General features: G+C 36.2%; 2 protein-coding genes across 2 annotated transcripts; both read right to left on the reverse strand.

The window, feature by feature from the left end:
* Positions 1-49,720: 49,720 nt before the first annotated feature.
* Positions 49,721-51,122, reverse strand: LOC149207793 (uncharacterized). Its single transcript, XM_089398148.1, has 3 exons — positions 50,112-51,122; positions 49,929-49,982; positions 49,721-49,840 (listed from the first exon to the last, which is right to left on the reverse strand). The coding sequence occupies exons 1-3, from the start codon at positions 50,769-50,771 to the stop codon at positions 49,721-49,723; spliced, it is 834 nt and encodes a 277-aa protein (XP_089254274.1). The 5' UTR covers positions 50,772-51,122.
* Positions 51,123-54,582: 3,460 nt separating this feature from the next.
* Positions 54,583-58,255, reverse strand: LOC149207794 (uncharacterized). Its single transcript, XM_089398149.1, has 4 exons — positions 57,539-58,255; positions 56,280-57,419; positions 55,359-55,895; positions 54,583-55,050 (listed from the first exon to the last, which is right to left on the reverse strand). The coding sequence occupies exons 1-4, from the start codon at positions 58,253-58,255 to the stop codon at positions 54,583-54,585; spliced, it is 2,862 nt and encodes a 953-aa protein (XP_089254275.1).
* Positions 58,256-72,089: the final 13,834 nt, after the last annotated feature.

Here is a 72,089-nt window from a genome sequence, read left to right on the forward strand (position 1 = left end):
AGGTATGAAAATTATGTCAAAAAAAAACGAAATAGTAAATGTTACCCAGTGTAGTAGTAGCGGCTATAACAACTCTACAAGGCAGCGCTGTAAAAATATCATCTGCTAAATCAACACACTCTAATTCCGCTTCACTATTCCCTTAGCAAATGGCATTTCATTAATCCAAGAAGCAATTGTGTTTACTCCTATCTGCAATACATGCTACCAAAGAAGAGAGCTACTGCTCCTCCATACCTTAACCTAAACACTAGGGGATGAGTGACGAGCTTAATAATTCTAAATTATCAGAAGGGGAAAATATAAAGAGCAGAATATCTCTAATCGAATGTATAAACAGTGGTTTTTACTAATTTTCCAAAATATCCTCCTCCATGATTTTTCCTAATCCCTCATAACTATGTTTATCTCCACCATCTGATAATAATTGAATAGAGGGTCTTCCGCTGAATCGTTCGCTGCCCCACGAAATACCATGCCTAGAATTCTATGAGGATATTTGGCGTGCCTAATGTGAATTTATTTTATAACTGTATTATTCACAATGAAATTGACTTCGGATTTGCAGTGCCTTTGAAATGTAGAGGCCTTTATGAACAAATTCTCATTCGAATCATTCTGTAATTGAAAATTCTAGACATCCTAATAGACATGCTACCTACATCTGTGCCCAATGTTGTGAACATATACCTGGGATGAGGTCCGGAACCATAACGAAAATCTGGCTAAAGGATATATATTTTTCCAAAGGACGTAAGCTATGCTTTGCTGGCAAGAGCTAACTAGCATGCCATAGGTCATTAAATGCCCGGCTACATGAGTTTTCGATAGATAACACGCGTGGGATGACTAAATAAATAAAAATTAATGACGAGTGTGTTATCCTGTGCGGTGATTAGATAAATAAAAAATAATGACAGGTGTGTTATTGGGCTATCGAAAGCGCATATAACTAGGCATTTAATGCCGAATGGCAGGCTAGTTAGCTCTTGCATGCTTTGCTTCTTTCGACGCCTACAAAAGAAAAATTAGGGTAAATGAGGATACTTTAATGCGGACGTAAGTCGTGATTTGTTTATTTCGAGACAATGATTGATAGACGAGGAGGGCAAACAATAAATTGTAGACCAATATATTTAATGAATATTTTTATCCTTAGATTTTATGTCAATGATGTCATATTAAATAGTAAGACTCTTTAAATCCAAGTAATCTCATGCCACATATTATTTTATTTTATTTTAGATTTTCATATGATAATTCATCATACTGAGTTATTTCAAGCCCAACTTCTTACGTTGAAGAAAAGAAAATCAAAATCATACTGAGATATGCTTCCTTAAGCTTATAAATGAAATTTACAATGTTAGATATGCAATTGATGCATGCTTACCTAAAGTGAACATCATGTGTGAACCACAGCTTCTAATGTTCATGGCTATTACGCTACATGCCATATATAGATAGTCGATGTGAAATCGCAATAAAATTATAAAATTTTGTAATTTGGATTTAGATGTCCAACAAGAACTGCAAGTAGCCGCAGTCCTTACTAGGTTTGAAATCATTAATTTGTTTTTAAATGCAAGCTGCAGAATTATTTTCTTTCTAAGCCCATGATTAATTTACACATAATAGTTAATCTTGCGATTAATCCCATATAATCCAAGAGCATTCACGATATCAACCAGAAATACAATTGATATGTCTGTAATACCAACATAGCATGTCCAGAACAAAAGAAGGATTAAAACAAGACAATATTAAAAAAATTCATTTATTGGTAGTCTCCTCCCGGCATCTGCGCACAATTCATAAGAAGATGCAAAAATGTGTCCACATTTAGAAAGTCATAAGAAGATGACAAAATTGTTGGAATTTAATTCCAACTGCAACAATGAACAGCTGTACATGAATCTGATTTGCAGTAAATGTTAAAGGTGTTCGGTGCAGCAAAGTCGCCTTTGATATTTCTGGACATTAATATGCATTAAAGTTTGAGTTGATTTCCCCTGCAGACAGCCGACTTGTTTTTTGATAAAGGCATCACCGCCTTGCTGCAATAAATTCTGAGATAAACATTAGAAGATATTTTGTAATATTTTATTGTTTTAATCAGATATCTTTCAGCATATAAATACCGCACAGCAGTTCTGTTTTAAAGTTAGTGTTAGAAGCAGCAGCAGCAGCTGAAGAATCACACAGAGCAGAGGAAAGCACGCAGCAGCGTGAAGAGGAAGAAGAATAATTTCAGAACAGTGAAATGCACAGCAGTGCAGAAATTTGAATGTAATTTGTTTTTTATGTTCATCTGTGTGGAACAGAATCGTTCCTTAGTGAATTTCTGAAGTAGATGTTCAGCAATAGAAGTTTTGAAATTCCCTCTGTATGAGGAAGACAAATCTGTAACAGTTAGTTTATTTTGATAAATACAAGTTAAATTTTTCCTGTTACTGTTACACCGTCACTGTTGCTGAAACACCTCGTAACTCAAAAATTACTTGACGTCAAAAGTTTACGTTGCTGAAACACGACGATCAGCGTTGCTGAAACACCTGTTTCAGCAACTGAAAAAAAACTGTGTTGCTGAAACACCGTTTCCAGCAAGTGATTTTTCTGTTTTTCTGTGTAAAAACAGAGTGCGATTTTTTGTCTGTTTGTTATGGGATTTATCAGAAAATTCCAACATGGTATCGGAGCTAGTCTAGGCACTCAGTGAGTCAAAAACAGAGATTGTTTTTCACTGTAGGAGCTGTAAGAAGTTTGTTGAGCAGATTTTTCCAGCAGAGAAAGTTTTTGCTTGTTTTTCAAAATACAGTCAGTACCTTTTCTTTACCAGTACAGGTTAAGATGGCAGATGCTGGAACAGGTTTGTCAAATCCCCAACTGCCTCAGTTTAATGGGAAAAATTACAGTTATTGGTCCATAACAATGAAAGCATTGTTTGCCTCTCAAGGAATATGGGAGCTGGTTGAAACAGGTTATGCTGAACCTGCAGATGCAACAGCACTGGCTGCTTTGACAGCAGCAGAAAGAGACCAGTTGAAGAGTGACAAGAAGAAGGATGCCAAAGCCCTCTTTTTCCTCTTCCAATCAGTACATGAAAGTGTTTTTCCGCGGATTGCAGCAGCAACAAAATCTAAGGAGGCATGGGATATTCTCCAAACTGCCTACCAAGGTATGGAGAAGGTGAAGACTGCAAAGTTGCAGATGTTGAGGAGAGACTTTGAAAATCTCAGCATGAAGGAATCTGATACAATAGATTCATTCTTCACCCAGGTTATTGGTTTGATAACCCAGATAAGATCTCATGGTGAGATTCTTGAAGATAGAAGGGTTGTAGAGAAAATCTTGAGATGTTTACCCTCAAGGTTTGAATCTATTGTGGTGGCAATAGAAGAAACAAAAGATCTCTCACAGTTCACGGTAGATGAGCTGAGCGCTTCTCTATTGTCTCATGAACACAGACTGAGTAGAGGAACAGATTCCTCTTTTGAGCAAGCATTCAAGACTCAGATGTCTTTTGGCCAAAGAAGAGGTGGAAGCAGAGCAAATTACAGAGGTCGTGGAAGAAGCCAAAACAGAGGCAGAAATTATCCAGCTAGCACAAGCGGAAGGAGCTGCAATCAGAACCAAGCTGAAGGTTCAAGCAAACAACAAGTTCATGGACAAAGGTATGACAAATCCCAAGTCCAATGTCATTATTGTAAAAAATTTGGGCACTATGCCAATGAATGCAAGAAAAAACAAAATGACATGAACAATAGGCAGAATGTTAATTTTGCAAATGAAGAAGATAAGAACCCAAAGAATGTGCTGTTAACATGTAACATAGCACAAGACAAACAAGATGATTTTTGGTTCTTAGACTCAGGTTGTAGTAATCACATGACTGGAAATATTGAAATGTTTGCCAATCTGGATGAAAATGTGAAATCTGAGGTAACAACAGGGACTGATGATAAGATAACTGTCAAGGGTAAGGGCAGTGTCAATATCCGAGCAAAAAATGGAGAACAGATGACTGTGCAAGCTGTATACTATGTACCTGGTCTGAAATGTAATCTTTTGAGCATTGGACAGCTCATGAACAAAGGTTACAACGTGTTCTTCAAAGATGATTTGTGTACTATTAGAGACATACCTCCAAGTAAGAAGATCATTGCACAGGTGCAGATGACCAGCAATAGAATGTTTCCTCTCAAACTCAGGGCAGATTTGAAGGAAGGCAGAACTATTGCGGCTGTAACACAAGAAGTCTTTCAAGAACAGGTGAAAGATGTGAATTGGTTGTGGCATTTGAGATTTGGACATCTCAATTTCGGAGGCCTGAATCTGTTGCACAGAAAGGGCATGGTAAAGGGATTGTCGTTGATTGAGAAACCGGACAGCCTTTGTGAAGGCTGCATCTTGGGCAAGCAACATAAAGAAAGCTTTCCAGCAGGAAAGAGTATAAGGGCAAAAGCACCATTGGAAATTGTTCATTCTGATGTGTGTGGACCGATGCAAATACCATCATTTGCTGGAAATAGATATGTTTTAACTTTTATTAATGATTACACCAGAAAGACATGGGTGTATATGCTGAAACAGAAGAGTGAAGTGTTTGAGAAATTCCGCCACTTCAAAACTCTTGTTGAAAAGCAAAGTGGGCATTATATCAAAGTGCTTAGAACAGATAGAGGAGGAGAGTACATCTCCCAAGAATTTCTGCGTTTTTGCAGAGAGAATGGCATACAAAAGCAGTTCACAGCAAGGTATACACCTCAGCAAAACGGTGTTGCTGAAAGAAAGAATAGGACCATTCTTGACATGGTCAGAAGTATGCTGAAGGCAAAACACTTGCCGTATGAGTATTGGGCAGAAGCTGTTACTTGCGCAGTTTACATCTTGAATAGATGCCCAACTAAAGCTGTCATGAACAGAATACCAGAAGAGGCATGGAGTGGTCAAAAGCAAACTGTCACTCACATGAGAGTATTCGGTTGTGTGGCATATGCACATGTACCGGATCAGCTAAGGAAAAAGCTTGATAGTAAGGGGGAGAAGTGTGTCTTTATTGGCTATTGTGATGAGTCAAAAGCATACAAACTCTATAATCCATCCACCAAGAAGTTAATAGTAAGCATAGATGTGTAGTTCATTGAAGATGAAGCTTGGGATGGAAGCTTGGAAAAAACAGTGAATGTGAAGACAATAGTGTCTCATGAAGAAGAAGAGGAAGGGATAGCAGCAAATAATCCTTCCTTGGTGGCTCCTCCTACACCACAGCAAGTACAACAAACCACACCACAAGCTGGAATCCGAACAGCCTTGAGAAGTCAAGGAAGAACAGTTGCTGTTACACCACAAACAGCTACTGCTGAAACACCACAGGGATCAAATACACCCTCAAGTTCGGATGGAACTCCAAGCACACCAAGAAGACCAAGATTCAGAAATCTGAGTGAGATTTATGAACAAGGAGAGGTAAGTAACAATACCGGTCTGAATTCATTATTTGCTTTATATTGTCATATTGATGACCCAATCCATTTTGAAGATGCTGTAAATGAAGATAAATGGGTTGAAGCAATGAATGAAGAAATTGGTGCAATTGAGAAGAGTAAAACATGGGAGTTAGTGGACCTCCCTAAAGGCAAAGATGCCATTGGAGTTAAGTGGGTTTATAAGACCAAGAGTAATGCCGAAGGTAAGATTGACAGGCACAAAGCAAGACTTGTTGTGAAAGGCTACAAGCAGCAACAAGGCAGAGACTATGATGAAACCTTTGCACCAGTAGCAAGGATGGAAACAGTGAGAACAGTGTTGTCTATTGCAGCACAATACAAATGGAAGATTTATCAGATGGATGTTAAATCTGCATTCCTGAATGGAGTGTTAAAAGAAGAGGTTTATGTTGATCAACCTCCGGGCTATGAAGTTGAAGGACAAGAGCATAAAGTTTGTAAACTGAAGAAGGCTCTTTATGGGCTGAAGCAAGCTCCAAGAGCATGGTATAGCAGAATTGATGCTTATCTGATTGAGAATGGGTTTGCTAAGTGTGATGGTGAACCCACACTCTACATAAAACAAAATGACGGTAAGATTATTATTGTTGTTTTATATGTAGATGATCTGATTTTTACTAGCAATGATGCTTCTCTCATTGCTGATTTTAAAGCAGTCATGAAGAGTGAATTTGAAATGACTGACTTGGGCTTCTTAAGATATTTTCTTGGAATTGAAGTAGACCAAAGTGAAAATGGTGTTTTCATTTCTCAAGATAAATATGTAGAAGCTGTTTTGAAGAGATTTAACATGCAGAACAGCAAGGCTGCTGTGACTCCAACAGTAGTGGGGCTGAAATTAACTAAAGAAGACAGCAGCAAATATTTTGATCCAAAATTGTACAAGAGCATAGTTGGCAGCCTTATGTACTTGACTGCAACTAGGCCGGACATTATGCACGCTGTGAGTTTAATCTCCAGATTTATGGAAAGACCGAAAGAGACTCATTGGCAGGCAGCCAAGAGAATTCTAAGGTATGTGAATGGAACGAAGGGGTTTGGTATTTTATACTCCTCTTCTGAAAGTTTCATGTTGACAGGTTACACTGACAGTGATTGGGCTGGAAGTGTTGATGATAGAAAAAGCACATCGGGATATGTGTTTCATATGGGATCGGGAGCCATCTCATGGGCTTCCAAGAAGCAACCAGTTGTGGCTTTGTCAACAGCAGAGGCAGAGTATGTGGCAGCAACAGCAGCAGCATGCCAAGCAGTATGGCTGAGAAGAGTTCTCAAAGATTTGTGTCATGAGAAAGAAAAGGGCACAACCATTTACTGTGACAATAGCTCAGCAATAGCATTGTCTAAAAACTCTGTTTTTCATAAAAGAACAAAGCACATAGACACCAAATTTCACTTCATACGTGAATTGGTTAACAATGGTGAGATTGTTTTGCAGCACTGCAGAACAGAGGATCAGCTTGCAGACATCTTGACAAAACCATTAGCAAAGAAAGGTTTTGATCATTTCAGAAAATGTCTGGGTATGCAGCAGTTGAAATTAAGGGGGAGTGTTGGAATTTAATTCCAACTGCAACAATGAACAGCTGTACATGAATCTGATTTGCAGTAAATGTTAAAGGGTGTTCGGTGCAGCAAAGTCGCCTTTGATATTTCTGGACATTAATATGCATTAAAGTTTGAGTTGATTTCCCCTGTAGACAGCCGACTTGTTTTTTGATAAAGGCATCACTGCCTTGCTGCAATAAATTCTGAGATAAACATTAGAAGATATTTTGTAATATTTTATTGTTTTAATCAGATATCTTTCAGCATATAAATACCGCACAGCAGTTCTGTTTTAAAGTTAGCGTTAGAAGCAGCAGCAGCAGCTGAAGAATCACACAGAGCAGAGGAAAGCACGCAGCAGCGTGAAGAGGAAGAAGAATAATTTCAGAACAGTGAAATGCACAGCAGTGCAGAAATTTGAATGTAATTTGTTTTTTATGTTCATCTGTGTGGAACAGAATCGTTCCTTAGTGAATTTCTGAAGTAGATGTTCAGCAATAGAAGTTTTGAAATTCCCTCTGTATGAGGAAGACAAATCTGTAACAGTTAGTTTATTTTGATAAATACAAGTTAAATTTTTCCTGTTACTGTTACACCGTCACTGTTGCTGAAACACCTCGTAACTCAAAAATTACTTGACGTCAAAAGTTTACGTTGCTGAAACACGACGATCAGCGTTGCTGAAACACCTGTTTCAGCAACTGAAAAAAAACTGTGTTGCTGAAACACCGTTTCCAGCAAGCGATTTTTCTGTTTTTCTGTGTAAAAACAGAGTGCGATTTTTTGTCTGTTTGTTATGGGATTTATCAGAAAATTCCAACATTATTGGAATATCTAACTACCACTTGTTTCCGTTGTGATTCTTACTAAGGAGTATGTTCCTAGTAGTTAGGATCTATTTCCTACATTAGTGTGTGATTGAGATATTCTCTCAACCAACAAATTGTGTTTTCATGTATATATGTAATTACATTTAATTGATGAAAATATATAAAATATTATCAAGTTTCATCATGGTATGAGAGCCCTGAGGGCCTGGCCCATTATGGGCTTGGCCCCTCCTAGCCTGAGGGAAATAAGAAATAGGGAGTACATACCTTTGTTGTGAGAAAGAATATGTTATTTTTTTGTTTGTCCATTTGCGCTGGTCCTCAATCATAGAATTTTGGATTTCTCACGATATAATGTGTGAATTTAATTTGCTAGCGAAGCTTTCAGGAACTAGAGGATACGTTGGATTTTCAAATCCCAATTGCGCAGCTAGATGGGAAGAGACTTCTGTAGGAAAAAAATTACAAGAGAGAGTGAGTCTCAGGGAACAATTTCAAATCGAATCTTAGAATGACATCATGGGCAGACGTTGCAGCACCAGCGGAGAACGAGACCCATGCATTTCATCCTCATTCCTGTGGCACTTATGTTCCTCCATACATGAGAGTCAGTACATAAGAGTTGGGGCACCTCTGCTGTCAAGGAGCCCTCTTCTTTCGGTCCCAATCGCCCTTCCACCCTGCCCACGCAGAGCCGAGCATGGAATCAAGGCACATCAGTAGATGGAGGAGATGGCCATCGAAATTTATATTGTTTTGGAAATAGAGGGTCAACATATCTGTCAAACCCCCAAAATTGTCCTCGAGACCCAGAGATTCTGATGCAGTGTCTTTTAATGTAACTGATAGGCTTTGCAGACGGATCAATCCTCTTAAATCCATCTATTGCAAATTTGGCGCAGTGGCTGTTCTTGATTCATGATCGTTGTTCATGAATAAATGTACAGGAGAACCCTTCGAAATCTGTAAAGGCATGAGCTTGGATATTCCAGCGGGAAATGTCTTCATATTTTTGTGTCCCTTCACATTCCAATGTAGCGATAATGGTACCTGTGGTTAGTGACACTTTTGGAGCTAAGGTGGCCGCCAATCACAAAGCTTTTGAAAGAATAAGGTTTCGTCCCTGTATATTGGTTGATGTAACAAAGGTGGATCTGAGTACCACTATGTTGGGATTCAAGATATCAATGCCTATTATGACTGCTCCAACTTCCATGCAAAATATGGCTCATCCCGAAGGAGAGTTTACTACTGCAAGAGTTGCCTCAGCTACTGAAACTATAATGATGCTTTCTTCATGGGCTACATCAAGTATTGAAGAGGTTGCTTCAACTGGATCAAGCATTCTCTTTTTTTCAACTTTATGTTTATAAGAATAGGAATGTTGTTGCACAACTTGTTAGAAGAGTGGAGAAGGTTGTTTTTAATGCAATTGCACTGACTGTGGAGACACCTCAACATGGGCAGAGGGAATTTGACATTAAAAATAGATTCGCATTGCCTCCATATCTTACATGAAATAATTTTTAGGGTTTGGATATTGGCAAAATGGAGAAGACAGTGGATTATGGACTAGCTCTATGAATGCAGGTGCCCTGTCCTATCTCCTGGTTACACCAAACACCAGAACCAAACTTTATGCCTCATACTAGTTTATGTGTTTTTGAATTTTGAGTTTTGTAAGTGAAATATCTTGAGCCTAATCAACTCAACATGTAAATGCAATTGGTTAGAATTGATCATTCTAGCAATTGATAATCAAGGTAGAAAGATTCAAGATGAAAGCACTAAGTATGATTCTAGAAAAAGTTGGTTGAAGCAGTAATAGATGGACAAACAAGGTAAACTATTGTGTGTTGAAATAAGGCAGACTCATAATATATCACACATTTATTAGTAAGAAAGTCTAGGATGTTTTGTAGTGGTCTTTTGTAATTATGTACCTGGTAACTCCAAAAGTTTGAGTGTGAAATGTAAGCCTAATGGGGCATGTGTACCCCCATAAACTTCGTGGTATTCTAAAAACCACTTTGTATTTGCAGTGTCGGTTTGTGGTAAGCAAGAAACCACGTGTAACAGTGAAGTGGGACAGAGATTCCTATTGGCATGGTTTAGGGTTAGCTGAGAAAACCCTCACCCTAGTTGAGTTGGGTCTTTGGAGTGCCCTAGTGGCATGTTTGTAGCCCAGAGTGGCTGGAGTTCCCTAGCGGCAAGATTGTGGCCCATAGTGGCTGGAGTGCCTTCGTGGCTGATTTGAGCATTTGTGGCTATGTTGAGTCTTCATGGCTAAGTTGAGACTTGGTGGTTGTGTCTAGCCTTGGTGGCTGGGAGCCCATGGCAACATGGTTGAGGGTGATCCGACAAAACCCAATGCATGGTTACAGGTAATCCGACAAAACCCAATGCATGGTTACGGGTAATCCGACAAAACCCAAGTTAACAATGATGGAGGGGGATTTACAGGTACAGGTACATGTATGCAGCTATAATGGTTGAAAGAACCATGAATGTGAAGGACATCCTATACGACTAGCAGTTGCAGTGGTTAGTACCCATGCATTCCGGTGGATGGTTGCTCCTTTATATGGACATCAACATATTTTTGGTATATTTGAACACAACTTGATTATACAGATTGATATGGAGACAAGTACTTATTAAGGGGGAGCGTTGGAATATCTAATTCGTACTTGTCTTAGTTGTGATTCTTAGTAATTAAAGGAGTCTGTTCCTAGTAGTTAGGATCTATTTCCTACATTGTTGTGTGTTTGAGATATTCTCTCAACCAACAGATTGTGTGTGCATGTATATATGTAATTACGTTTGATTAATGAAAATATATAAAACATTATCAAGTTTTATCAAATGTGTCCATGTTTACAAAGAAATTTTTTATGAGAGTTATCATAGTACCATTTTAAAGCTAGTTGAATGGATTGGGCAGAGTTGCAGGAAATGTTTATGAAATAGCAAGACAATAAGAACATGAAGAGTGAAAAGAAAAATAATTTCACAAAGAAAATTATTGACTGACTCTCGAATGTTGCTACAAAATGTAAAAATAAGATTATTTAGAAAAGTCAAAGGTTGGGGTTGAAATTAACAATATCAATGATCCTAGAGGAGAGGTTGCCTGAAACACCTTTTGCAAATGCTCCCTAGAACATGCTATACAAAAGAGGGAATCAATTGTTTCATAAATTCTTTCTAATTTGTTATCCTTGGAAAAGTTTATGTAATGGGTTCATGTTGTCACTTAGCACAATTGTGATCACAAAACAATAAAGAGTAATAAAGAACTCATCATTGGAATAATAAGAAATTTCATAAAAGCAATTTACTCGGAAATAATTTATGCCTTGGAGCAACATCATATAAATATCTCAATGTCCCTTTTTTGGATTGCCATCTGGGTTCCTCTTTTCTCATCGTCGCTGCAAACTAATCGTATATTATGCTTACATCCTGAATATATAATTAATTAATGAATTAGTTGTCGGCTAAGAGCTGTACAAGTATATATTAAACATTACACAGATCTACTTACATGGTTTGTGTCCACATCATCAATATTTTCCTTAATTGCTTTGTCATCGTCTATTCCATTCTCTTTCAGAGCCGTTTCCAACTCATCCATTGATATACCTATTAATTAGTACAACATGAATGCCCTCCAAAAGCATTGACATATTCTCTATTGAAACGAAATCCAAATGTTAAGAAATTCCTTTTAAACATAAATCAAAAATCTTACATCACTTTTTAGACATATTTTAGCCTACACATGATATTTTAGATGTCATGAACTTGGACACATGGTAGCTTACCTGAACATGTGCACAATAACATGAATGCATGGGTGAGAATCCTTTGATGATTTTTCCACAGTGAGATGATGTCCTCTCACCCCGTACATACCTTGTACCTGTGTCATTTCTATTCTTTCTTGGGTTCATTTGGCAACAAAAGATACTAGGCTCCCTACCTTGCTGTTGGATCCCTTATTTCTCCATTGGCTACCTTAGTCTCTCGTGCTTCAATGCTACTCTTATGCCACTATTTACGATGCCATCTCTAACTTTAGGGAATGTTCATATGAGATTCAACTCAACTTTTCTCTTCCTAAGGATTCAGACTTCTATAGATCCTGTAAAGCATCAAAGGAATATATTCTTACAATCTAATGAAGAGGAATTATCTTTTCTTATGCAATGACTAGAAATATAGCCAAAGATAAATAATGGAAATGGTTTACAAAGTGCAAACAAATTGTTGGAAAAATGTATGGATGTTGTCACATGACTTGCAGGTAAGTAAGCTAGTAATTTCTTACTTGTTGAGTTAATATATGTTTTGATCAAATCCAAAGCGCGTATCAATAATAATGTTAACTACTGTAAATAAATAAAACCTCAAATGTTTAAAATTTTTTACCATTTTTTGTGACCTTTGATTTCAAAATCTTTCGACACTAGGCTGAATATACAACTTAAGCTTATTCAAATTTTCAATTTTTGAATAATTGATTTTCCATCATTGTAATCACTAGCCAGCTTCTATCTCCTATTCTTCCATTCTTTCACCTTCAATATTTGATGGAGTGTCATATTTAATTGAATATGGTACACTTGGATTGAAATTAGAGGGGAAATGACATCATTTACAATGCAAATATTGAAGAAATCCACTAATCACAATTATGAATTGATTATTCAAAACTTACACTGATGGTGCACCTCTTCCAGATGGTGTACCTCTTTTTCAGTTGAATGTTGTATCCATGTCTTTGACAATAAAAACATTCCACTAGGTTCTCGTTTTTATTAACTCTTCCCTTGGAGAATAGTTTCATCTCAACATATCAATTGTCTTCTGCATTTTCTGATTTCATCCTCTTCTTCTCTGCTAGGAGTGCTATAATTAGTTCATCCAAGGTTCTCATGTACAATTGACTTAATGTAAAAATAATATTATCATAATTGGATGAAAAACTATTTAACGATATCACTTTTGTATCTTCTTCACCTATTTTTGTACGAAAGTCTACCAACTGATTCATAATAGACTTCCGTTCATTAATATGAGTAGAAAATGATGTTTGTTCTCGCATTTTATGTTTAAAAAGTTGTAATTTTCATGTGAACTTTGCATTTACGTCCTTTTCCCCAAATGTCTTACTTAAATGTTCCCATATCCCATATGTCTACATAAAATTTCTTCTAATCAATCAAATGAAGTTGGGAATCTAAGGGAGATAATTGAGTTATGGGAATCCTCCTATTTGTATTCATCAAATGTCATTTAATTTTGACTTTCGAGGTATGAAAATTATGTCAAAAGAAATGAAACAGTAAATGTTACTCAGTGTAGTAGTAGTAGCTATAACAACTCTATAAGGCATCTCTGTAAAAATATCATCTCCTAAATCAACAGACTCTAATTCTGCTTCACTATTCCCTTAGCAAAGGGTATTTGATTAATCCAAGAAGCAATTGCATTTACCCGTATTTGCAATACATGCTACCAAAGAAGAGAGCTACTACTCCTCCATACCTTAACCTAAAACCTTAGGGGATGAGTGATGAGCTTAAGAATTCTAAATTATCAGAAGGGGAAAATATAAAGAGTAGAATATCTCTAATCGAATGTATAAACAGTGGTTGTTACTAATTTTCCAAAATATCCTCCTCCGTGATTTTCCCTAATCCTTCATAACTATGTTTATCTCCACCATCTGATAATAATTGAATAGTGTTATGAAACCAGCTCACAAAAAGATCGAAAAGAGAGATAAACGCCTTAGAATTTAGCCTCTTCAAGGGGGCAACCTCCTTTACATTACATAAATGAACAATTCTTCAATGGTTCAAATGAAAAAACCTCCTTTCTATATATAGGAGTCTAAGGGGTCACAATATAACCAAGCTGACTTAACAATAATAATATAAAGGCACAAAAATAACAATAGAGGGATTCTATGGAGCATAGTAATAATAATATCGAGATAATAGGGGCACAACAATATTAATAAGGGATACAATTGCAATAGTAATGGGGGAATCACTAGTATTATAGGGACCTAACATGCCCCTCTCCTTCAAAAAAGTATTGTCCTTAAAGCTTGAGTAGTTTTGGATGCTTTTGTATAAAATTCTCATCCTCCCATGTGGAATCTTAAACGGATAATTTCTTCCACTTGATGAGATACTTCGAAATGGATTGATTTCATCACTGTGGAGTTCTAGTTTCTGTGACTGCTTCCGGTTCCAATATATTATTTCCTTCCTCCTCAAGTTCTGGAAATATTGTTTGAACTAGGAGCTTGTCGTCTATAACCTTCTTTAAACATGAAACACAGAAAATTGGGTGCACTCGAGAAGCTGCAGGAAGCTCCAATTTGTATGCCATAGTACCAATATTTTGCAACACCTTATACGGACCATAATACTTTGGTGATAATTTATTATCCTTCTTAGCTTGCTTGAGGGAAATTTGTTTATATGGTTGTAGCTATAGGAATACCCAATCACCCACATCGAAACTTCTTTCACTGTGATCTTGATCTTCTTGTTGTTTCATTCTATTATGTGCCAACACAAGGTTATCCTTTAAGAGTTGGAGAACTTGTTGTTGAGGCTCGATGTGAGGTTCCACAGCTTGAACCTTATATTTTTCTCTTAAATATGATGTGATGGATGGTGGCTGATATCCATAAAGGGCCATAAATGGGTTCGTTTTTGTTGCAGTATGGAAGGAAGTGTTATACCACCATTCACCCAGAGGAAGCCATTTTACCCATTGTGTTTGTTTATCAGATACAAAGAAACGAAGATATCCTTCCAAACATTTGTTTACTGTCTCAGTTTGCCCATCAAATTGAGGACGATAAGATGAGCTATGAGCTAACTGAGTACCAAGACAAGAAAATATTTTCGTCCAAAAATTTCCAGTAAAAATGGGATCTCTATCACTTACAATAATCTTTGGGTCTCCATGTAGTTTTTGAATTGTTTCCGTAAATGCAGTAAAAATTGTACTGGCTTTAAATGAGTGTGATAATGCACAAAAGCATGCATACTTAGTAAGTTTGTCAACTACCACCGTGATAACACTCTTTCCCTCAGACTTGGGTAAACCTGTGATAAAATCCATCGAAACCTCCTCCCAACATTGGCTTGGAATGGATAAAGGTTGTAATAAACCTGGTATCTTAATTGTTTCAACTTTATTTTGTTGGCAAACCAAACATTCCACCACAAAATTTTGAATATCTGCTTTAAGGCCATCCCAAAAAAATTCCTTCTTAACCTTGTGGTAAGTTTTTAAAAGTCCTGAGTGCCCTCCTAAGGGAGAATTGTGCAATTCTAGAAGAATATTTTGTTTGAGTTGGGAATTCTTACGGAGGTATAAGTGATCTTTGTACCATCACAAATCATTTTTCCAGCTAAATGTATCAGATTTACTGGAATCTTGTTGTAAATTTCAAATAAGTGCCCACACTTCTCCGTCATTCTTCCATTCCTCCCTTGCTTCGTTTATCCAATCTGGTTGGATAATAGAAATGGCACACAACAATGCTTCCACATCCTCATCCTTTCTTGAGAGTGCATCTGCCACAACATTTTTCTTCCCTTTTTTGTAGATGATTTCAAAGTCATAACCCATCATCTTTGTGACCCATTTTTGTTGCTCTTCAGAGGACAATATTTTTTCTAAAAAGTATTTAAGGCTATCATGATCCGTTTTTACCTTGAAGTGTCTTCCCATTATGTAGGGTCACCATTTCTTAAGTGCATGTATTATTTCCAACATTTCCTTCTCATAAATAACTTTGTGTAAATACTTTCGCTTGATTAGACAACTTTCAAAAGCAATGGGTCTTTCATCTTGCATTAAAACAACACCAATTCCATTTCCTAAAGCATCACATTCCATAATAAAGGTTTTTGTGAAGTCCAGTGTAGCTAAGACCGATGCTTGGCTCATTGCCTCTTTAAGATGTTCGAAGGCCTTTGTTGCTTCTGGAGTCCATGAAATTGCATATTTCTTCATAGTTGTTAGAGGTGCTGCTATTTTCCCATAATTCTTAAGAAACTTGCGATAATACCCTGTCAGCCTGAGAAATCCTCGCAGATGCTTTATGGATGTGGGGATTTTGCATTCCTTAATGGCTTTAATCTTTCTAGGGTCTACCTTAACTCCTTCATGAGATACAATATGACCCAGATATTCCACCTCTTGTACTTCAAAGAAACATTTGGATCTCTTTGCAAATAATTGTTTCTCCTCTAATAGTTGTAGCACCCTATCAACATGTTCAACATGATCCTTCCAAGACTTGTTGTAGATTAGTATATCATCAAAATATACTAACAAAAATTATCTAAGGAAGGGTTTGAAAATGGAATTCATCAAACCTTGAAATGTAGAAGGTGCATTGGTAAGGCCAAAAGGCATGACCAAAAATTCATAGTGACCCTCATGAGTTCTAAATGTTGTTTTCGAAATGTCTTCAGTCTTCATTCTGATTTGATGATATCCTGAATGAGGATCCAACTTGGTGAAGTAAATTTATCCATTCAATTCATCCAATAATTCATCAATGATAGGAATGGGAAACATATCTTTAATAGTGAGCTTGTTAAGCTCCATATAATCCGAACGCATGCGCCATGATCCATCCTTCTTGTGCACCAATACTATTGGAGTAGAGAAAGAAATTTGACTAGGTTGAATTATACCAGCCTCTAACATTTCTGCAACCATACGTTCAATTTCACTCTTTTGGGCATAGGGATATCTATATGGCCTGATGTTTGGAGGAACACTTCCTGGAGTCAAATGAATAGCATGATCACGATCACGAATAGGTGGGAGACCTTTGGGAATCTCAAATACCTTGGAATGATTGTCCAAAACTTTTTGGAGATCTAGAGAAATAGATGATTTTTATGTGGAAACATCTAGCAAACATAATTATGCAATTACACCTCATTGTTCCTTTTCTAGAAGCTTTGTCATACTGTTAGAGTTGATTATCTTTCCTGGTTTGCCTGCAATACCCCTTAATTCAACTTCCTTTCCTTCCACATAAAATTTCATGAAAAGTTCTTGAAAGTTAAAAGCTATTGTACCCAAGGATTGTAGCCATTGGACTCCTAGTACAACATCAGCACCTCCCATTGTAATCGAAAGCATTGGGCTATTCAATACATATTCTCCCATGGATAGCTTGATATTATGGCACTTTCTAGAGCAATTTATGGTTCCTCCACTTACAACCATCACTTGACACTCTAGTGCTCGATATAGGAAGAAATTCAATTCTTTTGCTATCTTACAATGAATAAAATTGTGGGTACTTTGTGAATCAATCAACATTATTACTTTTTTCTTCTTGATATGTCCTTCTATCTTGATGGTTTGACAAGTGGTAATTCCAGCCAACGCATTACAAGATATGCTCGAATTAATTTCTTCTTTATCTAGGGTTTGATCCTGGAGTATATCCTCTTCTTTTGAACTTTCTTGTTCCTTTTCTTCCTCCTCTTCACAATCTATGTAGAATAAGTTCTTCTCATCACACTCATGACCTTTAGTGTATTTGCTATCACAACTGTGACAAAGCCCTTTTGCTCTTTTTTATTCCAATTGTTGTGGTGTCAACCTTATAGGTTGTGGAAGGCTAGGGCAACAACACTTCCATCTTTATAGTTGTGAGTGGTAGGCTTCTTGGTTTCCATAATTTTGCTTTCCACTTTTCTTTCTAACCTAAATGCCTTCTCCAATGAATTAGGTTCCCAACAACGAACCTCATGTTGGATATTATCCTTTAAAGTCCCTATGAACACATCAATTATATGCTCCTTTGGGATATCTTTTACCCTTATGTTCAATTTTTAGAAGTCCTCAATGTGCTCCATCATTGAACCTGTAAGTTCCCACCTTACAAACCGTCAGCATTATACTAAATCTAACTCAAAATGTAGTTTAAGTTTAAAAAGTTAGTGCGAGGTTATATATCTATATTTTTATTTTTTTTGCTTTTATTGGTATTCTTTACACTACATACTAATTTCTACTAACTAACTAACCCATGGTAATATTAAACTTCTCATTAGGGCTACCGGATCATGGTTCTTCAAGATCCAAAACTTACAACCATAAGTCTTAAAATCACATTTAAATGATAGAGTCCCTAATGGGATAAATAATATAAATATCTACAAACCACAATTTCCAATAAGCTAGTTGTTCATTTTATTGCAATTAAGAGTGTTTAAGAGTGACTAATTTTATCTTCTTCTAGATAATATGCTTATGAATTCTTTGGTAAAACAAGGGAAGAAAAACAAGATAATTCAACTTCTAAAGGAGTGGTTACCAATTATTATGAATTCATATGTGAGCTAACAATTACAACATTTCACCTAACCAATTTGCCTTCCATGGATTTTTAATTCAATAGAATCATCATGCTTATTCTTTGAGATATTTCCAGAAACACCTTGGTTGCAAATCCTAAATTTACTTAGTCATTTTTATAGAAAATTCGTAGATGTAATTATCTACAACCATTGAAGCATTATGCCAAACAGTTTGCAAGAATTAAATGTACAGCCATTGAGGCATTTTTTCAAACACTTACAACCATAACCCTTAAGGCTATTTCACCAAAATTAACTAACATGAATATAATATTACATAATTTCTTTTTCTTTATCAATAATGCCATGAAGTGAACCTAATACATAAGTAGAACTGTCATCCATCTAGACTACTACATATACAAAAATTAGGCACATAATGACTATAAATATTTAAGAATTTTTACAAATAGCTCGCAGCAATGTAGCTACAACGATTGAGAAATTTGAACAATGGTTAGCAGTCACAAAACAAGCTGCTAGCTATTAAACTATCAAATAAGCAATCAAAAGTTTATTAAACTATCAATGTATTAACCATTGATACTTTGCAATAATAATTCCATGTCTATACAACAAACTGCTTTCATAAAAAGAGATTACTAGGTAAATCACAACAACAACAACAAAAAAAACACCAAGACAAACCACCAAGCACCAACAACACATCTGTAAAATATAGAAGTTTACATAACCGGGTTCTGAAACTTTGTTGTTTGAAATCAAAGTTGGGGCAACATGGAAAAAAGGTACAGATACCCCCTGAAGTTGAAATAAATCGAAACAAAAATGCCCAAAATGTGATTATTTAAAACCACAACCCAAAACAAATTCATATTATCTCATTTATCCCTTTTGTCAAACATATACTATGCAAACTTATCTACAATTGTAAAAAGAGAAGGAAAGACCAAATTTATGCTATTAACATGTTTTCATAAAAATCATGGTAGCCTAAATGCTTCAGCCTATTAAGACATGATGTAAATCAACTTGCAATGAAACTGTACAAAAAAAACTTATAGAAAACAAACTACAGTTATTGCAAAATTCCTTCAACATTTAGTATGTAGCATTTGATATACATCTAAGTTTCAGTCAACAATCAAATAAGGAAAACCATATAATGAACTACAAAAAGAAACACAATATAATGTTGTCAACATACCTAGGAGTGAATTTATACAACTCAAAAAAGTAGGAGTATGCTCCAGCTCCAATGAGAGTATGTTGCGTCTCCAATATCCTTACCAATTCATTGTGAATCACCTGATTTTCCTCCCAACCATATCCAGGAAGAACTTCTCCCCCTAGAACCCTCGAGCTGCAAAAGCTCACAAACAGTACCAAAAAACAACAATAGAGAGATTTGCAAGGAAAACTAAGGAATCAAAGTTTCACTTCCTCCCAATGCCACTCATGGCCAACCTCAATAACTAGAGATCTTAGGATTTTAACAATAATTTCAGATTTATTATGGAAGCAAATGGCTACTCTCCATATCTCTCCCTCACTCTTTTCCTCAAATCTCTTGCACTATTGGCCTCCTCCTCTCCCAAGTGAGAATACATGAGACTCATATATAGGAGGAGCTCCTCCTATATATACAAACAGAAAAACATATGTATAACATTTTACTTAATCAAAACCATCTAATAGAAATAATCAATGACGCCACATATAAGAGGAAATATAACTATATAAAACATTGTTCCCCAATCCAGTGATCAATCTGTCATACATAAACATAAAAGGAAATATAACTATGTATGTAAAACATTATTCCTCAATCAAGTGATCAACTTATCATATATATATATCTATCTATCTATATATATATATATATATATATATATATATATATATATATATATATATATATAACCCTTGATAGGAGTGACAAAACTATACTAGAAAAATAGGACACTACAGAACCCTTTTGTTTGAGACTTATCAATTCCCTAAAAAAAGTGTTGCTTTTTGTATCCTCATAATGTGATATCATTTCTTTGTAAAAATTGCCCAGGTGGCAATTTGTTCACGAGAGCAAAGCCATCGATACCATACAAACTAATTTGGTTCCAAATATAAAGTTGCAATACGTACCTTTTGTGTGTTTTGCATATTATGGAAATCGAAAAATTGCTCCATCTGTAGTATGCATGTTGCGGGATCCTTGCCATCAAAATCCCTCATATCGATTTTTCGAATATGGTAGGTCTTCAATCCAACATTAGTGTCTATAAAATCATGATTAACATTTCTTTTTTTCTCATCGTGAGTTTCCTTTACTAACCTTTCACCATTAGTGACCATTTCTTGTAGCAGCTTATTCAAATTTATCTTCAATTTTTCCATCTTACCATACATGCCATTCATCTTAGCTTCCATCCCATTCATCTTAGCTTCCATGCCATCCATCTTAGCTTCCACGTCATTCATCTTAGCTTCTACGCCTTTCTTTAAACCATCCATCTTAGATTCTGTTACTTTTTGTGTAAGCAACATTTGTTGCACTTGGTCTCGTAATTTTGATATATCGTGTTGCATTTCTTCCTCTTCTTCATGAGTCATGCTAGATCTTCCAAGTTGCTCACTAGGTGTATGCATTTTCTTTCCCCAGGGCATCAATTACCAATAATAATGCTTTACTATGCCCTTTGAATTCCTTCAAACTAATTTTTCAAACCAAGCTTATGCAAAAATTAAAAAAAAAGTACACACCTTTTTTCACTTTGTGAGAGCTCGATATTGAATCTGATATATCTTTGTAATTTTAGATCATCCAGTTCTAAAATTGTGGCCTGCGATAGCCCTCTGTGTCCCCTTTCTAATGACACCGGTCTGATCAAATTTAGATTCTCCAAGAAGAGTTATGCGCAATCTCCCAAGATGACCTACTTATAGACCTTTTCAAAAGATTGAAATTGTATGAAGTGCCATGTGTCACTATTTTGACCCTCAGATATAAAAAATATACACAGGAAACTACTGTCCATTCTCTTTCTGTAACTTCTGATGAAATTTGAATCCGATTCTCAAAACAAAAGTTATGTTGATTTTCCCCAAGTCACGTGTTTGGAATGAAATTTAGGAGTCTGCAAGAAAGCCAACTTTCTCAGATCATATCTCTGCAAATATAACACGAAATTCTATGAAATTCAGACTCCGAGTTCATAAAATTTTTGGCCCAAATGGGTTTTTTTAGCATTTGAATCATCGCAGAAAAAAGTTATAGCGAAAATTCCATGATGAGCTATTTGGAGCAGCAAAACCCTAGAATCCAAAGCTCTCATACCAAATGTTATGAAACCAGCTCACAAAAAGATAGAAAAGAAAGATAAACACCTTAGAATTCAGCCTCTTCGAGTGGGCAACCTCCTTTACATTACATAAATGAACAATTCTTCAATGATTCAAATGACAAAACCTCCTTTCTATATATAAGAGTCTAAGGGGTCATAATATAACCAAGCTGACCTAACAATAATAATATAAAGGCACAACAATAATAATAGAGGGATTCTATGGGGCACAGTAATAACAATATCGAGACAATAGGGGTACAACAATATTAATAACAGATAAAACTCCAATAGTAATGGGGGAATCACTAGTATTATAGGGACTTAACAAATAGAGGGACTTTTGCTGAATCGTTCGCTCCCCACGAAATCCATGCCTATAAGACTATGAGGATATTTGGTGTGCCTAATGTGATTTTATTCTATAACTGCATTATTCACAATGAAATTGACTTCCTATTTGCAATGCTTTTGAAATGTAGAGGCCTTGATGAACAAATTCTCATTCAAATCATTCTGTAATTGAAAATTCTGGACATCCTAATAGACATGCTACCTACATCTGCGCCCAATGTTGTGAACATATACCTGGGATGAGGTCCAGAACCATAATGAAAATCTGGCTAAGGGATATCTATTTTTTCAGAGGACGTAAGCTATGATTTGCTTCTTTCGACACCTACATAAGAAAAATTAAGCTAAATGAGGATACTTTTATGACGACGTAAGTCGTGATTTGTTTCTTTCGAGACAACGACTGATAGACAAGGAGGGCGAACTAGAAATTGCAGACCAGTATATTTAATGGATATTTTTATCCTTAAATTTTATGTCGATGATGCCATATTAAATAGTAACGCTCTTTAAATCCAATTAATCTCACGCCACATATTATTTTATTTTATTTTATCTTTTCATATGATAATTCATCATACTGAGAGTTATTTCAAGCCCAACTTAAGTTGAAAACAAAAAATCAAAATCATACTGAGACATGCTTGCTTGAGCTTATAAATGAAATTTACAATGTTAGATATGCAATTGATGCACGCTTGCCTAAAGTGAACATCATGTGTGAACCACAACTTCTAATGTTTATGGCTATTACTCTGCATGTCATATATAGATAGTCGATGTGAAATCCTAATAAAATTATAAAAATTTGTAATTTGGATTTAAATGTGAAACAAGAACTACAAGCACACGCAGTCCTTACCAGTTTTGAAATCATTAATTTGTTTTTAAATGCAAGCTGCAAAATTATTTTGTTTCTAATCCCATGATTAATATACACAGAATAGCTAAGCTTGCGATTAATCCCATAGGATCCAAGAGAATTCAGGATATCAACAAGAAATACAATTGATATATCTGCAATACCAACATAGCATGTCCAAAACAAAAGAAAGATTAAAACAAGACAATATTCAAAAAAATCATTTATTGGTAGCCTCCTCCAGGCATCTGCACACAATTCATAAGAAGACGCCAAAATGTGTCCACGTTTACAAAGTCATAAGGGGATGCCAAAATTTGTCCATATCTACAAAGAAATTTTTTATGAGACTTATCATAGTACCATTTTAAAGCTAGTTGAATGGATTGGATGGGGCTGCAGGAAATGTTTATCACATAGCAAGACAATAATAATATGAAGAGTGAAAAGAAAAATAATTTCATCGAGGAAATTATTGAATGACTCTCGAATGTTCCTACAAAATGTTAAAATAAGATTATTCAGAAAATTCAAAGGTTGGGGCTGAAATTAACAATATCAATGATCCTAGAGGAGAGGTTGCCTTGCCTTTTCAAATGCTCCCCAGAACATGGGATAGAAAAGTTGGAATACATTTTTTCATAAATTCTTTCTAATTTGTTCTACTTGGAAACGTTTATGTAATGGGTTCATGTTGTCACTCATCACAATTGTGATCACAAAACAATAAATAGTAATAAACATGTCATCATCGAAACAGCAAGAAATTTTATAAAAGCAATTTACTCAGAAATCATTTATGTCTTGGAGCAACATCGTATAAATATCTCAATGTCCCTTTCTTGGATCTCCATCTCGGTTCCCCTTTTCTCATCATCGCTGCAAACTAATCATATATTATCTGTAGATCCTGAATATATAATTAATCAATGAATTAGCTATTGGCTAAGAGTTGTACAAGTATATATTAAACATTACACAAATCTACTTACATGGTTTGCGTCCACATCGACACTATTTTCCTTAATTGTTTTGTCATAATCTATTCCATTCTTTTTCAAAGCTCGTTCCAAGTCATCCATTGATATACCTATTAAGTAGTACAACATGAATGCCCTCCAAAAGCATTGACATGTTCTCTATTGAAACGAAATCCAAATGTTAGGAGACTCATTTTAAACATAAATCACAAAATCTTACATCACTTTTTAGACATATTTTAGGCTACACATGTTATTTTAGATGTCACGGACTTGGACACATGGTAGCTTACCTGAACATGTGCACAATAACACCAACGCATGGGTGAGAATCCTTTGATGATTTTTCCACAGTGAGATGACATCCTCACACCCCATACATCCCCTGTGTCATTTCTATTCTTTCTTGGGTTCATTTGGCAACAAGAGATACTAGGCTCCCTGCCTTTCCATTGGATCCCTTATTTCTCCATTGGATGCCTTGGTCTCTCATGCTTCAGTGCTACTCTTATTCCACTATTTGCGGATGCCATCTCTAACTTTAGGGAATGTTCATATGAGATTAAACTCAAATTTTCTTTGCCCAAGGATTCAGACTTCTACAAATCTTGTAAAGCATCAAAGGCATATATTCTTACAATCTAATGAAGAGGAGTTATCTTTCCTTGTGCCATGACTAGAAAGCTAGCCAAAGATAAATAATGGAAATGGTTTACAAAGTGCAAACAAATTGTTGGAAAAATGTATGGATGTAGTCACATGAGTTGCAGGTAAGTAAACTAGTAATTTCTTACTTGTTGAGTTAATATATGTTTTCATCAAATCCGAAGCGCATATCCATAATAATGCTAACTATTGTAAATAAATAAAACATCAAATATTTAAAATTCCTTACCATTTTGTGTGACCTTTGATTTCAAAATCTTTCGACACTAGGCTAAATATACAACTTAAGCTTATTCAAATTTTCAATTTTTGAATCATTGATTTTCCATCATTGCAATCACAAGCCAACTTCTATCTCCTATTCTTCCATTCTTTCACCTTCAATATTTGATGGAACGTCAACTTTAACTGAATATGGTACACTTGGATTGCAATTAGAGCGGAAATGACATCATTTACAATGAATATTGAAGAAATCAACTAATCACAATTATGAATTGATTATTCAAAACTTAGACTGATGGTGCACCTCTTCCAAATCTGACTCTCTTACTCTCTTTTGGGGGATCTTTGTCAACCTCATTTATCTTACTATCTCCTGAAGCTAGTGGAAGAAACACAACCAGCTACAAGGTCGTCCTCCGCTAACCTATCCAATAAAGGTAGGATAAATGAAGCAAACCAATTAATTAGTAAAAGCACAACTTTCTGCATATCTGAAGCTACCCGTAATAGCTCTATCGAATCATGCACAAAATTTACAAGAATGGCTAGTGAAGAATGATCTCGTCTGAGTTTTTTCATCAATAATTCCTAACACGGCAAATAAATTTAATTTTTTATAATCACTTTACTCATAATAATAATAATAATTGGGTGAATCATCAACCACTCATGTGGAAGCCGCTCATGCAACAAAAATTCATGTAATCAATCCTTCCATGAAAAACATTGCAATATACATGGGCCTAACTCATTAACAAGTATTAATGACTAAATTTACCTTTATGCATTGTACTTGCATAGATGAGTATTGCATGTATTTTCTCGAGGATGAGAATGAGTTTCCATGAATTTCACTTGCAGCGATGCTTTCTAATTATTGGATGTCTGGATGTCTTGGGAATGAATTATTATGTATTGATGTTTTATGATTATTGCATGTTTTGAGAATGAATTAACATGTATTGCACTTGCAACAATGATTTTTTATTATTGATCATTTCTTATTATAGGATGTCTTTATATGTAGGATGCAAAATGCATTCCTGTTGTAAGAAGAACCAGACTGAATAAGATATCTCTCTAGCGGGTGGAATAAGACTGAATAGGATCTCCCTCTCGGAGGTGGAATAAATAGTGCTCTCCAGGTAGAATAAAGTAGTGGTGGGAAGATGTGTTGGCCTTGAAATGAATTTGTGGCAGGCGGCGACATGTTTCTATCAAATTATATTGCAAGTGGTCAAGAGGGATAGAGATGACATGAATATAAACTTTGGATAAAAAGTGACCAAGGAAATTCAAACTTTGGATAGAGCTGAGCACACTATTCGAGCCTCATGAGCTCCCAAAATTTTTAATAAAATTAACAAAGCTAAAATTCGAGTTGAATCCATACATTATTCCCCATGGGCTCCACCACTATCCATCCAAACTTTGGGTAAAATTAACAAAGCGAAATGGCAAGCGAATCCGGAATTTGGTTAAAATTTTTTGTTGTATCTGCATATTCAACAATCTGATGATAAAACCTCAAATATGAAACTTTTAATAAAAACAAATATTTTGTATACACACTTTTCGACTCAAATTAATAGAGATACAACGCCCAAGAAAAAACTATAATCCCTACACTGCCCTAGCCTAGGACTAATAAGAGGTAAAAGGTGGCAATATCATAGTGAAGGCTTTTAAATAAATACATTAATTTTGAATGAATTTGAGTGCGGAGAGGATACTTTTATTTCAGTGATGGAGGATGGGAAACTTTTTCATAATAATACCTTTTTCTTCAAGGTCTCTCGAATTTATTCTTTTAATTATATGTTTTCTATAATAATCATGAGTTTATATACACAAATGATTATATGTTTTTTGAAACCCATGTAGGAGCTTATGTGAAAAAAGTTCTTATTAGAATTACAGATGTTTGTTAGCATTGTAGTGCTTCCATTGATTTCAACTAGTGCTTAGCAGTATTTCAAATTTGTAATCATTATTTATATTTTATGTACATGTTTATTGTGTGGTCTTCTATATTTGGAACAATGTCTCAAAGTTTCTTATCGGCACCCTAAAGTTGAGCTACAAACTAATAGGTGAAGGCATATGGTGATGTCTTGATACTTGCATAGGTAGATTTAACTTGTTTTAAGGCCTTATTATGATCATTAGATACTTGAAATGTGTTTCCGGAGCTCCTACTAGATTAGGAGGTGATCAAATACTTGCATGAACAAGTTATGGAAGTTTGGAGTGATCAGACTCAAGAAAGGGGTTGAAATTGGGGTAACCTGAGTTAGCTGAAGGAAACTTGCATCAGTAACTTGGGTTTTGTGAATTAAACTTGTGTTACCACTCTATATAATGTTTTTCCCAAAGGGAGGACCCATGTTTCTCTCTATAGGTGACATTTTTGGATTCCATTCACTTTACAATCATTTTTGAGGGTTTATATTTTGGTGTTTCCTCATGGAAAATGGTCTATTGGTTTGAGAAAGTTATATCCTCATTTAGAAGGTGGTTAAACATGGGAAGTGAAAGAGAAACATTATATATAGAGATTTCCTTGAGGATTGTATGTTGGATTGGTTGAGAGAGAGACCCATTGAGATGGGTTTGAGAGAGAAACAATGTGGCTATAGGAGCATAATCTGTCTTTGAAGCTAATAAGAATTTTTTGCGTAGGTCCCAAAAACTATTATATGCAGGTAATAGTGATCAGAGTTGAGGATAATTTGTAGACGAATGTGAGATCAAGAAAGAGGATTTGCTATGCAGTATTGTTGTTTTTTATTTATTGTGATTATGGTGTAGATATAGTTTCTTTGATGATTGGGGTCCTAGTTTGAAATATTTTGAAAAGTGGCCCTAAAGAGTTTCAAGGGTAGTGGCTCCTTGTTGGTGGTGGGCAGTTAAATTGTTTCAGGGGTAGTGGTGCCTTGCTAGTGGTGGTCAACTAAATTGTTATAGGGGTGGTGGTTCTTTGTTGGCGGTGGCTAGTTAAAAATTGTATGGGAATATTTTTTATTAATAGAAGATTCAAAGTAGCATAACAAAAGTAGGGTGCCTTTTCTCCTCTTGAGTGTTTCCACTAGAAAGACTTGTGTCTCAATGTGCGTTCTTGTGTTGATGCTTTTCATGGTTTTTATGTGCTAAGTTTATACTAGTTTTATATTCAAATGTACTCATGTTATTGAGTTTGTTTATATTCAGTAAACTGACAAAAATAAATTAAAATTATATAAGAATTATCAACTTGATTTACCCCCCCTCAGTAGTGATCTACATTTCTAACAATATTTAGGAAGATGATTGTCATATAGGAATGTTGTTAATTATGTTGTTTCAATGGTTATTATACCTGAATTAAGATTGTTGTAATGATGTATATATGTTGTAAGGGTTGCATGATTTATTGTAGTCAATACCCAAACGTATTGGTTTAATTTGATTTCCTGAGGTGTGTAAGCCCTATTGAGATGTGCACGCAGTGTTTTATACTGAGACAACAATGGAAAGTGTACTCATATCTAAGTTTGACATGTAATCGATGTAGTTAATATTCGATTAAAGGAAGGAAAATGTGATCATATTAATTCACAATGTAAAGGAACAACTTATAGAGGGTTTAACATGATTGATGGACCATGTAAGTGAAAAGGATTCCTAAGGAGCTAGTGAGTACAATAGATGGTACCAATGTACCTTAATGGATGGATTTTGTTTTATGTGGATATAAATAATCAATTGTATGTAGGTACAAGAGAGTGGAGAAGGATTCCCATTGTGAAGGAATCCTGAGGAAAGATAAGGAAAACTCAGGATAATGATTTTGGAGGCACTATAATAGTAGAGGCTGAAGTAGTAGTTGTGATTGGCTGGTGGAAACATGTAAGTAAACATGTGTTGAATAATTACAAACTCAAAATCATATTTTTATAAGAAATTCGAGAAAGTTATGTTTGAGTTTATGGACTACCTGAGATATGCGTGAATGGAGTTTGTAATTGAACCAGATTCATATCCCCATAAATGACTTTGTAGTATGGATTTGTGGTTACTTAGAAACCAATTGAGAGAGGGTCAGTGGAGAAGACCCTAAGCGCAGTTTAGTGTCAGCCAAGGAAACCCTAGGCACGGTTGCAAAACATCGGATGATAATGATGGTGAAGGCAGAGGTACAAGTATAAAGACATGTTTGTTGAATGGACCATCTATGTGAACGAACTTCCTAATAGACTGGTGATTGCAGCGATTGAGAGCCCTTTCATTTCGCTGGATGGTTCTCTTTTTATATGGATATCCACATTATGATCTTATTTGTATAGACCAAGTTGTACTAGATGTAGACTTTGTTCTAATTGAGATTGAGACAAGTAGTCATTATGGAGGAGTAATAGTGCATCTAATTCCCACTTGTCTCAACTTGCGTTAATGAGATTGTTCTTATTATCTATGAGGCTTTTTAGACCTAGTTGGTTGATTGAGATTTTTTTCAACTAGTAGCTCTATATTAGTGTTTGATTGATATATTCTCTCAGCTAAGTGATTATGGGTGCAAGTTAGTTTCTCTATTTTTAGAAAACACATCTTGTGTTTATATGTATCATCATTTGATAAATGATAAGTGTATGGTATGTATTGTGTTACTATGTAAATTACAAAAAAACATTAAATCGTACCCTAAACAAAAGCACCATATTGAATTACAAAAAACAATAGCCATGAAATATAATTAAAACCCAAACCTACCATTACCAAATCAGAACTTAGAGAAGCCACAATACAACTTTACTTTCTTGTCATATGAAAAAAAAACTCCTAATATTTATAATTATAATATATGATCAAACACTATATTATGAGATATCTATAAAAAAAAACTAAACAATTAAAACACTATACATTATTTTTTTAAATGAAGATAATTTTTAAAATAAATCACAAACTAATTATTATATATTTTAAAAATAAATTAAGTATAAAAATATCACTATATCCTTATTCAATATACATAATAGAATTATTATTAAAATAAAAAATTAACGATTTAATTACTTAAATTCCAAACAAGATTACCATTGACAAAAAAAAAAAAAAAAAAATGATATAGAGTAAAATTTCCATTAAACTTCAAATATTCCATCTTATCCTTAAAATTTATTTGTCTATTTTAAAATCTCCTTAACATTGTCCTAAAATAAAAAAATTGATATAGAGTAAAATTTCCATTAAACTTCAAATATTCTATCTTATCCTTTAAAATTTATTTGTCTACTTTAAAATCTCCTTAGCTTTCTCCTCCTATTTAAAAAATTGAAAAGAAAGAAGCCTATAGCTGAAATTGAACCCTTACCCAACCACAAGCCCATCCCGAAAAAAAAATCAAGCCATCACTCAACTTCAATTATTTATACAATTTAATTATCGCTACTATTTCAAATTCCCAGCATATTAAGTAGCATATCCAGTCATCGACTCTCATCTCTTGCCCGCATGGGAACACCTCCAGCAAACTAACAAAAGCACTAAACTACGATAACGCTTGCCCGCATTGGAACATCTCCAGCAAACTAACAAAACCACTAAACTACGACTATCCCTTTCAGGCCGAATAAAACAAAACCGCTACACGCATCTATGAAACCACTATCCCATCGTTAATCTTCTTCGTGAAGCGCAAAATGTTCCGTGAGATTGCATGAACTTTCCCCACTTTGACCGCACTTTAAATTCTAGAGCTTGCATCCATTCCCACCTATACAAAAATTTAAAGTCACGTTAATTAGATGGCTTTTATTTGAGTAGTGACGGTACCAAATGAACACAATTTTTGAAAAAGGATTTAATGCTGAAATAAGCGAACATGATGGTTTTCTTCATAATTAGTTTAACATGATTAGTTCGACAAGCTTAGGCACTAACCCGGTTTTCTTTTGAATTTCAATAATAAATAATATTATTTAATATTTTTAAAATATAATTTTTTGGGGTCTGTGTTTAATATGAGGCCTATGTTGTGACTTGCTCAATCGAAAAGTGAAAAAATACATTAACTATATATGAATACACTAAAAATAAAAAATATATCAAAACCAAAAATAAAGAGACTATTAATTTTATGATATCTTAATAATAATTGTATATTTAAAAATAAAAATAAGAATGATTTTAGATTTTAAATGAGAGAGGGTATGTTATGTATATTGCAGTGTGATTAAAAATATAATAAATGAAATATTTATCTTAAAGATTTTTAAAAATATAAATATGTTTTGATGAAACAAAAGTAGAGTTGATTTTGAAGTAAATTTAAGTTTTGGTATTTAAATTAAAAGTAAAAGGAATCAATTGAAAAAATAAACTACAATGTAATTTAAAGAAATGAAAATATAAATGGACTTTAAAGTAATAAAATTCTAAAGCAAATTTTGATTTATATTTTTACGTAGAATAAATTATAATTTTAAGATATTTTATTAAATATAATAATAATAATGATTTATTTATTTATTAGAGTTGTTTTTAGTGTGATTTTTTGGACTTTTTGGTGTCTCGAAAATTTTGAGGGGAAATCTTGATTTGTGTTATTTAAATTGGCTTTTTAATTTTATATATGGATTCGACACTATGAAAAATCTCTAGGGCACTTCAATTGTGTAGCGGTTACTCATCAAGCTTGTGATTATTTAAATTTTTTTTTTTGACTATATATATGGATTGAGCACTATAAAAAACCCCTAGGGCCCTTCAATTGTGTTACCCATCAAGTTTTTGATTTCAATAAATTCCTCCATGTTTTCAGAGAAATTAGACCAGAAAAACCAACTAGAAAAACTTACAAAAGTCTCACTAAACACTAAAGACAACTCATTATTTAATTATCTCAATATATATAAATCTACTTTAAAAGATGAAATTGTTATTAATAAAATTATTTAAAAAAAAACTTAATATATGAAAAAAAATATTTCTATAAAATAATAATAACCCTATAAAAAATGACAATTTTTATGTGAGAGAAATGGAGAGTGAGTGGATGGGGGCAGTGTTAGTAGGTAGGGTTTCTATGGATGCACCCTTACATCTCTACAAGCATTCAAACGAACAAAGGAATACATAATCGACCTACAACAGACCTGCTCACAAAAGCAATGAGTGGAATGGTAGGAGGGAGAGACCCCCCTCCTACCAAATATTGTAGGAGGCGAATCTAGCCAGCATGGAGCAACCGATAGCAATGGAGGAAGAGGAAAAGGAATACCGGTATTGGGAGCTAAATGGAAAGCAGGCTTGGGAGGTAAATGCTTGCCGAGGGCTACTAAAAAACCAAGATTCATTATCCCAAACAACAAGCTGGAGGAATATCAAAAATACATGAAGGAAGACACCCTTATCTACAAATTAATCAAGGCCTGGCCAACTAAGAAGGAACTGATCAAATGGATCTAGCAGTGGTGGTAGCCGAAAGGGCACATTGATCTCAAGCTTGGGGAAAAAGGGTTTTTCACAGTGATCTTCTCTAACCTTGAAGACAAAGAGAGGGTTTTCGAAGATGGGGCCCATTTGTTTAAAAACATAGGTCTTTTCATTAGACATTGGGGGGAACGTTACAACCCAGACCAGGAAATGCTCTTGGCAGCCCCAATTTGGGTTCAGTTGTTTGGCCTACCAATGGACTTCTAGGATCCAGAAATCTTGGAAGGAATTGGTAACTCTATTGGCACCTTTGTCAAATTTGCAAACTCTACGCGAAAAGGTAGATATACCTCTTATGCTAAGATTTGCGTGTACATGAATATCACTGAGCCGCTCCCAGACTATATAGAACTAGAATACCATGATGAGATATGGCAACAACCTCTAGACTATAAACATATTCCTTTCAAATGTTGTCGATACCATGAATATGGACATTTGTACTAGGCTTGCCCACTAAATTAGAAGGTGAACCTGTCTACAGAGAAAAGGGTAGTGGAAACGATTGAAAAGAAAGACGGGGAAGGTTTTTAGGAGGCACAAAGGAGAAAATGGAACTAGAGACAGACAGGGAACAAGAGAGAAAGTCAAAATTAGAAAGAACAAAGAGTCGTTAATCGGTTTGTTGTTCTCCAAGAGGATGAAATTGGGGAGCTCACCCCTGATAGCACCATGGAAACAGAAATCCAAAAAGAAAATGAACTGGAGGGAAATAAGCTAAAGAATAAGGAGGCAGGAGTGAGCCAAGGAAATGAGGCTACCATGCAAATGATTAAGAAAAATCTAATGGAGATTGATAACCTACAAGAGGACCTGAATGTTGAAGAAAAAGTGATGAAATGTTTGTTGCAGGAATGGAGGCATTTGGATAAACTCTCCATCCCCAAAGATCAAAAGAAACTCTATAAGGAAACTTTGAAGAAGTATAAGGGCTCAGCTATCATAGCCCAGCCAGACCATCTAGGTTTTCATGTTAGTGGAGGACAAGGTACAAGAACCCAAGGAAAAGGGGGAAAGAAGCGGGGCAGGAGCACAATGATTGAATTGATGCAGATGGTTGGAGAGCTACTAGTAAATTTTGGAAGAGTAGTTTGCTTGTCAGCAGTCTTTCAACAACCCTTGAAATTGTTGAAATGATTATTACGTCATGGAACATTGGAGGCCACAGCAACAAAGGAAAACAAAGGTACCTTAAATAGAGATTGAAGAAAGATAAGCCAAGTATAATGGTAGCACAGGAAACTAAAATTAGTGAAAGAAAACTGAAAGGGATTCTAGAAAAATTTACACCCCAGTATCAAGTCATGGCCCAAGGCACATGTGGCAGTGCTGGGGGTTTGGTGATTATATGGAATCCTGAAGATGTTTTGTTCGAAGACTGGGTCAGCCTTCCAAGAATACTATCAAGTAAAGTCTGAAACATTGAATCGAAGGAATGGGTGCTTCTTACAAGTGTTTACAGGCCTCATATCCTGGGAGAAAGAGGAGCTTCCTTACAAAAGATTGCAAACATGCAAAATGTATACCTGAAGGACCTTTGGATAATTGGAGGGGATTTTAATATGATCACAAACCTAGTGGAGAAGAAGGGAGGAATGCGAAGAGTGGATGCTGACATGGAAGCCTTTCGTGAAACCATATTAGATCTACACCTCGTTGACATGCCAATAATTAATGATGTTCATACTCGGAATAATAGAAGGGGAGGGATACATCAAATCACGTCACGATTGGATAGGTTCGTAATCATAGAACAAGTTATAAGTAGAGATATATTCATGGAAGCCTCGATCCTCCCATGTATGAGGTCCGATCATCGGTCGATAAGACTGGAAGTGGATCTGAAAGCAAGACCTGAGAACCGACCTTTCAGTTTTGAATCGTTTTGGATAAGAGACTTGGGCCTCCTTAAAAGAATTGAGGCGTAGTAAAAAATGAGCGAAAAACAAGGAAGAAATTGTATGCATACTTTCCAGTTGAAACTCAAAGAATTAAAGAAGAAACTCAGGGAATTGAACAAAGAATAATTTGGACACATCATGAATGAAAAAACGAGATAAACAAGCACATGACGAATGTACAACAACAAATCATATAGGAAGGGAGATCTAAAGAGCTTGTCAAAGAAAAATGATTTTTAATAAACCATATGAAGGAAAGAAGTAAATAGGAAAAGATCCTCTAGAAACATAAATCTCGGGTAAGCTAGGTACGAGAAGGTGAAATTAATACAAGATTCTTTCATAAAGCCATATCTTATCATAGGCAACATAATAGAATCTACTCCTTGAAACATGAGGAAGGGCATCGAAGAGTCCAACATGAAGAGATGGAGGAGCTCCTTTTACACCACTTGAAAGACCTTCTCTCAGAACCTCCAGAAAATAGAATAGAAATTATCCAAAGAATCACGCAACACATTCCCCAACTAGTAACTCGAGATCAAAACTAGGCCCTCATTGCTATTTAAATTGGCAATTACATTCTTGTATAACCTTATAGCAGCAGCTCCCAACTCAAAAGGAAGCTTTAGCTCTTCTAATTTGTTCTAAAGGTTGTTTCTAGGAACCATATCGAAAGCCTTTCTAAAGTCCACAAAGTAACAAAAGAGATTGGATTTATCATTGCGGCATTCCTCCGTAATGATCCTAAGCGTAACGAGGTGGTATATTGTTGAGTTTTGCTTTCCAAAACCCACTTGTCATTTAGCCTGCTTACCTTCACTTTCAAGCCATATGCTCAACTTCCTTTCCAAAATAGTACCATATAACTTGGCTAGGAGAGGGTCGATAATAATTGTCCAATAATTAGAGGGGTCATTTGTATCCCCACTTTTAAAAATATGGATAATGAGGCTTTGAGTCCATGGTTTAGGGAACCCTTGCTTGACCGCTTGATTGAAAAACTTGTGAATGTGAGGGATGAGGACAGGACCTCCAACTTTTAAGATTTCCGCCTGGTAACCTTCAATGTACTTAGCTTTCCCATTATCCAAGCGATTAACCCTAAAATCAATCTCTTCTAATGAGAAAACTTCTTTCGTTGTTAGCAGGGTTTCAAAGTTATCCATGACATTTGGAGATTCATAAAGCTTTTTAAGATAGGAATTCCAGTCATGTAAAGCAATTTTATTATTATCTTTAACTTTCCTAGTTAGAATCTACCTCCAGAATTTCTTAGGAGCTACCTTAGAGAGGTGTAAGAGATTCTCGTCTTTTACGAATATACTACCTTTTTTTCCTTTTAGTTAAGGCTTTGTATATTTTTATCTTGCCAATTTTAAGAGATTCATCAACATGTTCCTTAACTGCTCTCCTCACACTTTTACATTCTTTTGTCATACCATGGGTTGGTTTTGCCATTTTTTTTATTACTTGAAACTTCAATTAAGAACTTGTTAATAGAATATGAGAGGGTTGTAGTAAAATTATGATAGAGATCTTCTATGTTGTCTATACTAGATAAAGGAAACAAATTAGTTTTTAATTCATTTAGAAAGAGATCTTTTTTCTTTCTATCAAAGATTAACTTCTTTTGGCTATAAGGATTATCTTTTATGGGATCTCTATGCATGACAAAATTGGGAGTTATAAGTAAAGGCCTATGATCAGTGTCAGGCTCGTGGTCATCTAAGATGTGAAAATTTGTTACTTCGTTGTATAGAGGGAGATCAGAGATAACATAGGTTACCATGCTGCTACCAAGACCATGGATGCAGGTCATCTGGCTAGAATTGGGCCAATTCTTTAAACCGTTGCAAATTATGATATCTGGAGCACTATAGAGCTTGACTAGCTCTAACCTAAACAAATTATCCCCGAAATCTTCAGAGCTCTTTTTGTACCGGCTAGTGAGAGGAAGGTCTTCGTCTAACCAAAGAGGATTAGGGTTTGAATGATTGCTTAGAAGAATAGCTTGGTTGGATGAAGTTCAAGCTTTAAAGTCACCCATTAAAAGGATATTGCCTTCATTCCTTAGGCTAGAAATATCATTCTCCAAACCATTGTAAGGACTATTTTTATCTAGATTCTTTTTCTTATAGAAGGTAGAATTTATGGGGGGAATAATAGATTGCTATGTAGGTCATTTTATCATAAATGTCAGTAATTTCTATCCAACTATATTGGTTGTAAAGGTCGTTTTTATAAATCTTAGCATGGGGAGAGATGTTCTTTTTAATGTAACAAGATACCACCAATGCCTCTACTGGAGGGTTGCTTATTTCAAGTAGACCACAATGTAAAGCCATCTATATTAGGGACCTTAGATTCTTGTTTCCCCCAAGTTTCAATAAGCAAAATAATATCTCAAAAATAAAATTTAATCATGACAAAATTTATATCTCAAAAATTTAATTCCTTTCATGATAGATTTTAATTTTTAAAATATTTAATCAACAAAAAAATAAATTTGTATTTAAAATGGATTGACTTTTGATATTTAAAATGAATCTATTCTAATATTGCAATAAATTTTGTGGTGAGTAAACTTTTTCCAAATAATTTTTTTAATAATAATAAATTTATTTTTCTATTTTATAAATGAAAAGTAAATAAAATATTAATAAGTCAGATCAGTGTTAAACATTTCATCTGATCCACATGCCATGCCATACCTGCAACGTCGCTCTTCATGAGGAGCAGGACGCCAGGATTGAGGACCTGGGAAGTGCGGTAAAACCTGGAGTAAACATAAACAGAAGTAGTTATTGCGATGGATAAAAAGGGAAAAAAGAAATATAAATGCTGAACCACAATAGAGTATAGACCTCAGGATTTTTTCCATATTTGCGCAAGTCTTGACTGCTCCTCCATAACTTAACCTAAAATCGAAGCGGATCAGCGGTGTGCTTTAGAATTCTAAAATATCAAAGATCCAAGCGGATCAGCGGTGTGCTTTAGAATTCTAAAATATCAAAGGAAAAAAATTTAAACAACAAAATCTTTCGAATCTAACGCATAAACAGCGGCTTTTTGGTGCAAAAAGAGTAAATGGTACCGAAATATTATGTTTTTTCATGATTTCAGATAGTGCTGACCGCACGCTATTTCGCCTGGACGATTCTTGTGGACTAAAAAGCTCTTTGAAAGAGCTTAGTGTTTGCAACTTAAAAGAATACTTGCGGGGCGACCTTTAAAAGTCTACTTTAAATGAAATTGTTATTAATAAAATTATTAAAAAAAAAACTTAATATATGAAAAAAAACTTTTAAATAAGATAATAATAACCCTATAAAAAATGACTATTTTTATGTGAGGAAGATGGAGAGCGAGCGGATGAGGGTAGCATGAGCAGGTAGGGTTTCTATGGATCCGCCCTGACATCTCTGCAAGCATTCAAACGAAAAAAGGACTACAAAATCGACCTACAATAGACTTGTTGAGAGAAGAAATGAGTGGAATGGTAAGGGGAGAGACACCCCTCCTACAGGAATATTGTAGCAGGAAAATCAAGCCAGCATGGAGCAACCGAAAGCAATGGAGGAAGAGGAAAAGGAATACCAGTATTGGGAGCTAAATGGAAAGTAGGCTTGGGAGGTAAATGCTTTCCAAGGGCTACTAAAAAACCAAGATTCGTTATCCCAAACAACAAGATCGAGGAATATCGAAAATATATGAAGGAACGTGCCCTTATTTGCAAATTCATCGGGGCCTGGCCAATTGAGAAGGAACTGATCAAATGGATCTAGCAGTGGTGGCAACCGGAAGGGCACATTAATCTCAAGCTTGGGGCAAAAGGGTTTTTCACAGTGATCTTGTCTAACCTTGAAGACAAAGAGAGGGTTTTTGAAGATGGGCCCTATTTCTTTAACAATGCAGGTCTTTTCATTAGACATTGGGAGGAATATTACAACCCAGACCAGGAAAAGCTCTTGGCAACCCCAATCTGGGTTCAGTTGTTTGGCCTACCAATGGACTTCTGGGATCCAGAAATCTTGGAAGAAATTGGTAACTCAATTGGAACCTTTGTCAAACTTGCAGGCTCTACATGAAAAGGTAGATATACCTCTTATGATAGGATTTGCATGTACATGAATATCATTGATCCGCCCCCAGACTATATAGAACTGGAATACCATGATGAGATATGGCAACAACCTCTAGACTATGAACGTATTCCTTTCAGATGTCGCTGATGCCATAAATACAGACATTTGTACTAGGCTTGCTCACTAAATCATAAGAGAACCCCTCTAGAAAGAAAAGGGTAGGGGAAACGATGGAAAAGAAATATGGGGAAGGTTTTCATGAGGTGAAAAGGAGAAAATGGAACCAAAGACAGACAGGGAACTAGAGAGAAAGTCAAAATTAGAAAGAACAAAGAGCTCTTAATCGGTTCACTATTCTCCAAGAGGATGAAATGAGGGAGCTCACCCCTAATAGCACCATGGAAACAAAAAGCCAAAAAGAAAGTTAATTGGAGGGAAATAAGCTAAAAAATAAGGAGGCAGGAGAAAGCCAAGGAAAGGAGGCTACCATGAAAATGATTGAGAAAAACCTAATGGAGATTGATAACCTGAAAGAGGATATGAGTGCTGAAGAACAAGTGATGAAATGTTTGCTGCAGGAATGGAGGCATTTGGATGAACTCTTCATCCCCGAAGATTTGAAGAAACTCTATAAGGAAACTTTGAAGAAGTATAAAGACAAACATGGATCAGCTATCATAGCCTAGCTAGACCATCTAGGTTCTCATGTTAGTCGAGGACAAGATACATGAACCCAAGGAAAAGGGGGAAAGAAGTGGGGCAGGAGCACAATGAACGAATCGATCTATATGGTTGGAGAGCTAGTAGTAAATTCTAGAAGAGTAGTTCGATTGTCGGAAATCTTTCAAAAACCCTTGAAATTTTTGAAATGATTATTACATCATGGAATATTAGAGGCCTCAACAACAAAGGAGAACAAAGATACCCTAAAGAGAGATTGAAGAAAGATATGCCAAGTATAATGGTAGCACAAGAAACTAAAATTAGTGAATGAAAACTGAAAGGGATTCTAGAAAACATTAAACCCAAGTTTCAGGTCATGGCCCAGGACGCATGTGGCAGTGCTGGGGGATTGGCGATTATATGGAATCCTAAAAATGTTTGCTTTGAATACTAGGTCATTCTTTTAAGAATACTGTCAGGTAAAGTCCAAAACATTGGATCCAAAGAATGGGTGCTTCTTACAGGTGTTTAGGGGCCTCATATCCTAGGAGAAAGAAGAGCTTTCTTAAAAAAGCTTGCAAACATGAGAAATATATACCCAAAGGACCTTTGAATAGTTAGAGGGGATTTTAATATGATCACAAACCTAGCATAGAAGAATGCAGGAATGCAAAGAGTGGACGCAAACATGAAAGCATTTGGTGAAACCATATCAGATCTGCACCTCGTTGACATGCCAAGAATTAACGATGTTCATACATTGAATAATAGAAGGGGAGGGATACATCAAATCATGTCACGGTTGGGTAGGTTCCTAATCTTAGAACAAGTTATAAGATGAGATATATTCATGGAAGCCTCGATCCTCCCATCTATGGGGTTAGATCACTGGTCGAGAAGACTGGAAGTGGACCTGGAAGCAAGACCTGAGAACCGACCTTTTAGGCTTCAATCCTTCTAGCCAAGAGACTTGGGCCTCCTTAATAGAATTTAGGAATGGTGGAAAATGAGGGAAAAACAAGGAAGAAATTGTAAGCATACTTTCTAGCTAAAACTCAAAGAATTAAAGAAGAAACTCATGAAATGGAACAAAGAAGAATTTGGACACATCATGAATGAAAAAAATGAGATAAACAAGTGCATGATGAAAGTACAACAAAAAATCATACAAGAAGGGAGATCTGAAGTGCTTGTCAAGGAAGAATGATTATTAATAAACCAGATGGAGGAAAGAAGTAAACAAGAAGAGATCCTCTAGAAACATAAATCTCGGGTAAGCTAGTTGCAAGAAGGTGAAAGAGATACAATATTATTTCATAAAGCCATGGTTCATCACAGGCAACGCAATAAAATCTACTCCTTGAAAGATGAGTAAGGGAATAAAGGAGTCCAACATGAAGAGATGGAGGAGCTCCTTGTACACCACTTGAAAGACCTTCTCTCAGAACCTTCAGAAAATAGAGTGGAAGCTATCCAAAGAATCACGCAACACAATCCCCAACTAGTAACTCGAGATCAAAACCTGGCCTTGATGTGTGCTGCTACTCTGGACAAAGTGGAAGAGATAGTCAATGGAATGCAAAAGAATGAAGCCTCAGTGCCTGATGGGTTCACCGCAGAATTCTACCATGCCACCTAGAAATTCATGGGTCAAGATGTCCTAGAGCTAGTAGAGGAATCTCGTCAAAACCAAAAGGTTTGCCCAAGCCTGAACTCTAATTTTATAGCTTTGATTCCCAAAACTTCGAAATCTGAAGATCCTCAAGGATTTCATCCTATTGCCTTATGCAATGTTATTTATAAAATTATTGCTACTCTTATTGTAAAATGGTTAAAGCCCCTCTTGCTGAGCCTTATCTCTCCCGAGCAAAGATGACTTGTAGAAGTTAGGAAAATCTTCAATGGGTTCATCACTTCTCAGGAAGTTGTTCACTCTCTCAATACTAAAAGGCTTATAGGTATGATGATTAATATGGGCCTATCCAAGGATTACAATAGGCTTTGTTGGCCCTATTTGTTAGGTATTCTCAAAGCTTATGGATTTGCCCAAAGATGGATAAACTAGATCCTCGCCATGATCTCCTCCCCTATCATTTCTATTATGTTGAATGAGACTCCTACCTTTGCTTTTAATCCAACTCGGGGCCTAAGGCAGGGGGACCCAATATCTCCTTTCTTGTTTATCATTGTTGCAGAAGGGTTGGGTCAATACATTAAAAATGAAGTTAGAGAGTCTAGGCTTAGAGGCCCAAGGATCTAGGGTAATGACCTAACTATCACCCATCAACAATTTGTAGATGATATCATGCTTTTCTTTCAGGTCTCCCTAAAGGAAGCCCACCGAATAAAGAAAATTCTTAGTACTTTTATGGAGGATTCAAGGACAAGGATAAATAATGAAAAGTATGGTATTTTCTTCTTTAATACCCAAGGGAATGTGAAGACCCATCTTTCCAAAATCATAGGGTTTAGCACTGGAAATATTCCATCCAATACCTTGAGATGCGCCTATTGGATAACGCTATAAGATTATCCTCCGCGCAACAAATGCTCCAAAAATTGGAAGGAAAGCTAAGATGTTGGGCCTTTAGATTCCTCAACCTAGCTTGCAGGATGATCCTTCTTAAAGATGTGCTGAAATCGATACCCATTTACCAACTTTTAGGCATGGAAACCCCCAAAGGCGCATGTTCCAAAATGGTTGATATTTTTAAGAAATTCTTGTGGGGAGGGGCTCAACAGATTAGAAAGTGGGCACTAGTATCCTGGCAAGGCTTGACAAAAGAGAAAATGGATGGTGGGTTAGGTCTCAGAGACCCCTATATCTTGAATCAAAATGTGGGAGTGAAACTCCGGTGGTGATGGATTGTAGGTGGAAGGGACCTATGGAAACAAATATGGACAAGAAAATACAATATGCCTGAGAAAACTGAGGATATCCTGAGATATCGAGACCCTCCAAAAGGATCGAAAATGTGGAACTTGACAGCCCAAAACAAACATCCTATATACCAGCATGCCTTTTGGGAGATCCGTAATGGAAAAACAACAAGATTTTGGATGAACTCCTAGCAACAAAGGGAATAAATGATTGATAGGAAATATATTAGGGACATATATCGATATACTTGTGGTAGGAATATACACTTGGTGGAGCAATTCCTGAAATAGGACGAAGGAATGGGAAGCTGGAAGAAGATGGAAGACTGGGACCAGGCCATTGAGACTGACCAATGGACAACACTAGACAAAGAACTGAGATAGAGACAATTAATGATCTCAAATGACCCTGATATTCTGAAATGGGAGCATACCACAAAAATAACCTTCACCATAAAAGAAGCATATGACATTCAAGCAAGACAAGGTCAAGACGGGCAAGACATCATTTGGAAAAAAAATATGGATGGGAGGATGGTGGCCCAAGGTCACCCATTTCCCTTGGATGGTGTGTAAAGGACAAATTTTAACCTGGGATGAATTGCAGAAAAGGGGATTCTATGGTCCTTCATTTTTCTAGCTCTATCACCAGCACAGAGAAGATATGGAACACTTACTAAATACTTGCCCATTCGCCGATCAGAAGTGGAGGAAAATGCAAGGAGTTTTTGAAAGAATGGATGGAGATCAACATAGTATTAAGGAAACAATACTCCTCTAGAGGAGCCATATATTCTCAAGCATGATACTAAATTGAGCATGGGGCCTGGCCTTAGGATTTAATCTATGGGCCATATGGAAAGAGTGAAACCACATACCTTTTAATAATAAATCCATTGCTCAGGAGAAGGTGTGGGAAGTAATAGTCCATTACATCAGGGAAACAAGTCTAGCTGAGTAATGGAACCAAGAAGATTGGAAAGTGCCCCCCAAGAAGCTCGTATCCTCGAGAAACTCAACCTATCACCAGAAATGATAGCTTATTCAGTCTGGAAAAAATACTCGGTAGGCTTCAAATCTTGAACTCACTTCACTCCTCCTAGAGAAGGTTTCATGAAGCTTAATTTTGATGGAGCATCTAAAGGGAGCTCGAGAGAGGAAAGCCTAGGTGGCCTCTTTAGGGACCCCCAAGCCAACACTCAGCTAATTTATGTTGTCTCATTCAAGATAGCCAGCAACAATGAGGCGAAGTTTGCCACAACATGACAGGGACTTCTAATCGCTGTCAGAATGGGGTTTCAAAACTTAGTGGTGGAGGAGACTCAATCCTAGTGACAAACACATTGGAAAAATTGAACAATGGCACCAAATGGGACAAGCTCAGCCAAAGCTGGAGGAAAACATGTCTCATCGAAAAATAAGAGAAACAATTCAAAAGTTTGACTACATTCTGATCAAGCATGTTAGAAGAGATGGGAATAAAGGGGTAGATTTTCTTACCAATTGGGGATGCAATCACCAAAATGATGTGTTGGAAAAATTATGGCCAGTTCAACCTTTGGATGAAACCTTTTAAACCTTGGTGGAAATATTGGTGCAGGATCGCAGGCGAAGCTAGGATAGCAGCATTCCAGAAACACAAAATCTCGATCGGGGTGCGAGCCAGCGGTTGGGATAGCCTAGTTATATTAATGATATGTACCTCTGAGACATGTACTGTCATCCCCCACATGCTCAAGGCGATGGGTGCGAAGACCATTGGCATGAGATCATGCAAGGATGATAAGAAAGGTGGAAGGGAAAGAGGCAAGGTAATGTGTAAAGGTAAGCATGACAGGCAAGAAAGCATCATTAGAGTTTTTTCATGTCGAAGGACGTGTTGCAGAGGAATGGGAAGGCGATGACTCTTGCAACTCCAAGATTGGAGATGACCTGCAACTGAACTCGAGTATGTTTCTTGGCCTTTCTCCTCCATTACAATGACATCTTGTTTGGGGTTTTGCTGGTGGAAGAGGGGGCAAAGTAGGAATATTACCTAGGAGGATGAGAATTGTTGGTGGAAATGGGGAAGCAAATTGGTGGCAATTGCCTGGTTCTGCGTCTATATCCTACGCCAGTCGGGTATTGTCTATGGTTGCTATTGGGATGACCTTATGCTATCTAGTTGGGAGAACTCAGGTTCCGTAAATAGCATTTGGGGTGGGGCTGACCGTAGAAGGGAAATGTGTGAGGGAAACGAGATGGAAGATTGGGGAAGAGGGGAGCAGTCAACAGAGTGCATAGGAGGCATACCTTACAGGTGCAACCAAAACAAGTGTCGAGTTAACAGGAATTCCCTTTGGGACTATGGAAAATCCACAGACCACGATTGGAAAGCTAAATCTGAGAAAGCAAGTGGCAATGCTAACACTTCCTGGGCAGAGGGAGAAGGTTTCCCAATTTATGCTTGGAATTATGCTAGGATGAGTGTGGGCTCACATGCTTGGTTTTTGCAAGGGGTGGCTTACTCGACTTTGACTGGAAGGTGTTGGGTATGGAGAAGGGGAGCGACAGTGGGAGGCTAGAGTCAAACCCAATATGGGTTCTAGTATTCCGACCATCCTACCGCTCGGTCTAATAGTGTAAGGGTCGAGGAGAATCATGGTGTAGCTCACTTCGTTGGCAATATAATACAGGAAAGGAAACAAATTACAATGATTTGTTTTGGAATAACAAACAATTGTTGTCCATAGGTATCAGGAAACTCGGATATGGATCGACTTGCGAGAGGACAAGGATGAGGATGGCGTGGCCACGGCGCTAGGAAGGATTGTTAAACACATACATGGGGGAGGAAAAATAGGAAGGATAAACATGAGCTGACTATCTTATTCATAGTGATACATATTCATGATACATAGGAGTGACCCTTGGTTTCATATTCCAAGTGGTCCCTTGGAGTCCCTTTGGCTGTTCAGCTTCCACACCAACCCTTAGAGGATTAGGTGTCCAACATTCCCCCCTTAATTCAAAGGGGTGTGTATGAGTCCAAGAAGAGAGTTGTAATACAAAATGTGAAAAAATGCATGGTAGCCCAGAACTCTTCCAAATCTGGCATGAAGCTGAAGTTCTCCTCATGTTTTGAAGAGGGAAACCTTCAACCTTGAAAGGGAGGTCTCACCCCGCATAAAAAGGGAGAACGTCAACCTTAAAAGGGAAGTATCAACCTGTGATGGTTTAAGGATGACCATGAACTCTTGAATTCTTAATGAAATTCCTGGAACTCTTCCAAAGCTGGCAAGAAGGTGAAGTCTTCTGCTAGAGCAAGTTTCCCCAATTCTTTGAGGAGGAATCACCAACTGAAGGCATGCTCAAGGGCATCTTCATATCTAGCTACAACTCTGAATCTAGTATAGCAGGTTGTGGCTCAGACTCACTTGATGTGGCTTTGAAGATTATGTATGTCCATCACTTCTCCCTGTGTTAGATACAAGGTGAGAAGATGAAGAAAACTCAACTACAAGATTGTTCAATTCTCTAGAGTAAGGTGTTGAGTGAAATATCTTCTTGGTTGTTAAGGCCCATTGCCAAGAAGTGATCCATTCAAGATGAATCTTTGTTCGAATGATCTATTTTATGACAATGCTTACATGGATGAAGATCAAAATAGTGATCTTTCATATGGCCAACTCGGTCACAATGTTGGCATATAACATTCTGTTGTTTTTGTTGTGGAAGAGGACGAGAATCTGATACAACTAAAGGTGAACTGTCATGAAGAAATATAGCACTCTGAAATTTGATGGGTTTTGTGTAATATGGAATATGAAAGGACACATCATTGTCATACCCAAGTCCAGTTATGTGCTTGTTATCGACAAGCCCTTCCCAAGGTTTGATGATGGTATTGGGAAGTGTATGCCTAATTTTTTCATCTGCATGCAAATCTTCTCTTTCATTGGGTACTAGATCAACATTATTGATTCACTGCTGATGAGAGCTTGTCCCAATGTTACTGATTTGACCAGTTGCTGGTTACTAATGGGTGTCATGATGCTTATTCTGTTGTAAATCATGTTGCTGAAGCTGAGACTCCAGCTGCAAAAATTCCATGTTTTCTTGTGCATTATGCAGACATGTCTGAATGTCAAAGAGAGTTCTCTTGTTGATGTTTACCATCTCATCTATAGTGGAATGTATTAGAGTACTTAACAAATCTAGTATATTATCAAGTTTGGCCATTTTCGAAGAGTTTAATTTTGTGGATTCAAATGTACTCCCAAAATGAAATAAAGGAGTGCTCACTTTCCCAAATGTTATACCAAGGCCAAACGAAGAATTAGAATATAAACAAAACTTGCAGAAAGGCCAGTATTAACACCAAATGTAATTGTAATACCAAATTTGGATAATAGTGCGTTGGATCGACTCCGTAAAACCCTATAGAAAAATATTTATTTGGAATAATCGGCCATGTCGCAGAAAGGGATTCAACCTAGGCCTAAATACACGCAAATTCTACAAATCGAAAAGGAGTGACACACTGAGACGTATCTCCACCTCTGGAAGCCCAACAACTACTTCCTTCTTCCCCCACATCAAATAAATCCAATTTCATTCATATCTGAAGTCCTATGTACTCACAGGACTGAAGCAAACTAGGCTACATGTTTTACGAATTGAATTTATATCTATAATGTCGTCTGCACTAATTTGGAATCTCGTTCTATTCGAGACAACTAGTGGGGACCTAAAGAGGAAAGTGGATGGAGCAAGAAAGATCAAAGCTCTACTTCATTTGCAACTCACACAGGCTGATACTGAACTGGAAAATGTCACTTCTGCTCTTGGAGAGTGCTCATTCTTTAGCAGAGTGGATAGGAAAATGGGCACATTAAAGGATCAACTTGCTGCCATAACCCCTGATTTGCAGGAGCTTTGAAGAAGGTGTCAAACTTCTGGAAAATTCCATGATTGTGCTTTTATATCGTGATCGCTCAGTTGTTAACAAACTATAGATAGCAAAGATCATAGAAGAAGGAGCCACAATTTCTGAACCATATGCTATAAAAACACATTGGGAACTCGAGGCATTCAAGAATCCAGCCACAGGAGCTGTAGGTTCGTGGGGCCAATCTAACAGTCATAATGGATGACAGACACATCAAACCTGGTCGGGAGTGACCTGCACTAATCTGCTATGAAATAACATGCAGCCAAAAGCTTTGTCCAATCTCAACTCGATGCAATTTTTTTCTTGATTTTTGATTCTCTTGCGTGCATTCATTTGCATTATTGAGCATTTCTGGGTTCTTTGCTTTTGGCTACTTAATGTATCGATTGAGAGAACCTATAATTAACTTCATGGAATTTCGATCCAGGCACCACTCCCATCACCACAATAAATATCATAAAGAAGAACGACACAACAACTATATCTTTGCTCTGCGGTTGCGATGGCACTTTCCAGCTGTAGGATGTTGAAAATCTTCACAGCTCATTTCCAAAGAGATACACTGCCTAAATATGAAGATAGTGACTCAACCTTCAATAATGAGATCTCAGGTACCCACTCAGTGATGCATGTCTAGAGTAGATCCATTTTCCTTAGCTCTTGTTGAATTCGTGTCCCTCTTTTCTCCCTATCATGTAGCAGTTTGTCGCAATGATCCACTCAATTACAGTTGATGGAATTACCTAGGGATTTATGCAAGAACGACAAAGCAAAATGGAGCAGATGATATTCATGCCAAACGATTCATTCGACCTTCAAATTAGTGATTCAATGTTCACATTCATAAATAACTTAACACACAATACCAGCTCTGCACATATAAAACTTTAACGATTCCAATGCACATGTATGCACACATGAATACTTTTAATGAATGCAAAGAAGCATCGACCTTTAATCAATGTAAAGAAATGACATTTGGATGTATAAACAACACACATATAATATGACCCTTCCATCTAAGTCAAGATGAAGCCCGACGAAGATGGTCTTTAGCCCTTCAAAAATCGTATTCCATTAATGTCATTAGCGCAATTCATTCTACTATTCATTAAACCGTGGTCAATCTTTTTCATAGACAATATGTCTGTGGCGATGTTCAACGTCCGCTGTAAATCTCCTGACACTTCCATTTCTCTATGTCACGCTCTCGTTTTCACTTATTTCCGGTAGAAAACCAATAAACAGTGTGACACTTAGAGATATAAATTTTGAAACAGTCTCATGGCGGTTCTGCAACTTGACACTTAAGGAAGGCAGTGGGAAAACGTGCAACAAGAATAATAATGGTAGTTCTGACACATAGGAAGGTTGCAAGAAGGGAGAGCTAAGATTTAGAGAGTCCACAAAACAAGTGGCTCAAGTATGAGCAGGGTAGCAGATCACCCACTCTGATACCATGTTAACATACATGGGGGAGGCAAAATAGGAAGGATAAACATGAGATTACTATCTTATTCACAATGATACATATTTATAATACATAGAAGTGACCCTTGGTTTCATATTCCAAGTGGTCCCTTGGAGTCCCTTTGGTTGTTCATCTTCCAAACCAGCCCTTAAAGGATTAGGTGTCCAACAAGGATAAAGAGCCAAGTATGTCAGAGCCTCATAGGGGCAGAAAGTCGGTAGAACACCTTATCACCGAAGTGGTTGAGGTTTACCGGGAGGGGACTGACGAAAGCATCTAAAAACTGTTAGAAGGGTGGGAGGATGAAATAAAATAAGGCAATGAAACAGAGGAGGATATGGACATCTCGAGGACCTTAGTTCTCGACCCAAGCAACACTAGAGGAAGAAGTACGTAGTTCAAATAAACCCTATACCTCTATTGGTTGATGAAGAGTATGTTGGGCAAAGAAATGGAACAAACCTCAGTAGCAATGGTAGTGACACTCCAAGGTATGCCAAGCTACAAGCAAAACTTGTAGAAAATTCAATTCCAACTTCATAAGAAAGACATCAAGCTGGATAGAATTGATCGTCACATCCCATGCATCCTGGAACTAAATGAGATGCATGGTGCAACAACCAAGGATCCGACACCTGTGGAATTGACGTCAGAGGAGCAGAAGGGCTAGTCACTTCCCCATGTTTACTTTTGTTATATGCACATAGCTTTTAATTTTCATCATAAAAGTATAAGTTTAGATAGATATGTAATGTATGGACATGAAACATAGACATATATAGCTTGGCTAGAGAGATTAAGACTATTATTTGTGGATGGCTTTCAATGTGAATAGGTGGCCAACAAACTTGGTTTCCCTCCAGGGTAAGTTGAGGCCAGCTAGCCAATCTATGTGGCGTAAATTTTCCTTTGTTTAATAGAAAATGAAATGGCCCTGCCAAGCTTAACAACAACAACAACAACAATAATAATAATAATAATAATAATAATGCTATATTGAGTTGTCTTTAGTGCAACTTATGGGAAGCTTTTCCGGTAGGTGTTTCCAGTCTAATGCCTCTAAAATCTCACCGGATTTGATTGAAATCACAAGCTTCATGCGTAATCTATGCACAATCAAAGTGCTCTAGGGATTTTTAGAGTGTTGAATCCATATAAACAGTCAAAAAACCAGTTTAAATAACACAAATCAAGATTTCACCTCGCATAGCATCGGGAAATCCAAAAAATCACACTAAAGACAACTCCTTTCTATATATAATCAAATCAATGTAAATCTATCTTAAAACATTAATGATTAAGAAATATGGAATTCTTTAAATATTCTATTATTTGTTAGAATTAAATGGAATATAATCATACCAAAATTTATATCTCAAAAATTTAATTCTTTCCATAATAGACTTTAATTTTTAAAATATTTGATCAATGAAAAATAAATTTCTATTTAAAATTGATTGGTATTTGATATTTAAAATGAATCTATTCTAATATTGTAATAATTTTTTTTGGTGAGTAAACTCTTTCCAAATAATTTTTTTAATAATAATAATAATAATAATTTTATTTTTCTATTTTATAAATGAAAGGTAAATAAAATATTAATAACTCAGATCAGTGTTAAACATTTCATCTGATTCACATGCCATGGCGTACCTGCAACCTCGCCCTTCCTGAGGAGCAGGACGCCAGCATTGAGGACCTGGGAAGTGCGGTAAAACCTGGAGTAAACACAAACAAAAGTATTTATTGCGATGGATAAAAAGGGAAAAAACAAATATAAATGCTGAACCAGCATAGAGTATAGACCTCAGGATTTTTTCCATATTTGCGCAAGTGTTGACTGCTCCTCCATAACTTAGCCTAAAATCCAAGCGGATCATCAGTGTGATTTAGAATTCTAAAATATCAAAGGAAAAAAATTTAAAGCACAAAATCTCTCGAATCTAACGCATAAACAGTGGCTATTCGTGCAAAAAGACTAAACGGTACCGAAATATCCTTCTGTTTTTTCATGATTTCAGATACTGCTGATTGCACGCTATTACGCCTCGGCGATTCCTTGTGACTAAAAAGCTCTTTGAAAGAGCTTAGTGTTTGCAACATAAACGAATCCTTGCGGGGCGACCTGAGATGGAGTGGGTTTCTGTAAGAGGCTTCCCTGAGGCGAGGAGGGAGTGGTAACTTTGACCGCTCAAGATCATTCTGGGAAGTTCCAATTTCCATTGAAGCGTCAGTTTTTCCGGACTCAAGAGCGGAAATCGTGAGATCCAAAACAAGAGATTTCCCCCCGCGAGTGAATTGACGGCGGCTATAATTGTTAGAAGATATATAGCTGCAGTGCACTTCGATCACCGTTAACTTCAAGTTTAGGTCCTTATCGACAGAAGAGGCTGTATAATCTAAATCCCCAGATTCACCATTTAGGGTTTCCTTCAGAAAGCTCCTGAATTTGCATGTCAGCTGATCGATTTCATCTTTAGCCTCTTTATTTATGCCACAACTTATAATCTCGTTCTCATCCAAATCTGGGGAGAGGTAATCCTCCTGTGTGGCATTCCCTAATCCTTCATCACTATCTTTATCTCCACTATCTGATAATAATTGAAGAGAGGGACTTCTCCTGAATCGCTCGCTCGCCATGGAATCCATGCCTAGAACACTATCAGGAGAATTGGTTAGCCTGAGGAGATTTAATTTTACAAGTGCAATGTTCACAATGAAATGGACTTCAGAATTGCGGTGCCTATGAAACGTAGTGGCCTTTATGAGAAAATCCTCCTTGGAATTGTCATAATGGACATGATACCTACATCTGTGCCCAATGTTGTGAACATGTAAGTCAGATTAGGTCTAGAACCATAATGAAAAACTAGCCAAAGGATAGATATTTTTTTAGAGGACGTATGCTGTGAATTGCTTCTTTCAAGACTTACATAAGCAAAATCGGGCTAACTGAGGATATTCTTAAGAGGACGTAATCCGTGGATGGTTTCTTTCGATACAACAGTGGATATAGCAGGCGGGCGAGCTACAAATCGGAGGCCGACGAAGATCCACGCCGCTAGATACTTAATGGATATTCTTATGCTTAAATTTTCGTGTGCCAATGATGCCATATTGAGTAGTAAGTCTCTTTAAATCCAAGTTATTTCACTCCGCAGATTATTATATTTTAGATTCTTGATATAATAATTCGAAGTCGTCGTACTGAAGCATGCTTCCTGAAACTTATAAATAAAATTTAAATACGTTAATTGAGGCACGCCTACCTTAAACAAACACCATGCGTGGATCATGAGCTCCTCAGGTTTATGGCTGTTGCTTTGCATGCCATATATACATAGTGGATGTCAAATTGCAAAACAGTTATATCAATTTCGTAGTTTGGAATTAATTATGAGATAAAGCTTAGAAGACGGTAATATTAAAAGTCTGACCTTTGAAATATGTATATATATATTAGTTTTGAGGCAATTTGAATGCTGAGATGAGACATAGACATTATTAGTCCCCACCGTTCGTGCTTCCATGACTATAGTAATTTATTTTCGATAGTGTATTAGTCCTGCACGAAAACTACGCCAATTTCAAAATCTTAAACCAAAGCTCTATAAATTCATATATTTGTGTGTCAAAAGTTTTATGAGTTTCATGATTTTAATTAAAGTTAAAATTGGAAGTCTTATTCGACGGTTTTCCCAAGACACCCACTTGACCTTATTGGAAGCTACAATATGAGTTGCTAGGATGAACAGGCTTTCTCATGCTTTTCCAGGTAAAGTAACGCTAGGATTACTCGGCATTAGTTTGCTAACAATAAATGTTTAGTTAACTCCCTTGGATTGCCTAGATTTAATTAAGTCCCTCGGGCAGGGATGGAATTTGACTGGCAAATCGGACCGTTAAAAAAATTACAAAACATCAATATTTTTGGTTGAAATTATGAAAACGTAGATTTAATTAAGTCCCTCGGGCAGGGATGGAATTTGACCGTTAAAAAAATTACAAAACGTCAATATTTTTGATTGAAATTATGAAAACGGGTAAGAAAGTGTGAATATCAGTAAATTTAACGTGTGAACCTGGTTTGAAATTCCAACCCTTCCCTCGGGATGCCTTATATCTAGGTGTTGAATTTAGTGCCATTTAGGCTTTGCTTTGCTTCTTGTTACTTTTCATCTATTACTTTGCCTTATCAGCTAGATTCTCTTGGGCTCATCTTATACTGGAAGCTTCAAGCATATTTCTCTTCATTTCCTTCTCAGTAGGTGAAAGATGATTCCTTCATGTGCCATGAAGGATATGGCATAACCTTTGTACCTATTTTTTTTGGCCACATCTCATTCTCTCACAATATTGTCCTTTTTGCAGAGGCTCTTTAGCCTGGGAATTCTAACCCATTTTTTCCTTTAAATGACTCGTTCACATTTCAGTTTTTTCGTGCTACCTTGGCCCCTGCCTAAACCGTTGCATGATCTAGCATCTGCACAAGCTATGAAGCATATATATCAATGCTCTTATGTGAATCATTGAATAATCTTATGCCTCTGGACAAGGCCTTAAATATTCAGGTTCCAGTATGCATATCAATGTTCCTTCAAGGTCACGTTTCAATTTATTTCTCAATCTCTCCTTTAGATCTAAAGATGCTTCCTATGCCTTCTGGGCATTTATGTTTGCCTCTATATATGTCTATTTCCTTTATTCCAACCCCTCTTGCAAATTTCTTTTCGTCCTTTTCCTTTTTTCCAAATTCTGTTTATTCCTTTCTGCATGTTATATCGAAAGGGGCTAGTTGATGCAGCTATGGGTACGGAGTGAGTCTCATATGCAAGTGTAGTATAGAGAACGAAGCCGAGGGGGTATATACGATTCCACCGAGGGAATCAAGGTCCGACTGAGGAACGACTAGCTCCTTATAAAGCTATTTATTTTTTCTCTGTAAAGACTGATCTATTATATTAAAAGAAAAAGAAAAAATATGTACAGAGAGGTTTGAACCTCTGAGGGGGCCATGGCCATCCCTCTATCAAAAAAACTTTGCAGATATTGCTGTTCTCTTGGATTACAAAAAGCTTGTTCAAAAAATTGACACCTGAACTCAGCTCAATCGACCCAAATACTAGACCGGACATGACTGAATACTACTTGATACCAACAATTCAAAAAGGAGTTCCAAATTAATCTCCCAGCTTCTGAAGGTGATGGAAGGTGGCTAGCCCACTGAGAGTTCGCCGCAAGCCCAAGAAACCCAAAAAATTGAAACATTGTTCTGAAACTGAGGGTGCCAGAGAATAAGCCTACTTTGACTCACCAGTACCATCGTCAATTGCTGTATCCGGAGCTCGCTCCCAAGTTATCATAACGTTATCTTCAACATCCATTAAATTGCCACCCGGAGGGGCGACAGGATACAAGACATTGTCAAACTTATTTGCTGGTTCACAGGCAATAACATGCTCCTGAGGAGAGTCCCATTGACCGCCTGCTTCGTCTTGACCGACCTCTTCGTGTACCTGCGCCGAGACTTTGAGAGTTTCTTCCTCCAGGCTGCTTTGGGAGGCACTGACTTTCTGAGATGGTAACTGCTCCTCTGATTCTTCATCTGAGCTGGCCAACTCATCTTCCTCCTCCGAGAAGATGACCGTAACTATAGCGGAAATAAGCGGCTTGTGAAGCCTACTTTTGAATTTGAATCTTGCTGTGTGCAGCGAACTATTGAGAGAAGGACCTGATTCTTCTGAGGGAGGGCTAGATGGTGAGGCTGTGGCTAACGGGGATATACGGCGAGGAGTGGGGCTACCCCTTCCCCCCTGTCCTCCTCGGGAACCCGAGTTGCTCCCTCTCCTAGGAATGCCGCGACGACGGGGTGCCATGGAAGGATATATCAGCAGATTACAGGCACTCTGAGGCTGTGGGTGAGGGATTAGCCAATCACAGGTTGAGCAAATTCTAATTGAAGACCCAACAGTAACTTGGAAGACCTTGACTCTGAGGATGCAAGTGAAAGACCAGACAAACAGATAATGTCCCGCCACCGAGAGAACCCAGTTCTCGACCCAAGCTCCTACTACAGAGGTGAATACTGACCTGAATTTTACAGAAAAAATGCCTGAGACTGACCTGAGACGGCTTAAACTGAAATCTGAAACTGGCTTGAAACACCCAGCCCCGACGCAATTATACCTCAGGCTGAGCAGCTGGGAATTGTTAAGCTTCCACGGCAGCTTCCCCTGAGACTCGGACTCCCAAATAGAACCTCTGCGTGCCGAGAGAGGATGCTCCTCGACGTTTCCAGAACAAGCCAGAACAATAGAGACCCACAGAATTAGCGCCATACTGATATCCTCCCTCAGCGTACCTTGATAGCGTGCCGTCATTAATGAACCATAAATGCCCACCTGATGCCACTTGCGCCAGCCTATCTCCTCGGCCGCTACCATCTGCTCATGCAGGGACATTAGCTTCTCATGTTGACACCCGCATCCGGGTGTGGTTCTTGTCTTGACTGCATATCTCTTGTTAATATGGAATGGAAGGTAGAAAGTTGGTTCTCCGAGGCTATGTCTTGTAGTGATCCTGCAAAGAATTCTTTCCCACTGTCCACTCCAATATTGGCAAGAAAATCTGCTAGTTTGTTCCCTTCTCTTCTGATATGCTTGAAGGAGATAGCTTGGTTGTTGTTGAGCCATTGTTGAAGACGCTCCAATCTAGTGGCCATTCTCCAGCTACTGCTGACCTTCTGTACCGGGGATCCCTGTTGAATTTTTAATGCCATATTGATAAGAATTTGGGAGTCCCCTTCAACTATCAGAGGGAGGAACTTTTGCTCCTGTGCTAGAGTTAGTCCTCTCCATAGGCCTTCCAATTCCGCTGCGTTATTGGTATTCCAACCTATCGAACCAAAGAATGATATGAGGGGCTTACCCTGGTAACAAGGAAAATTTTAAGGATGGAAAATTTTCTTGAAGTTTAAAAACATTGGCGAATCTCACTAATCCCTAATATGAAAACTATAAAAAATTTATTGATATATTTGTAAAATTATCCAAATTTATAATGATTTTATACGTAGTCTCTATATAATGTTGGCGATTTTTAAGGTAAAATAATTTTATATTCTAAAATTTGGGCGAATCTTCTTTTGTAAAATTGGAAATTGGCGAATATTTTTTGTGGAAAAATCATGGAAAATTATCCCATTGGGCGAACATTAGCCCCTAAAATTTTCCATGCCTGGTAATCTCTGATGACTCCGCCATATCCTGTTTGACCAGGATTTCCTTTCGACGCACCATCAAAATTAAGTTGAAACACATTGATTGGTGGCGGGGACCAGCTCGCAGAATTCCCTTGATGATTAGATGTATTTCCATTGCCAGAATTTGGATCTTGTAATTTTATCTGCCAATTGTCCCATATAGCTTGTTCCTGCGAATGCGATGGGAAGTCCTCCTTAGACCAGCCTTTAATAGATAAAGTTTCTCTGATGTTATGGTGTATCCCATTCCATATCTGCTCCAATGTCATTGATTGATTTTTGAAAATCCTTCTGTTCCTCTCCTTCCAAATGTTCCACATCAATAGTCCCGGTATGATTTGCCAAAGAGTGTTTAGAACCTTGCTTTGATATGGCTCTTGAGTCCAGTTGCGGAGGGTGCCGTTGATATCCCCCATCACTCTGCCATCCCTCTGACATCGGAATATGACCTTTTCCCACAATTTCCTTCCGAGCTGACAGTTTTGCATGAGGTGTAAAGCTGATTCTTCTTCCTGATTACAGTTGAGACATATAGATGGTCCATAGAAATTCCTTTTCCTGAGGTTGTCCCATGTTAGAACTCTGTTGTGTGAAAGAAGCCACAGAAAGGTTGAAACCTTCGGCCAAATAGGAGGATTCCAAATTCTGTCCCATATTTTGTCTTTGACTACTCTGTCTTTAATGATGATTTTGTAAGCTTCCTTGGTTGTGAAGATCCCCTTTTCCTCATATCCCCATCTAAGAGTATCCATACCTGCTAGCTTTAGAATTTTTCGTTTTTGAAGCTCTGAGGATAGAGAAAGTTGAATCTGCTCCGAGCTGTAAGGTAAGATATGACAAGCTTCTTTCCATTCTCTATATTCTTGGGTGGTATGTGATTTCCAGAAGTAACTTACCTTGTCAAGCTGGTTGATTTCTCGTTCTGAAATTCCTTGAATGCTATCTTTGAGATTTGGAAGCTGCTGCCATGAGTCTTCCCAAAACCGTGCTGAAAGGCCATCTTTCACTTCCCAGAAGCTATGTTTTTGAATTAAATCTCGATGTTGGATTGCTGAATTCCAGATGATCGAGCCTTTACTGACTTCCGACATTCTAATTCTCTCCTCTAAGGGCAAGTTTCTAGCATATTTCGCTGTCCATAAGACTGCCCAGGGGGTGTTTGAGTTTGAGAGCCACCTCCACCAGATTTTTGCCCCCATTGTTTTGTTGCTTTGTTCAGGATCTCTTAGCCCAATCCCTCCTGCTTTTTTAGGTAGGCAAGCCTTCTCCCACTTGACTAAAGCCCACTTTCTATTTGGCCCCGAGCTTCCCCATAGGAAGTTACGCTGCAGCTGCTTGATGGCTTTGAGAACCCATTTCGGTGCTGCCAGGATGGAGAAAAGGTAGAGAGGCATAGATTGCAGAACCGCTTTAATAAGCACTGTTCTACTGGCCATATTTAGAGCTCTGTGTGTCCAGAGGAATAGTCTGGCCTCCAATTTTTCTAAAAGGCTGGTCCAAGAAGAATGCTTGAGAACTGAAGCAATTAGAGGAGCTCCTAAGTATTTAGAAGGAAGGGACGCTATGGTGAAACCGAGAATGCGTGCTATGGCTCGTTGGGTAGAGGGAGGAGTGTTAAAAAAGAGGATCTGAGATTTGACATTATTGATGAGGGCTCCTGAGGCGTTTGAAAAATTATCAAGAATGGCTTTAAAAGAGCGCGCTTCCTGCACAGAGGGGTGACCGAATAACATATTATCGTCAACAAATTGTTGGTGCGAGACAGCAGGGGCTTGGTGGAGGGCTAGACCTTTTAGATTGTGGGAGAGAATGGTCGATTTTATGTTGCGTCCTAGGCCTTCTGCTAAGATGACAAACAAAAAGGGCGATAAAGGGTCCCCTTGTCTAATGCCCCTAGAGGGACGAAAGGTGGGGGATGGAAGGCCATTGATGAGAATGGAAAAGAACGAGGAAGATAGAAGATTGCTGATCCATCTGATCCAGGGGGGGCGAAGCCAAAAGCTTTGAGGATTTTTTTCAAATAATCCCAGCAAATGCTGTCAAAAGCTTTAGATAAGTCGATTTCGAGAAGCATACTTGGTTGTTTTGATTGCTTGAGGGAATGTATTATTTCATGGGTTAAAATAATCCCATCCATGATCTGTCTTCCTTCTACGTAACCAGATTGTTCTGGAGATATAATGAGCGGAAGCATGGGCTTCAGTCTCAATGCTATGACCTTGGAGACAATCTTGTATATGATGTTGCATAAAGCGAGAGGTCTGTACTTATCTGGAGTGTTGGATTCCTCTGCTTTAGGAATTAAGGCGATGAAAGTTGCGTTCAGGGTTGGATACATCCATCTGAGCGTACGCGATTCTTCCACCACCTGCCAGACTTCCCATTTGATTAGTTCCCAGAAGTGCTGAAAAAAATTAGAAGTAAACCCATCTGGTCCTGGCGCTTTCCCTGCTTTGAGTTGATTCACCGCGGTTTCGACCTCTTGAAGACTTACAGGTTTGAGAAGGAGAGTGTTGTGATCTTCAGTGATTAATCTTGGTATCTGCCCGATGATTGTGTCAATGGCCTCTGTTCTATCTATGTTGGGTTCTTGATTCATCTTCTTGAAATAATTGATAAACTCCTGTTCTATTCCTTCATGGGTTTCAATTTTGGTTCCCTGTTCACTGTAGACATAGGAGATTTGGTTGATCATTCTTCTTTGGACAGTGGTTTTGTGAAAGAATTTTGTATTCTTTTCACCTTCCTTCAACCATCTAACTCTCGATTTCTGCTTCCAGAGAGTTTCCTCCTGGAGGTCTCGTTCGAGGATTTTATTCTCTATAGCCTGCTCCTTCTGGATTAATTCTTTAGAACGTCCTTCAGAGATCATTTTTTGCTAAATATCTTTCATTTCTTGGGTGAGGAGTTCCTTCGATTTAAATATGTTGCCAAAAATGGATTTGTTCCAGCGCTTTATTTGCTCTTTGAGGTGCTTCAACTTCCTGTGGAATATAGACATTTTTGTCCCATCCGTTGGATTGAAATTTTGCCAAGTTGATCTGATAAATTCATGGAATTCTGGATGCGTCAACCGGAAAGCCTCAAATTGAAATGGCCGCCGTGTGCTACAACCCGGTCGATTCCAGTGTAGGGCTATGGGCCAATGGTCCGAACCTGAGTAAGGGAGGATGGAGGCTGTAAATTCTCCCCCTATATGCACTGCATTGTCAGAAATCAAAAATCGATCTAGGCGCGAGGCTACTTGCATTGGTGCTGCTCTTTTGTTATTCCAAGTGTGGAGGCCGTTGTTTGTAGGAATGTCTATTAACCAGTTATTTTGAATGAAATCTTTTAATATTGATCCATCCCTGTTTGTTCTGCATCTCCCTCCCTTCTTTTCCTCTATAGAAGCGATCATATTAAAATCTCCGCCTGAGACCCATAGCGGATACGTCCTTTCTGCATTAAGCTGCGTTAAGGCTTCCAGGATTTCTATCTTGTGTTGGCTTTCTTGAGGGAAGTACACATTTGTTATGTGGCTGTGGATATTAGTCCCCAAAATATGAAAAATAGCCTGTATGAAGTTTTTGTTAGCATGTATGTTGCTTAATTGGATCGTTCTTGCATCCCAGAGAACTGCAAGTCCTCCTGAGGCTCCCTGAGCATCTACAGCTGTGACTAGCCCCCCCGGCCAGGCTTTTGCTGCAACTTTTTCCAAGACTGCCAAGTTACATTTTGTCTCCTGCAAAAAAAGGATTGCTGGTTTTTCCTCCATAAGCATATTTTTTAAAAGTCTTCCTTTCTTTGGGCCATTGAGCCCTCTTATATTCCATGAAATCATCTTCATTGGGAAGGTTTGGGGTTGTTTTTGTAGTACTTTGTTAGCTTGGCATATCTGCCTGATTCAACCAAGACTTCACCGATCCTGATGGTTCATTCTAAAGCCATTTTTCTTCCTCGCTTTTTATTGTCTTTGGTGATGAATTTCCCATCCCATTGACTGCCGATTTGAACCCCTAAGGAGTATTTCTTTTGGGCTTTGTTAAGTACTTCCACTAGGTTATCCACCTGTCTATCAGGTATTTTGTCGAAATTCCCTATTTTGCATGCTTGTTCTAGACCCAGAATATCGAGCTCGCCAATATCTATTGATTCCGTGTCCTCATCCATGATCTGAGGTTCTTGATGACTTCCTTCTCCCTCCTTCTCTTTTCCTGTAACTGGGTCCGTATTATCTATCTCCATTTCCGGGAGGTTCCAGGTTTTTGACACGGTCTTGGTAGTATTGCCATCTTGTTCCGCCTTCTTTTCCCCTGTTTGAGATTGGGATCCTTCAGTTTTGTCCTGGGTAGATATTTTTCCTTTGGAGGTCAAGAGATCCGGATCCTGCACCTCTTCATTTGCCAAAACTTCAAAGCTGTTGCTTGTGGAGGGCTTTGATGGGTCCTTTTGAGCTGCCTTTGTCTGGACTGCAGGTTTTTTATGTCCTCTTCTTCGATTTGTCACCTTTGTAAAACCGTCCAATGGCTGGTTTTCCTGGTCAACTTGCGCTGGAGGATTGCTGTTTAACGGACAATCTCTATAAAGGTGCCCTAGATCATGACATTTTCTACACCTAAAGGGTACATGCTCATAATCAATTAACTGGATCCATTCCGTATCTTCATGATCTAGACTTACCGTATCAGGCAGGGGTTGCTTCAGGTCCATGTAGACGCAGATCCGTGCGTAAGAGGTGTATCTCTACGTTTTTGTGTCTTCCGCTACCTTCACAAAATCTCCCAATACCTTGCCGATAGCTTTGAGCGAGTCTTCTTCCCAGTACTCCCATGGCAATCCATACAGCCTGATCCATACCGGTGCCCAGCTTAGATCTTCCTTGTCCGGATTGAATCGTGCGACCCATTCTCTGAGAAATAGCCTGGCAGAGTTGAAGAAGTACGGCCCTCCCTCAAATACTCTGTTTCTGTCTTCCAAGCAGTTGAAGACTGCGGTAAAAAACCCCTTCGGCCCAAGATGCAAGGATATGTGTCCTTTTGGGTGCCATTTGACATTGATCCAGGCTCTCAAGGCTTTCTCATTTGGCCAAAAACCTATAAATTTACCTATGAGAGCATGATCTCTCATATATTGAATTCTGGCGTTGATTCGATGACTGGGTAGCTCCACTTTTGGCCTTATCGTGGCTACTGGCTTACATGTAGATGAGCTCACTTTTGGCTTGTCTGGCTGTGCCTGTTCTGTCTGCTTCTGCTGACTATTGTCGTTATTCCTCTCAGTATGCCCCTGTTCCTTTTCTGAACCTTCGCTATGCCTTGGCTGGATGTCGTTTACTGGAGGAGGCATCCCTCCTTCCCCCTGGCGGGGGTTCATCATTGTCGTCTGCCAAAGCCTGCAGCCTGTGAGCTACTGCGCTGCCGCTATCAGATCTGGTGGCTTCCGTCCAAGGGTCCTACCGTTGCAGGTATTCTCAGAAACCCTAGCGTCGAATCGCCGCACCAGAACGCGCCCTGATGGATTCTTATAAAGCTATTTATTAATATAGCCAGGTCTTTACAATAAATCCGATTCGACATATGAACATACTTTAAAGAAATTTGGTTAGCTCAGCAGAGACAAATTTGCGTTTGCGTTTAAAAAAACTATAAACGAGTGAAATTTTACTTCCGTTGAAATTTTTTACTTTGTTTGCGACACGGACTTTTGTTTCGCTATTATCATTCTTGGGAAGCTTTAGGATTTAAAATATTTTATGCCCATAGTTACTCCTTATTTGAAATTGGCCATTTTAATCGTTTCTTAATTGATTTTTTTATTTTTTTATTTGATGGTGTAAACTTAAAGATATCAATATATTTGCATGTTAAAACTTTTATATGGTTGAAATGTGACTCCACATTATTGTGATTACATTTTTAAAAATGTTTGTTTCAAAATTCTTGATAGTTGAAATATTTGTCACATTGTTGTGCATTACATGTTTAGAAGTGTTTGTTTCAAAACTCTTGATAGTCCAAATATTTATCTGTTCCATTCATTGGTATTCACTAATTATAGTTTCAAGAAACTGCTAAAACTTACACATGATTTTATAATAAGAATTAATAGTTTTAAGTTATAATAGTTTTTTTGATTTTAGATTTTAAATATTAATACAACTTATATAATATTAGGTTTCAATATTATTAATATAATATATAATATAATACTCTCAATATAATATTAGATATTAGTATTAAATTTAATATAAATAATGAGTTTTAACTATAAATTTTAATAAGAATAAGTTATTATGCTTTTCCTCTTCAACATTTGTCTTGGCCCTTTGCTCTTGTTTTAGTAAATTTCAAATACAACGAAAATGATTTTCAATAAACATATATATAATAGATTTTTTTAATTAAAACTTGGTGGACTCGGAGATGGTCTCTTGCTTAGAGTATGAAATGTTCTCGTGAACAAATTCAAATAATGTAAAGCCCTCGTGGCCTTTAACCTAAGCCTTGAATTTATTAATTAGGTTGAATCCCTCTTTACCAAGTGGAAAATGAATTCGTTATACTACAATATTGCTCAAATGAATATTTTATATCCTCATATTTCTTTTCACTTCAAAATGCTTCAATAATACATATTTCAATTTATATTATTATAATATTAGGTTTGAGGTTTTAATGTTAGTTTTTAAATTTTAATAAGTTGCCAATGAGTGAGTTTTAGTAAGTTTTTGAATTTTCCATTTTTAAATCCATTTCAGCTACAAATGTTTAAAATAAATAAAATTATTCTATTTTAAATTTATCCATTAAATTTTAATAAATATAAAAAGTAGTTGAACTATCAGGAAGAAAAATAGCATTTGATAAACCTAAATGGAAGTCAATAAAGATAGTCATGGTGAAGCAAAATAAAAAAATAATAGCCAATCGAGAAACAAGTAGTTAACCAAGTAATTAAACATTAAAACAAAATGTATAGTAATCCAATCAAATTCAACAAAAGATATAATTTCATTCGACCGATTCGATACACGCCCAGATCGTACCAATGGCCATCTTACAACAAATGTTAGTTACATTTAGGTTTTAATAAATATGGTTTTTTATTTTAAATTTTAATAAACATATTATTTATTTTAATTACTTTTTATTAAAAGACATTAAATAATATATTTTTACAATATTTTTTATTTTATACTAAAATAATAATTATTAACACTATTGTCAATATTGATACTAATATTAGATATTATTAATGTTTATTATATAATACTAATATTAATTATTAAAAAATATAATATTAATAAATATAATTAATAATAACAACATTCAAATTAATATGGAAAACAATGTTATTAATAATATGATTAATACAATATTAACAATGTTTAAAAATTAATATGTGTGATGTTATTAACCCAATATACTGTAGTTATTAACATATATTCAGTTATCAATAATGATGAGGTTAATATGGTTAAATCATTAGTAAATATGGCTATAATTTTCATATACTATATAATGTGGTTTTCAACATATATTCAGTTATCAATAATGATGAGTTTAATATGGTTAAATCATTAGTAAATATGGCTATAATTTTCATCTACTATATTAAGTGGTATACTTGACCAAAGTGATTTAATAAATATTAATATAAGGATTTATATAGATTTAGATTTATTAAAATTAATAATAATATGATGATTATTAAATCTATTATTAGATATGATTAATTAGGAACATTTAATAATTAAAATGTCAAAATTATAGTGAGCTCGGGAGGCTTCTCTCCAAGCTTTTTGAGCATAGGAATAAAATCTTAAATCAAAATAGATAATTTGTTTCTTTAGGTCCGATAGACCATTATTTGGTCTCAGCGGACGTTAACCATCATCATCATCATCATCATCAATAACATTATTAATATCATACTAATTTGGTTTAAAAAATTAATATTATTAATCATAATAATTTTTTGAAATTATTAACATTTAATATTATTATATTATTTAAATGGTAACAATAATATTAATAATATTGAAAATTGAAAAATATATATTTAATATTTAGTATTATAAATATTTAATAGTAAATATTAGCCAAAGGCATTCTATATTTCATTAATATTATAAATCTTTCGGATTAATATTATAAATGGAAAGAATTAATATGAAAACCTAATGGTTTAATCCCTTGTGTTTAAAATGTTAATCCATGATGCATATAATATTAATCCCAAAAGATTATAATATTAATGCCTTTGGTTTATAATATTATTTTTAGGCTTTTAAATTAGTTTATAAATAATTTATAGTAAGTTTTTTTAAAGTTTATAATAGTTATTATCATAAATAAACAATATCTCTTAAAGAAAATATAAATAAAAATGATGATTAATAATATCATTAAAATTAATATTAAAAACAATATTATTAGTAAAATTATTTAAAAAATTAATAACATCCTTAATACAATATTAATCTTTTTAAAAAAAAATAATGTTAATAACATTATTAATCATAATAATTTTTAAAATATATTATCACTTAATGTTATTATCATAATCACATCAAAATTATTTATAACATTAAATTGTAACATTAATATATTGATAGTTTAAAAAATATTTAACATTATAAATATTAAATCTTAACAAAAAGTCTCCATGTATTCGATTAATATTATAAACCCTTAGGATTAATATTATAAACCCAAGGGTTTAATCCCCTGGGTTTATAATGTTAACCCCTTAAATATATAATATTAATCCCTTGGGTTTATAATACTAATGTCAGGGTTTATAATCTTAGGTTTAATATATTTATATTAGGGTTTGTAATCAAATGGTTTATTGTAGTGCGTTTATGATGTTAGAGTTTATAATTTTCAATTTAATATTAGGCTTTAATATTGTGATGTTGAAATGGTACAGAAATATGAGCAATGTATTATTGTGGCAAACATTGGGTCAATGCGACAATTAATCTAACAATGATTTTCCCAATGTTACATTGTATCAAAATTTATTCGACGTTGCAATGTGAAATTACTAAATTTGGTTTAATACCATGGTTTGTAATATTATGGTTTTCAATATTGGGTTTACAATATTGACATTTATGAACTATATTGAAATTTATTCAATGTTGCATGAAGACATTGAATAAATTAGGATTAATTTTATGGTTTATAATATTAGGTTTAGGATTTAATGTTTATGTTATTTTTAACACTGAGTTATAATTTTGGGGTTTGTATTATTAATTACATGCATTTATAATATTAATGTTAGAGGTTATAATCCTAGCATTTACTTTATTAAAATTACACTTTAGTATATATATCTTCGAGTTTATAATATTAATCTTATCAATTATACAATGTCTGGGTTATGATGTTAGGGTTTATAATATTTAGTTTAATATTAGGGTTTGATATAAACCATGGTAAACGAAGGTTAATCTTAATCAACCATGGTCAATCTTGGCAAACCATGGTCAACCATGGCCACCCATCCTATGAGAAATCAATCGTGGTCAACCATGGTCCAACTTTACATGGTGACAAAGATTCTATCAATATGAAAATCAACCTTCATCAACCACGGTCCAACATTGCATTGTGACAAAGATTATGTCAATATGGTAATAATTAAAAGTAAAAAATGGCAATGCCGCATGGTGACAAGGATTTTCTCAATATGATAATTAAACATGGTAAATCATGGTGAACCATGTTTATTTTCGGGTTTATAATATTTATCTAAGGGTCTATATACCTTAGGTTTGTAATATTTATCCCTTGAATTTCATTTTATTACCCTGGGTTTGTAATCCTTTGAGTTTTTAGTATTAATCCCTTTGGTTTATTAATCCATTTGGTTTATAATGTTAATCTCTTAGGTTTATTAATCTAAGGGTTCTTATTCCTAGGGTATAATATTATTCATAGGATTTCCATTGTCAAATGTCACATTGTGACAAATATTGTGTCGATATGGAAATCAAGAATGGTCAAACATGGTCACCCATCATCCTATGTCGTATTGTGACAAGGACTGTCTCAAATAAAAATCAACCATGGTAATCCATGGTCAACGATGTTTATTTTAGGATTTATTATATTTATCTTGGGGTTTATATTCCTTGTGTTTATAATAATTATCCGTTGTGTTTAATATTTTTCACATGGGCTTATAATCCCTTGAGTTTTTAGTATTAATCCATTTGATTTATTAGTCCCTTGGGTTTATTTTACCAAGAGATCTTATTCCTAGGATAGAATATTAATCATAGGGTTTTCATGGTCCAACATCGTATTGTGACAAAGATTGTGTCGAAATGGCAATCAATAATTGTCAAACATGGCCGCCCATCATCATATGTCACATTGTAACAAGGATGGTCTTAATATGAAAATAAACGAAGGTAAACCATTGTTCAAAGATGTTTATTTTACGGTTTATAATATTTATCTTGGGGTTTATATACATTGGGTTTATAATATTTATCCATTGGGTCTACTATTATTCCCTTCAGTTTATCATCCCTTGTGTTTTTAGTAGTAATATTTATGGTTTATTAGTCCCTTAAGTTTATAATGTCAATCTCTTCGGTTTATTAATCTAACGGTTCTTATTCATAGGGTTTACACGGTCGAAAGCCGCATTGTGACAAAGATTGTGTCAAGATGACAAATAATAATGGTCAAACATGGTTGCCCATTTTCCTACTTCACATTGTGACAACGATTGTCCCAATATAAAAATCAACCATGGTAAGCCATAGTCAACCATGTTTATTTTAGGGTTTATAATATTTATCTTTTGGTTCATATACCTTAAGTTTATAATATTTATCCCTTGAGTTTAATATTATTCCCTTGGTTTTTTCATATTAATACTTTTGGTTTATTAGTCCCTTGGATTTATAATGTCAATCCCTTTAGTTTATTAACTTAATGGTTCTTATATCTATGGTATAATATTATTCATAGTTTTTCCATGGTTAAATGGCACATTGTCATAAAGATTTTGTTGATATCGTAATCAATAATGGTCAAACATCGTCACCCATCGTCCTAGGTCACATTGTGACAAGGATTGTCTCAATATGAAAATAAACCATCGTAAACCATGGTTCACAATGTTTATTTTAGGGTTTATTGTATTTATCTTGGGTTTTATATTTGTTGAGTTTAAAATATTTATGTCTTGTATTTAATATTATTCCCTTGGGTTTTTAGTGTTAATCCTTTTGGTTTATTAGTCCCTTGGGCTTATTAATCTAAGGGTTCTTATTCCTAGGATATAATATTAATCATAGGGTTTCCATGGTCCAACGTCGCGTTGTGATAAATATTGTGTAGATATGGTAGTCAATTATGGTCAAACATGGTCCCCCATCATCATACATCGCATTGTGACAATGATTGTCTCAATATGAGAAAAAATCATTGTCAACCATGTTTATTTTATGGTTTATAATATCTATCCTGGGGTTTATAATATTTATCCCTTAGGTCTACTATTATTCCCTTGCGTTTTTAGTATTAATTCTTTTGGTTTATTAGTCCCTTAGATTTATAATATCAATCCCTTGGGTTTATTAACTTAAGGGTTCTTATTCCTATGATATAATATTATTCATAGGTTTTCTATGGTCAAATGTCACATTGTGAGAATGATTGTGTCGATATGGTAAACAATAATGGTCAAACATCATCGGCGATCGTCCTACGTCTCATTGTCACAAGGATTGTCTAAATATGAAAATAAACCATGATAAAGCATGGTAAACAATGTTTATTTTAGGGTTTATTATATTTATCTTGGTGTTTATATTCCTTGGGTTTAAAATATTTATCTCTTTTGTTTAATATTATTCCCTTGGGTTTATAATCCCTTGGGTCTTTAGTATTGATCCTTTTGGTTTATTAGTCCCTTGGGTTTATTAATCGAAGGGTCCTTATTCCTAGGATATAATATTAATCATAAGGAACTTCTATGGTCCAATGTTGCATTGTGACAAAGATTGTGTCGATATGATAATCAATAATGGTCAAAAATGGTTTATTCCATGGGTTTATAATCCCTTAGGTTTTTAGTATTAATCCTTTTGTTTTATTAGTCCCTTGGATTTATAACGTCAATCCCTCAAGTTTGTTAACTTAAGGTTTCTTATTCCTAGCATATAATTATAATTCATATGGTTTCCATAGTCCAAGAACAAATTGTGTCAAGGATTGTGCTGATATGGCAATCAATAATGGTAAAAAATGGTCACCCATTGTCCTACATCGCATCTTCACACAAATTGTCTCAATGTGAAAATCAAACATGGTAAACTATGGTCAGCCATGTTTATTTTAACATTTATAATATTTATCTTGGGGTTCATATACCTTGTTATTCCCATGGGTTTATAATCCCTTGGGTTTTTAGTATTAATCCTTTTGGTTTATTAGTCCCTTAGAGTTTATAATCCCTTAGTTTTTTAGTATTAATCCATTTGGTTTATTATTCCCTTGGGTTTATTAGTCTACTAGTTCTTATTCCTAGAGTTTAATATTATTCATATGATTTATAATATTAATCCTTGGGTTCAATATAGATCCCCTTGGTTTATAAGCATGGAAAACCATAGTCCAACATCACATTGTGACAAATATTTTCTCAATATGAAAATCAACCATGGTCCAACATTGCATTGTGATAAATTTTCTACATTTCAAAATCAATCATGGTCAACCATGGTGCAACGTTGCACTATCATAGTGATTGTCTCGATATGAAAATAAACCGCGATAATTCTAGGATTTACAATATTTATCTTATGGTTTATATATCTTGGTTGTATAATATTAATACCTCGGGTGTAATATTATTCTCTCGCGTTTTTATTATTGATCCCCTGGATTTATAATATCAATCTATTGATTTTATTATTCTAAAGGTTCATATTGCTAGGGTGTAATATTATTCCTTATTTATAATATTAATCCTTGAGTTTAATTAATTAACCATTATATATATATATATATAAATTAATTATTGTTAATTAATTAATTAATATTAACTAAATATGAATTAATTAATTATTATTATTATTTAATTAATTGTTATTTTTATCTAATTATATATATATATATATATATATATATATATATATATATATATATATATATATATATATATATATATATATATATATATATATATATATATTTGATCAAGTAAGAGTGGGACGTTTTATTAATCTAGAAAAAATACATAATGTACATAGAGCAACACCAGATCTGTGAAAATTCAATGGGTAGCTGGGCTGGCCAAAACCCGAACCTGACTCCAAGAACTGTGAAAAGCTCGAACAAGGCTACAAAGGAGCTATAAACAAAACATCTAAAAAACACCCATGAACATACCACCCTCAAGGTGTCACTTTGGACAACCAACGAACTGGAAATCTACTCTTCGAACTGCCATACATCAGATAACTTGTCGTGTCTCAAATAGCTGCAATGCATCAAAAAACATGAACGCCTTTGATGATAGGGCCCACAGGTTCGAAGGCCAACAAAACTGCAACATGTGACCATTCGAAGGCCCACGAAACTACATAAAATTCCCAACCTTAACGTTTGGTTATCTTATTAACCTGAAGACCATGCGATCCAACCTTCAACGATCTAACAGTCATGAGTTGATTTCGGGACGACACCTTGCCCACCCTTTATCCCTACTTACGGACCTGAAAAGAAACATAGGCCACCTCTCTAAACTATTTCAGGTCCAATTGAAGAAATAACAATCGAGTAGTTTATCTGCCCAAAATCCATGGGATGAAGGAGATCCATAGTGGTCTCAGCAACTAACCCAGTCTTTAACTTCCCTTACGGACCTGAAGAGTAAATAAGCCACCACACTATAGTTTTTTGGGTCTGTTTGGAGAATTAATGACTGTGCAGTTTTCCGTCCGAAATCCATAGGATGAAAGCGATCTTGGAAACTTGCCCAAACTTTATCTTTTCATACAGACCCGAAGAGTAAATAGGCCACCAATATATATTTTTTGGGTCCATTTGTAGAGTTAACCTACGTTCATTTTCCAGGCCAAAATCCATAGGATGATGGAGTTCAGGGAAATCTTAAGTCAGGTGCTTACCATCCTGCCCGCTGTTTACCACTTGCTACTTCCCTGTGATTGGTCCACTTTCTTTTGTTTCCTCTGGTCTTCTCTCTACTTATTTCTCATGTTTTGAAAGTACTCCCTGTCTTTGGTAGCCTATCTATGATAGTCTTCGCGCAAGTACCATGGGGGAGTCGACATCAATTCATATTTTCTATTACTTTTTGAATAGAGTACTCCTTCATTCGCCAAACGATCTGCTAAAATGTTGGTTGTTCTGTGCACATGAAAAAATTGAGGGCTCTCAAGGCTCTCAGGTGGGATTATATATGTTGATAGACTTGCAATAACCACCAGTGTTTTGACACTCTTTCTGGTGCTGTGCCCTTGAATATTTTCTTGACCGAATTAATTATCAATTCAAAGTCAACTTCAATGATGGTATTATGTAGATTTGATTCAATCAAGATTTCTAAGCATTCCTCTAGGGCCATGAGTTTTGCCATATTATTAGTGGCCTTCCCCAATTAACTATGAAAGATGACTTTTATGTATCCCTACTCATCTCTTATGACTCCGCCATAACCAGCCACCCTAGGGTTTCCTTTAGAGGCTCCATCTATATTGAATTTCGAAAAACCATGAGGAAGAGGTTGCTAGAAGTCCTTATCTGATGTTATATGACTTACAATCTTGCTTATGCCCTAAGGGAAAGACACCTGTAGACCCAAATGTAATAGTATTTGTGCATCCTAGTCTTGAGGTGGGTTCTCGGGGGGTTTCTTTAGAAGGGTGCCTACAGTCTCTTTGATTTGTCTAATGATATAAGTTATGATGCTCTGGGATGAGCCAATTCTGTTCTTGAAAATCCTATTGTTACGTTCTTTCCAGACATCCTAGATTAGAAAGCCTGGAACTAGAGTCCAAGCTTTGTTGATTATTTCATTTTCAAAGAAGTTTCTCCTCCAATTCTACAAAGTGCCAATCATGTTGAAATTATCTCTATCCGTTTGCTTGAAGATTGCAGCTACCTAATTCCACAAGGTGGAGGTGAATGGGCAAAGGTTGAGTAGGTGTTCCATTGTTTCTTCTTGTAATTCACATAACAAGAATCTAGATGGACCTACTACACCTGTTTTTCGAAGGTTTTCCAAAATTAGAATTTTTTTTATGTTGCACCAACCACATGAACAGTTTTATTTTCATCCAGTTCAGGTTTTGCCATAGGTCCTTCCATACCTTATCAGGGTTTGGAAAGTCAAGCCCTAGGGCCAGTCTCTTGGCTTCTTTGAGGTTGAAGTTTCCTTCGTTGTTTCTTTTCCATCTTAGTTGATTTGACGATGTTGATGTCAAAATATTTCTATGTTCCAAGATCAATGCAAAAGATTTTGCCTGGGCCTTCAAAGGGGTTTCTTCACTATATACTAGGTCCTTCCATATTCTCCATTTTCCCTTGTTCCTAGTCTAATCCCATAAGTCACTTACCCCGAGTAAACCTTTATTGTCAGTGTCATTCTTGAGATTCGCTAGCTCCTCTCTTAACAGGTTAGGCTCCTGTTGCCAGTTTTCCTCCCAAAACCAAGCTAGGTTTTCGTCTTTGATCTCCCAAAAACTAAGTTTCCGAACAATGGATCTATTCTCCCATGATTTGTTCCAAATTTGGGAGCCTTTGACTAGCCCAGACATTCGAATGTGATCCCTTTCTTTCCAATTATTCACATGCATCTATTTCCAGACCTTGGCCCAAGGGGTTACCAATTCCTTTATCCATCTCCACCATAGTTTTTCCCCCAAATCTTTGCTTCGAGTTTTAGGGTCATGATGTCCCAAACCTCCATGAGTCTTAGGTTTATAGATCTTACCCCATGCTACCAAAGCCCATTTCTTCTTATCTTCACCATTGCCCCAAAGAAAGTCTCTTTGGATATTTCTGATGTGTTGCAAAACTCCTTTAGGAGCAGGAAGGGTGGGAAACATGAAGATGGGAAGAGTTTGTAAGATAACTTTTGTTAGCACTAGCCGTCCTACTAAATTGAAAGACCTGCTTGTCCATTTGTGGACTTTGTCCTGGAGTTTATCGGTGACTGGCTCCCAAACTGCCTTGCTCAGAGGTTTCTCTGTCAGAGGTATTCCCAGATATTTGGAGGGTATATGTTCTCTTTGCAAGCCGAGAATTCTGGTGAGATCTCTATGAATAGCAATGTTAATATTAAAAAATAAAATCTTTGATTTGGTAAGGCTTACCTCTTTACCAACAGCCATAGAAAATTCGTTCGAGATTTCCTTAAAAGCTTTAGCTTCCTTGACCGTGGGTGTACCCTGCAGCATAGTGTCATCCACAAATTGTTGATGAGTCAAGGCATCCCCATTCAAGGTGAGTTTGAGACCCTGGAATTTTCCTTCTACTTTGGCTGATTTGATCGCATTGCCTAAACCTTCAATCATGACAATAAAGAGGAAGGGGGAGAGCGAATCACCTTGTCTAAGGCCTCTCAAAGTCCTAAAGGTTCTGGATGGTGAGCCATTAAGTAGGATTGAAAAACTAGCTATGATGACAAGGGCCATTACCCATCTTATCCAGTTATGGTCAAAGCCT

This window comes from Pinus tabuliformis, chromosome 1_2 (genome assembly GCF_031772625.1).
Source record: "Pinus tabuliformis cultivar Carrire ecotype Pingquan chromosome 1_2, CPIR1, whole genome shotgun sequence".
In the NCBI taxonomy this organism is placed as follows: Eukaryota; Viridiplantae; Streptophyta; class Pinopsida; order Pinales; family Pinaceae; genus Pinus; species Pinus tabuliformis.

Coding starts and splice junctions, on each gene's coding strand:
- LOC149207793 (XM_089398148.1), bottom strand. CDS start 50,771: ATGGATTCCATGGCGAGCGAGCGATTCAGGAGAAGTCCCTCTCTTCAA. Junction 49,983..50,111: donor AAAAACAGAAGGATATTTCG/GTACCGTTTAGT, acceptor CTTGGATTTTAG/GCTAAGTTATGGAGGAGCAG. Junction 49,841..49,928: donor AATATGGAAAAAATCCTGAG/GTCTATACTCTA, acceptor TGTTTACTCCAG/GTTTTACCGCACTTCCCAGG.
- LOC149207794 (XM_089398149.1), bottom strand. CDS start 58,255: ATGATCTCTGAAGGACGTTCTAAAGAATTAATCCAGAAGGAGCAGGCT. Junction 57,420..57,538: donor CTCCAGAACAATCTGGTTAC/GTAGAAGGAAGA, acceptor AGCTTTTGACAG/CATTTGCTGGGATTATTTGA. Junction 55,051..55,358: donor GAGTCATCAGAGATTACCAG/GCATGGAAAATT, acceptor CCTTGTTACCAG/GGTAAGCCCCTCATATCATT.